Source organism: Lissotriton vulgaris, chromosome 7 (assembly GCF_964263255.1).
Source record: "Lissotriton vulgaris chromosome 7, aLisVul1.2, whole genome shotgun sequence".
In the NCBI taxonomy this organism is placed as follows: Eukaryota; Metazoa; Chordata; class Amphibia; order Caudata; family Salamandridae; genus Lissotriton; species Lissotriton vulgaris.
In genome coordinates, this window is record NC_141695.1 from 1469046860 (window position 1) to 1469118948 (window position 72089).

The window sequence follows — 72089 nt, forward strand, 5'->3', positions numbered from 1 at the left end:
AGGGCATCTGCAACGTTCAGGAGCGGGTCACAATCTGTCCCACGCAGGCTCTCACCGTTGGCGCAGTCGGCTTCAAGGTTGGAGCAAACAACACTTGGCAAGAGCAATCCACGCGGGACCAGAAGATTGCTTCTCACTCAAACCAGGAGGGTTAGAGCGGGTGCTCCTTTTCAGAGGAGCTGGTGCAAGTCTGGAGCAATTAGAATCGCAAGTCGGTTTTAGGTTTTTGTCGGCAGAGGGGCCACAAGCCAGCTGGCACGTGACCGGGCCAACGCGTCAAGCCAAAGCAAGCAGAAGGGTCCCACGCAGCACTCGTCGAGTGTAGAGGGGTGAGCTTCAGTGCAAGAGTGGCTCAGGGTTGGGGCTTTGCAAACCCCAGTGTACAGCTTCAAGGGTCACTCGTGGACTGCACGGTCAGTGTCTCGTGTTCTTTTCAAAATGGCGTGCCCCACGCTTCCGGTCACCTCCACGGGTCTCAGCTCTGCAGGGACTGTGGATCGGGCTGTAAAAAGGCAGGTAAGCTTGATCTCGTTGATCTCTGTCGCTCGAGTTCCAGCAGGAACTGCAACAAAGCAGACGTCGAGGTGCTGTATGGTGCCTGTTTGCACAAGGTGGTCCCTCCTTGACCACAAGGGAGATTCTTCAGTCTTCTACGTTGAGTAGGATGTCGAAGGGTCCAGAGTTTTGTTTCAAATGTTTCATCAGGATAATCTGAGTGCGTTGGCACTGCTCCCATTCTTATACCAATCTAGGGGGCTGGATTACCTGCCAGGTCCCCTCCTATGGGTGGGACCCAGGAAGGGGGTGGATACACCCCTTTCCCTTTGATACAGGCTGCACTGGGACCGGGGCTGGTGTGCCCCAGAACCGGTTTGGCCGGATTATGCAAGGGGCAGCCTTGTGCTCCCCAGGCAGTGTCTGGTTTCTTTCAAACCTCCCTGCTACAATCCACTATCTCCTGTCTGGGGTGGTGTAACACCGCCCTGCGACAGGATACCCTTTGTCCAGGCCTCCTCTGCTGAGTTTCGGTCGGCAGCAGGAGGTCAGACTTGTGTCTGTGGCAGAAGCATCCATTTTGTGGATCTGAGGCTCTTTTAAAAATCAACCGCGTTTTAGTAAAGTAACATGTCTTCTCCCTCTAGAGGGGTGAAATGCTATCCCCGTCGACAGAACTGTCGAGGGGATAGTATTCCAAATCGTATGACACTTTACACGACATGTTTTGATAAAGCCAAACCAAAGTTGCTATATAACCGCGAGGATTATAAGGCACTTAATAGTATATGGTATGGCATTATCCCAGAACAGCTTAGGGAATTGGTCCCGACAGCTGCAGACAGGCTCAGCTCATGCTAGTGCACCATCTCACATAAAACCAAGCATTCTGCCTCCAGGATTGTTAAGCCCTGCCATAGGAGTGACTGATAGGTATATATGTGTCCAGATAGGTTTAGATATAGGCATACTATATCTAAGCAAGGGGTGATTACACCACCTTGCCCCAGCTGAGTGATCAGCCAGTTGTGTCAATTTTAGATAGCCAGCCAGGGGTGGCAAAAGATATGCTGCAGCCCCTGGTAGGCCTTGGATGCACCTATGCCCTGGGCACCTATAGTGCTCTGTACAGGGGCTGATAAGGTGACCCAAGCCAATCTAGTTATGCACCTAGGGTACATGGAATCCATTTTACAGAGAGAGCAGATTGCCTGGGGGCCTGATTAGCAGGGAACCAGGCCAACTAAGTCGAAAACCAGCTAAACACAAGGCAACACATCTGGGGTAACCATAGTCAGGTAGCCACCTTCCTACAGCGCCCTTGCGCCTACAAATGTTGTGAGAGCACATTTCACTCTACATTATAAAGTTAAATGGTGATTTTGTATTTCATGTAGTGAGGTGTAGTTTCCTGTCATTTCACCAAAATTGTACATTACTACACAAAATAAATTATAAAAATTTCACACAACCCTAAAGCATAGTTTAGCAACTGTCAACCTTTTACCTACTAGACCCCCAGGAAGAACCAAAGCACCACAACAGAGAAGGAGAGCAAAGGTGTGAATTAGGAACAAAGGTCTCCTTACTACTACAGTTGACGTTACCTTGTTATGGCACTCCCACACAGAGACGTTTTGAGGCAAGGGCAAAGTGGGCTCTGGCCCAGGGCCCCGCCTTTCAAGGGGGTCCTTTGTTATTTGATCCGAATCCGAATAGCCTCTAACTCTTTGGTAATATAATGATGCCAGGTATACCACAGCCTCATACAGGGCTGCGTCATAGTACACTTCCATGCCAATATGTGTGCTGTATGTGCATCAAGGCAGTCCAAGGGCAACTTGAGAAAAGGAGGGATCTTAAACGGTTTGGGTGAGGATTTTAAATAATCAATTCTTCTTTCTTTTACTATTGATTAACTTTTAAGGTATGATCAATGGATGAGATTTAGCTCAAAATGAACCATAAATGCAAAGTTGTTTGGAACAGGGGTACCAAAATTGGTGCGGCCCAGGGCCCCCAAAATCCTTAAGATGTCCTTGCTCCCACCCCATTGCTTTTGCGCGACTCAGTTCCAACCAGCTGTCTGTGCTGCACCCCAATGATGGAAATTCTATTATGTGATTCAAAGAGGCCAAAAAAGAGGCAACAATGGAGCTCTTCATTTGATTCTGTAAACACTATACTCATGGTAAAGCATGCACCCTGCTACAGGACTCAAAGTTATAGTTCTGGCAACCCAACATTTGACTTGTAATGTGTTGCTGCCTCCACCTAATTTTCACTTGAAGACTGGCAGCAATTACATTTTAGTAGCTGGACCGAACTTCTTGCCTATTGCCTACTGTCCACATAAACAGGCCTTTTACTCACTCCACTGGGATATAGGTGGAATGTAAGTGTGTGTGTATATGAAACAGTTACAGTACAATGTGTGTGGAGCAAGTGTGCTGCCTGTGACTGTGGCAACCCAGGAATCCATTTTGATTTAATGACCTAGAATGGTACGTAAGATAGAGTTTGGAAGGAGCCCAAGTGGCTCAGTGAATTCTAGGTCTTCTACAAAGAATTCCCAAGGTCCTTTGCAGTGAACCGGACTTTAGAGTGTGGATGAGGAATAGGGGATTCATTTTCCCTGCTCCCAATATTTTGTAAACGGTGTTACCTCCAATAGGTGGAGTTAAGTGGGGAAATGTCTCCAGATGTCGTGTCTTTGTTTTGAGTGCCTCCTCACACGAAATTCTCAACTCTGCTTCCCTGTCCTGCTGCTTCAGTGAGAAAAAGAATATGGCTGGACCAGTCTGGGAGTATTGCACAGGTGCAGAACTACATGAAACCAGTCTCAGAGTTGGCCTTTTGGAATCGAAAACTTTGTCTGCAGACTTGTTAGAAATACAGGGCGGAAACTACTGGCCAGAGTGCCAAGATTTCTCTATCAGAATCTGTGGTCCCACACTAGTTGTGACCAAGAAACACTTCTGTGCTCCAGTATTTGGGTTGTTAACTGCCAGCTCCCCTCTGATTTGTTTGGAAACAGGAACCTGACAATTTCACAATCTGCCAGAATGAAGTACCTTGGGCTTGCTTTGAGGTAACCACCAGGCTGAGTTTTGAGGATGGATGCTGGAGTTGCCCTTGAACAGAGAAGAACCTACCTGGAAGAGAAGGAAGGTGTCGATCTTAAAAGACAGAAGCAGGACACAACATCCAGCAAAGGACCTCCAATATGGGCACGTACTAAAGTCTTCAGATCATGTAGTCCCCGTGTTGTACCCAGAAGCTGAAGTTCCTGTGATGGTTCGACAATCTCCCTGTAAGGAGACCTGAATAATTCAGAGCCCAATTCAGCAGTCATAATAACAGAAGACAAAGCACTTATAGAACGTTTGGTTATATAATGAAAAAACATGCTTTAAGTGGTGATTTTCACTGACCTATGTTGAAATACTGCAGTGACCTACAACAAACATATTCAAAGACCTACCTGACCTCAAGTGACAATGGTGGAGAGTGACATTCAACTCTATTGAGCTGCACCTCCACGCCGCCACTTCTGGAGCACACACTTCCACATTAGTAGCAATGTGGAGATGCCATCCACACCAGCCAGGATGGGGACAAATCAGCACAACTCTTTGTTATGGGCTGTGTCAGACCTCTCACCAACCGAGGCTGCTTTTTTCCTGCTCTCAGTTGGCTTAAGCTTGCAGGCTTGCAAATTAGTAAACACTTACAGTACTATGCCACAGTGTCACATTTTTAGGGTGTGTGGAATAATCTAAACATTGGGATCAATTGTTAACACCTTGAATGAATACCAGCTGACTACCACTGCACAGTGATTGATTCCACGACTACTATGTACAATTTTTGACCCTGTATTTTTTTATACACAGAATTTTGTTTTGTGTTGACAGTAAAGTAATTTTTCTTATACATAGGAGCTCTAGCTGAACATAGATGTTTTGACCATTTTTATATATATCACTGACTTCTGAGCTTCTACTCTACTTTTACTCCTAATTCTTGGACCGTTCGACTTCGCTACATTTAAGGTTAAGTGGTAAGTATGTGGTACTCAATTTTGTGCTCATACTAAGGTCATGTTCTAGGACACCATTGCTAAAAGCCTCTTATGTTATAATCGGAGCCCAGCAGCACATAATTGAAGCCGGTGGTTTCCGGTGCTCAGCACCTGGCATTTAATCATCAACACCAGTGCTTTTCATGAACATCAGTTAAGGACACATTAATGTATGGGAAGAGAAAGTGATTTGCCCAGAATCACAGGATGTTGAGCCGACGCCGAGACTGGAACGTGGTTCCCCAGCTCTGAGGTCGGCAGCTCTGGCCATAGGCCACATGTAAATGTAAATGTATTGTATTTGTATACACATCCTCTCCCAACTTTCATGGTTAGTAGTTGGTTCTGTTGTAGGCGGTGCTAACAGGAGAAATGGGCTGGTGCAAGCTGCCTCCTGTGAGATCCCCAGCACTTTTTTTTTTTTTTTACAAATTAACCACTGGAGCCCAGTAACTTCTGTATGACCTGGGACTCCTGAAAAGTTCCCACATAGGCCAATACTTACTTTCATATTACAACTGCAAGCAATTAATGGCATGTCACTGCTCTGCAAAAAGATAAATCATTCTTAAAATGTTTCTATTTGTATCATTTTAAAAGAATGTTTACTGATTTAAATCAAGCGAGAAGAAAAACACTCAGATTGAAGCAATTGATGGGCCATACACCTAACAATAGCAAAGTTTGGTATTGTGTAATAAGGAGAGAGTAGGGTTAGAATTTGGTTTATACACTTACAGACCACAGTTATTAGTTTTGCAAGTTTTTCAATCTCAAAGTCCACAACTGCGAGACGAGCAAATAAAAATGTGCTCTGCCACTGTTTGTTTATAAACCATATAGTTCTGCAGTCACCCGGCATCGCGGATCGCAATAATGTTTCAAGCACTTCAGTAAAAAATATTTTCAGAAAGGAAAAAAGTTATGCGACCAAAAGAACATTTAAATAGGTAGGTTGTTTGAATTTCTTTTTCCTTACTTTCGTGCCTTGAATGTAGCTGTATGTTAGTGGCACATATCAAAAAGGTGGTGTCGCTATGAACCAATACCAGCACAATCAGAAAAGGGTAAGACAGAAGCAAGGACCTGACTTAGAAATGGGTGGCAACAGGAAATCCACCAAAAGATGACATGGATCAGTAGCACTTGGTGCAAGGTTGACCATATTCAAGACCATGCTCCAAAACAAACCAAAAAAGTTCAAAATCCTTCCCTTTTCTATCCATCCACTGTCCTTTTCAATCCAAATAACAGACTAACGTCCACCACTCAAATTACTTTCATATTTCACTATATATGTTATATGTTATATGTTATATATTGATTTATAACGCGCTCTGTTAGTCGAGACTGTCCTGGCGCGGTGAGGAAACTGAATCAGAGTGATCGGGAAAAGCAGCTATTCATGATGTGTAAACAGGTGAGTTTTTAACAGTTGTTTAAAATTGGTCAGGTTGGGGGAATATCTTGGAGCATCGGGAAGGGCATTTCACAACTGCGCCCCCCTAACCGTCAAGGATTGCCCCCCCCCCAGGCGAACTCTTTTAAATCTGGGGACGACCACCTGCTTTCGGGAGGCAGATCGCAACTGACGGGTCGGTAGGTAAAAGGCAAATCTTTTTGCAAGGTAGGGTGGACATGGTCCGTGTAGGGCTTCATAAGCAAGTACTAGAGCCTTGAAACGCACTCTTTGGGCCACTGGAAGCCAGTGAAGCTCTATCAGTTGCTTACGAACGCTGAGCCTCCTCTGGATGTTATAGAGGAGTCTCACCGTCACATTCTGGACTACCTGCAGCTTTCTAATCAGAAAGTCAGGTGCCCCGATGTAAAGGGCATTCGAGTAGTCCAGGCGGGAGAGCACCAGTGCTCTGGCTACCGTTTCTTTGGCCGCTTGGGGGAGAAGGGGAAAGAATCTTCGAAGGGTGGTCAGAGTTCCGAAACAAGTCCCAGCTAGTCTAGAAATCTGGTCACGGAAACACAGATCGGCACCAAACCAGACTCCGAGGTTCTTAACTATCCCACCCTCTCCCTTAGGGCAAGGTGATCCACTGGGCCAGATAGACTCTTTAAAATCAATTGGAAATCGGCCGTAGAGCAAGATTTCTGATTTATCCTCATTGCACTTGAGGCAGGCTCTTGCTAGCCAAGCAAATACAGAGGATAGGCATTGGCGAGCTCCTGAAGTGCAAGTATTATCCTTGTTCCAGGTAAAGAAAAGTTGGGTGTCGTCGGCACCCAAGTTCTCTGCCAGCAAAATCAAAGGTGTTAAGTAGACATTAAATAAAAGGGGACTCAAGGTCGACCCTTGTGGTACTCCAGTCTCTACCCTGCGGTTGTAAGAATAAAAGGGAGGTAGCCAGATTTGCTGAGACCGGTCAGACAGGAAAGACCTGATCCACCCAAGGACCGTGCCCGAGATGCCAATATCCTCCAGCCTAGTCAAAAGCTATGCTATACTATACTAATTCAGCACTAATCCTTAAGGGTTTCTGGAGTAGCGCCACTATTTCTCATGGTGTTGATTTTGCGTTAGACTGCCAGGTGCAAGAAGCTGGTGTCATACAGAAACATCTGAAAATCTCCCTCCTGTATAAGGATCAATCTCTACACAAGCACACCCTGGATATTTGAAATGTGGGTACTACTTAGGGTGTTCAATTCCTGTATGCACATTCATGACAACAACCCCACTGTGCCACCACAGATGGCCAGGTGTCCAGATACTTCCTCCCTGATGTGAATTCCACCATATAGACTGAAGCTGCATCAGGAGATAAAAGTCCTCCTTCCGATACAGCGAATTCAACATATGAAAGCCTATCCACTTCCAAGATGGTGCAGGTGGGGCCTCTGCCACACTGGTGGTTGAGCGAATGGACTGAAAAACTTTAAACAAAGCCCGAGGAGTCGGAGAGATTTAAAAAATTCAAGTTGCTTCATCACATTGCACAGTTACATTAAGAAAAGTCTTTTGGAGGTGGTCCAAGAAGGGGTGTCTAATATTTCCTAGCTGTTTCTTCCAGAGTTTCGTCGAAAGTTGAGAGACTGTCTTGGTAGAACTTTGGGATTTGGCTAATAAAGGGATTTCAAGAAGGAGCCACATTTTGATCCATGTCAAGGGAGACTCCCTGAAATGCTCTGTTTTCCAGGGGACCACATTATTGCACACACACTATTGGCTCTCTCTTTAGACACTGGCTTTGTTGAACCTGGATTGTTTCGGCCCTGAGGCTAGTGGGATGCGGACCGCTCTGAGACAATTTATTCTGTGTTTGATGGTCTCCATGTTCCATGGACTTAAAGCATTTTCACAGTTGTTTCCTCGAGGTAGGATACGTTTTGCTTCCCCAGGTATCCTTGCTAAAGGGATCCTCATTGCCAGGTTCTCTAGCGTTACCAATACTGAGAGAATCAGTAACCACCAGGGGGCGTTTCTGAGAGTCCCCTTAGAAATGAGGAGGAACCACAGGGATTAATGATTCTGGTCTTGGCCCATCTGGTAATTCCTGATTTTCCCTGCTATTTCACATGGAGATATTTGAGATGGGGCCAATAACTACCATTAAATGGCCATCCGGAGTGAATTGGCATTTTGTAACGAGACCTAGCGTTCAGGTAACAGTTGAACGCTTTTTTTATTCTCTTGTACGTTTAATTCGTATTTATTTTGATGTTGATAATTTATAATTCTATTTACTTCTTGCTTTCCATTAGTTCTAAACGTTGTTATTGCACAGCGCTCTTGTGTAGTTGGTCTTGTCTCTCTGTGCAAATATGCATAAGAATAGATCAATTAGTTGCTGTTGGAGTAAGGCTTTGCACGTCATGCAGAGGACGCTATGTGATATTGTGGTTACCAATGTGAGCCATGGGAAGCTATTTTGAGCTTTTTTCATACAGAAACACGATGCTGGAAGACATGAATCCGGCCTTTCTCTCATACATCACACCAGCAAAGATATAAGGGGCTCTTGACAGTACTGGCATGTTTAAATGCCGCATAAAATTTGCCATGTTTTTTTCTGCGCGCCACTACCAGCCCGGCCACGTCAAAGACAAACGCACTTCACGACCAGACTTATAAAGATTCTTTGGATTCGGCAATCAATGTTCTCAGAAGCCATCAAAGTTTAGTGAGAAAGTGAAAATCAGAAAAGTAACATTCTATTTCTTCTGTGAAAACTTCATCAGAGGTCTTTGGCGGAAAAGTATGTATTTGTTTATTTTTTCATTTGTTTATGTATGTGTTGATTACTTTTGTTATTTACTTAAATATTTATTTATTCATTTGTTTAATATGTGTTTGTTTATTACTTTGTTAATTAATTATTTAAATTATTAATTTTAAATCACTGCGGAGAGCGCTGTTACCTAAAGTTTCCTAAAATGGGCGAAATAAGAAAAAAGCTGCTTATGCTAAAGCCTGAGACTAAACTTAGAACAAGAGGGTTTACGGGTGGCAATAAAACTGAAGATGACTTGTAAATGAATGGATTCGAGAAGAAGAACGCTTCAACCTGTAGGATAAAGATCAGAGTATGATGTTTTCTGCAGTTAACTATTTATTTATTTAATTCAAAGGTTTTATATAGCGCAAACATGACCCGACAGGGTATCAGATCGCTGTACACAAGCATGCGAGATAAACCGGTAAAGGTCGAATATAAAACATATAGGTAGTCAGGTAAGTAGGAATGGGAGAAAAAAAAGAACCCAATCAATAGAAGGTATAAAGCAGTACAAAATGTATTGTTAAATGTTAAAATCAGAGCTGTAAACAAGAAGTGAAAATTTGTTTGGGCGGCTTCAGGTTTATTGTTGCAGGTAGCTATCCAGGAGCAGCCCTTTGACTTCTTTTTTAGGTCGAGGACCGAAGGCTGGCTTGCCAGCTTCCGGGAAGAGATTTAATGTTTTTTAGACGGGGCTTGAACCTGCCTCTCTCCTCCATCTCTCCTCCATTGGCTGGCTTCCTAAACGGAGGCCAGCCATTGGAGGAGAGTGGCATCACTCCAAACAAGCCCCGTCTCTTTCGGATTCGGGGGTGTGTTTTTGGCGTTCTTTCCACCTGTGACGTCATCCGTCACTCAACGCCAAAACACGCCCCCGAATCCGAAAATGTTCGGAAGCTTGCGGCCGCCATTTTTTTTTTCGCGGTGAAGGTGAGACGTTGCTTTCCTGTCTTCTTCTCCCTTCCTATCCTCTTCCTCTCTCTTCCGGTCCTCTAGAATTCCTCCTGCAACTCATCCTTGTATTCGTTTCCATCTCTCCTTCCTCTCCTCCTCTGTCTATCTTCCTCGCCCTCTCTTTCCTCTCCTCTGCCCTCTACGATTGGTCTCTTCCGCCCCGTCCTGCCTCTCTTCCCCGTCCCATGCAGTACCCATTGGCGGTGTACAACACACGGGGGCAGCCTTGTTTTTTCTTTACTTTGGGGCACACACAGGTTTGCGCACAAGCTGTTTTCTGGACTTTGAACCTCTGGGACTTGCAGGTTAGACACACGCACTGGCTAAATCCTGGTGTCACGTTCTCTTTACAGCACGACGGGTTAATGCACCACCTCGTGGGCTCCTTCGCCGAAGGTGTGGGCTTTAACCTGTAGGTGACGCACAGCTCCGACAGTAAGTGAATTGTCACACTGAGCTATGTTAATCTGATTGGCAGATGCAGAGTATACTCACATTGCGACTGCAGGTTGTGCATTAACCCGCTAATCTATTTCACCAAATTGTAACCTTTAACCTATAGGTCTCACAAAGATCCCTATAGATTTATCAACGCACCAGAGTGATCCACCCGTTCCCTGATGCCCGGCCAGCACCACGAAGCCGCTCACTCCAGGCGCTGTCTACGAAATGCACTTCGAACCATGATTGTATCCACCAGTGAGACAATCACACCTGTGCCCGTCAGAGTCTTGTTCGCATAAACGAAAACACACTATTTAATTCAGAAACGTGAAAGTAGAAAATTAAATTACATTGTTTCACATTTACAGGTAGCCCGCAATCCCCCAGATGCTAAATTTCAATTAATTTCACAGGCAAATTAAGAGGAGGCCAGAGACGCGGGAGCGCGCATTCATCACAGTGTCTTGCAAGGTTTGTCAAAAGGGAAGTAGCTGAAACAACGTGCTCCGCTCAGCCTGATGCACGTTGGCGTGTTGGACCCAAATATTAAAATAAGTCAGTTATTACAGGGATGGGTACGGGTACCGAAGGTGCTTTATGAACTGCACTTCCTTCTGCGCTGTGTACCTTGAACTAGCAGTAAAAAAGAATATTATGAAAATCCGAGGCGCACAAAAGTCAACAAAAGTTAAAGCGCTGCGCTTTATACAGCTCTAAATAAAAAAGCAAGTTTTTACATTTAGATAGCGTCCAATACTGCCGCTAGGAACTCACAATGTTAACAAGTCTGGCATGTGGTGAATTAAAACAACTAGAGGGGGCTACGGCCTTAACCCGGCCGGATCAAGGGTAATATGCTAAATTTCTCCTATGTCCATAATCGCCCAATTTTGACAATTGGGGGACACCTGTTAGCAAATACAGCTCTGCCCAAAGTCACTGGTACTGCTTTTATCGACAGCCCGATGTTGATAAAAGGACACCTCCTGGCCATGCTGTACAGAGCAGCACTAATTCCGGGTTCATACTGGTAACAACCTTCAGACTATATCGCCGACATAAAGCAAGTGCGCCCATTGTATCGACTTCGGAAGGATGAAAGTCCGAGCGCACTGCCAGGGAGTCTAACCAGAGGGCACAAGGGTCCCGGAAACGGCGCCCAACCCTCTACGCTGTCCTGCTCGCCTGTGAGCAACGAGGACTTTGTACCCCGCGCAGCAAACACCTCCGGGCACGAGGGGGACAGTGGGTAAAGGCTGGTTTATTCAGATTCACTCTCCCTCTCCAGGCGTCCCCACATTTCTTAGTTAATGAGTTTTGGAAAGTTGATGCAATTTGGAGCCGGCAATACGCTGAAACCGTGCGCTGAGAACAGTGCGCTTTTAGTACGGCTGCTGGTATGCCTCGTATCTTCCATTTACATTGATCGCGCCGTACGCCGCCTCACGCGAGAAGCGTGAGGTATAGTGGGGCTCTTCTCTGAAAGCTGTATGAAGCGTACAAAAGCGCTACGAAGCGCTAGTAAGCACCGTACTTTCCAGGAACTTTACCAAAAGCACTGAACTTGCCTAAAAGAACTTAATTTGGCAAATAAGAACTGTGGCATTTTTAAAAACATTATTGGAACCTACCCTGAAGCCTGATGACTGTATTTTGAAGCCTGCTTGGCAAACATCCGGGAGGAGGGGTCGGGGAGGTTGTAGCCGAGTGCATGGATTTAGGGTGCACTAGTCCTCTGTGCACTGCCCCCTGGCCCAATTAAGAACAGGGTAGCATTGTTAATTTTGAGAGGACTCCCTGTACTGGTCCGCACTCTTTGTCACTCCACAAAGCTGAGGGACGTCTCCCTGGTCGGCCAAGGGTGAACTTGGCGCTGTGCTCCCCAAAGAAAGCTACTGCTGAGCAACATAGGGCCGAGAAGTTAGTTCTTCATAGAGACACTGTCCTGCACTTTTCACGTTTAGACGCTGTTGCGAAAGTAGGGCAGCCTCTCACTTTCACAAGCTTCAAAGCGCTTAAAAAGTGGCCTGGTAGTGGTTTTTTTTTTTCTCATCCAAAGGTGTTTGTTGATATTTTGCTGTAGAATCCTGCTGTTTGCGTCCCCTTTTGCAGAATACGTGCGTCGGGTTCTTTGCCTATTGGACAAACCAATTCTGTGCACAATTAAGACTGTGGAAAGTCTGGTCCCTGTTTGCTTCGTGTGAGCTGCTTTGAACAGATGTGTTTTGGTGCTTATGTTGCTTGCGAAAAGGACTATTCGTTGCTGGTTGTGTTCACCCTGAGAAAACCCAGACACACTCCCTCCTGCTTCGCGGCACAAACACAAGTCCAACAAGTGCATAGCCCTTCTCTGTGTGCACACCCCACGCTGACACTTGGATGCATGTTCCTCGGCTGTTACAATTTTGGTAGGTGTGTTATTTGCTGAGGTGGGAGCTGGCCTCGGCAAAGGCACCCAAATTGTTGTCAGAAACAGAGTAAAAGGACAACTGATTAAATAACAGATCGTTCTGTTAAATGTCGCAAGAAACATTAGCCCCCTGGTTCTCCTGCCCCTTAGCTGTGCTTGTTCTCCTGCCCTCTCGTTGTGCTTTCTCTCCTGCCCCCTGGCTGTGCTTGCTCTCCTGCCCCCTCGCTGTGCTTGCTCTCCTGTGTGTGTGTGTGGCTCTGTGTGTATGTGGCTCTGGGTGTGTATGTGGCTCTGGATGTGTATGTGGTTCTGGCTGTGTATGTGGCTCTGGGTGTGTATGTAGCTCTGGGTGTGTATGTGGCTCTGGGTGTGTATGTAGCTCTGGGTGTGTATGTGGCTCTGGTTGTGTGTGTGGCTATGGGTGTGTGTGGGGGCTCTGTTTGTGTGTTTGGCTCTGTTTGTGTGTGTGTGGCTCTGTTTGTGTGTGGTGCTGTGTGTGGCGCTGTGTGTGTGTATGGCACTGTGTGTGTGGCACTGTGTGTGGCTCTGTGTGTGTGTGTGTGTGGTGCTGTGTGTGTGTGGCGCTGCGTGTGTGTGGCGCTGTGTGTGTATGGCGCTGTGTGTGTGTGATGCTGTGTGTGTGACTCTGTGTGTGTGTGTGTGGCTCTGTGTGGATAGCTTTTTTGTAGGTGGCTCTATGTGGGTATAGCTTTTTTTGTAGGTGGCTCTATGTGTGGGTGGCTCTGTCTGTGTGAGGGTGGCTCTGTGTAGGTGGCTCTATGTGAATGACTCTGTGTGGGTGGCTCTGTGTGGGTGGCTCTGTATCTGTGTGTGTGGGTGGCTTTGTGTGTGTGGCTCTGTGTGTGTGTAAATGCAACAGGTCATGCATTTGCCAGCGATTAAGCTATTGGCATTGTAAATGACAATGCCATTTATTTAACGATTAAGCTATTAGCAATGTAAATGACAATGCACATTGCGACTGCAGGTTGTGCACTAACCCGCTAATCTATTTCACCAAATTGTAACCTTTAACCTATAGGTCTCACAAAGATCCCTATAGATTTATCAACGCACCAGAGTGATCCACCCGTTCCCTGATGCCCGGCCAGCACCACGAAGCCGCTCACTCCAGGCGCTGTCTACGAAATGCACTTCGAACCGCGATTGTATCCACCAGTGAGACAATCACACCTGTGCCAGTCAGAGTCTTGTTCGCATAAACGAAAACACACTTTTTAATTCAGAAACGTGAAAGTAGAAAATTAAATTACATTGTTTCACATTTACAGGTAGCCCGCAATCCCCCAGATGCTAAATTTCAATTAATTTCACAGGCAAATTAAGAGGAGGCCAGAGATGCGGGAGCGCGCATTCATCACAGTGTCTTGCAAGGTTTGTCAAAAGGGAAGTAGTTGAAACAACGTGCTCCGCTCAGCCTGATGCACGTTGGCGTGTTGGACCCAAATATTAAAACAAGTCAGTTATTACAGGGACGGGTACGGGTACCGAACGTGCTTTATGAACTGCACTTCCTTCTGCGCTGTGTACCTTGAACTAGCAGTAAAAAAGAATATTATGAAAATCCGAGGCGCACAAAAGTCAACAAAAGCTAAAGCGCTGCGCTTTATACAGCTCTAAATAAAAAAGCAAGTTTTTACATTTAGATAGCGTCCAATACTGCCGCTAAGAACTCACAATGTTAACAAGTCTGGCATGTGGTGAATTAAAACAACTTGAGGGGGCTACGGCCTTAACCCGGCCGGATCAAGGGTAATATGCTAAATTTCTCCTATGTCCATAATCGCCCAATTTTGACAATTGGGGGATACCTGTTAGCAAATACAGCTCTGCCCAAAGTCACTGGTACTGCTTTTATCGACAGCCCGATGTTGATAAAAGGACACCTCCTGGCCATGCTGTACAGAGCAGCACTAATTCCGGGTTCATACTGGTAACAACCTTCAGACTATATCGCCGACATAAAGCAAGTGCGCCCATTGTATCGGCTTCGGAAGGATGAAAGTCCGAGCGCACTGCCAGGGAGTCTAACCAGAGGGGACAAGGGTCCCGGAAATGGCACCCAACCCTCTGCGCTGTCCTGCTCGCCTGTGAGCAACGAGGACTTTGTACCCCGCGCAGCAAACACCTCCGGGCACGAGGGGGACAGCGGGTAAAGGCTGGTTTATTCAGATTCACTCTCCCTCTCCAGGCGTCCCCACATTTCTTAATTAGTTAATGAGTTTTGGAAAGTTAATGCAATTTGGAGGCGGCAATACGCTGAAACCGTGCACTGAGAACAGTGCGCTTTTAGTACGGCTGCTGGTACGCCTCGTACCTTCCATTTACATTGATCGCGCCGTACGCCGCCTCACGCGAGAAGCGTGAGGTATAGTGGGGCTCTTCCCTGAAAGCTGTATGAAGCGTACAAAAGCGCTACGAAGCGCTAGTAAGCACCGTACTTTCCAGGAACTTTACCAAGAGCACTGAACTTGCCTAAAAGAACTTAATTTGGCAAATAAGAACTGTGGCATTTTAAAAAACATTATTGGAACTATACCCTGAAGCCTGATGACTGTATTTAAAGCCTGCTTGGCGAGCATCCGGGAGGAGGGGTCGGGGAGGTTGTAGCCGAGTGCATGGATTTAGGGTGCACTTGTCCTCTGTGCACTGCCCCCTGGCCCACCTAAGAACAGGGTAGCATTGTTAATTTTGAGAGGACTCCCTGTACTGGTCCGCACTCTTTGTCACTCCACAAAGCTGAGGGACGTCTCCCTGGTCGGCCAAGGGTGAACTTGGCGCTGTGCTCCCCAAAGAAAGCTACTGCTGAGCAACATAGGGCCGAGAAGTTAGTTCTTCATAGAGACACTGTCCTGCACTTTTCACATTTAGACGCTGTTGCGAAAGCAGGGCAGCCTCTCACTTTCACAAGCTTCAAAGCGCTTCAAAAGTGGCCTGGTAGTGGGTGTTCTTCTCATCTACAGGTGTTTGATGATATTTTGCTGTAGAATCCTGCTGTTTGCGTGCCCTTTTGCAGAATACGTGCGTCGGGGTCTTTGCCTATTGGACAAACCAATTCTGTGCACAATTAAGACTGTGTAAAGTCTGGTCCCTGTTTGCTTCGTGTGAGCTGCTTTGCACAGATGTGTTTTGGTGCTTATGTTACTTGCGAAAAGGACTATTCGTTGCTGGTTGTGTTCACCCTGAGAAAACCCAGACACACTCCCTCCTGCTTCGCGGCACAAACACAAGTGCATAGCCCTTCTCTGTGCGCACACCCCACGCTGACACTTGGATGCATGTTCCTCGGCTGTTACAATTTTGGCAGGTGTGTTATTTGCTGAGGTGGGAGCTGGCCTCGGCAAAGACACCCAAATTGTTGTCAGAAACAGAGTAAAAGGACAACTGATTAAATAACAGATCGTTCTGTAAAATGTCGCAAGAAACATTAGCCCCCTGGTTCTCCTGCCCCTTCGCTGTGCTTGTTCTCCTGCCCCTTCGCTGTGCTTGTTCTCCTGCCCTCTCGCTGTGCTTTCTCTCCTGCCCCCTGGCTGTGCTTGCTCTCCTGCCCCCTCGCTGTGCTTGCTCTCCTGTGTGTGCGTGTGTGGCTCTGTGTGTATGTGGCTCTGGGTGTATATGTGGCTCTGGGTGTGTATGTGGCTCTGGGTGTGTATGTGGCTCTGGGTGTGTATGTAGCTCTGGGTGTGTATGTGGCTCTGGGTGTGTATGCAGCTCTGGGTGTGTATGTGGCTCTGGTTGTGTGTGTGGCTATGGGTGTGTGTGGGGGCTCTGTTTGTGTGTGTGTGGCTCTGTTTGTGTGTGTGTGGCTCTGTTTGTGTGTGGCGCTGTGTGTGGCGCTGTGTGTGTGTATGGCGCTGTGTGTGTGTATGGCGCTGTGTGTGTGGCACTGTGTGTGGCTCTGTGTGTGTGTGTGTGGTGCTGTGTGTGTGTGGCGCTGCGTGTGTGTGGCGCTGTGTGTGTATGGCGCTGTGTGTATGTGATGCTGTGTGTGTGGCTCTGTGTGTGTGTGGCTCTGTGTGGATAGCTTTTTTTGTAGGTGGCTCTATGTGTGTATAGCTTTTTTTGTAGGTGGCTCTATGTGTGGGTGGCTCTGTCTGTGTGAGGGTGGCTCTGTGTAGGTGGCTCTATGTGAATGACTCTGTGTGGGTGGCTCTGTGTGGGTGGCTCTGTATGTGTGTGTGTGGGTGGCTTTTTGTGTGTGGCTCTGTGTGTGTGTAAATGCAATAGGTCATGCATTTGCCAGCGATTAAGCTATTGGCATTGTAAATGACAATGCCATTTATTTAACGATTAAGCTATTAGCAATGTAAATGACAATGCCATTTATTTAACAATATGCTATTAGCAATGTAAATGACAATGCCATTTATTTATTATTTAAAAAAATTAAAACAAATGCCATGAGCAATGCCAATAGCTCTACCTTTAATAATGCAGAGATCATTGCATTGGAAATGCTTGTTGTATTTGGCAAACGATATGAAAAAAATAGTACAATTGTAGAAAGGAAGGAATTGCAGGACTGAAGCACTGCTCTCAGAATGTTGTGCCTGAGAAGTTTCTGATGGTAGATGGGACTCACTTTGTTATGTTATTTTATGATAATGGGACTTGTAAAGCACAAAGGGGCATATTCTCAAGGACTTATCGCCAAGTTAACGGCACTTTATCGCAGCCAAAGTGGCAATAAATGTATCGCCCCATTCACAAACTGGTGCTAACAGCCCATATCACCAGTTTACCTGCGATAGCAGCCACAAAAAAATATCTCCATAGATGACCCCTGCAACTATTGATAATGAGATGCAGAGTAGGCATTCCTATGCCAAAAGCCACAACAGGCATTAAGGTGTGTTAGCAGCAGTAAATCAACACCAGCTATGACCTGGTGTAAAAGTCGGATGACAGCCTGCACCACAAAAGGGAGCCCAGCCCAGAGTCACACCTGAAGGGCGACAGATGCCATGGAGCCAGTGATCATGCAGCTGGGAGCCCCAACAGGCCCACAACACCCACTGCCACCACCCCAGGACCCCCCTCCCGCACCAGGCCCCCCCCTCCGGGCAAAGATATGTCACATCAACTCCACAAAATCATGTACAAAAAAATCCGAATGATGTCGCACAATCACATGTAACATGCAGGTGTCATCACAAAAAGGAGCATCCCTCATTCACCTTTGAAGTACCAGAAAAAAATGTATTCAAAATAATTCAAATGAACATCATTGATGACTCATGGCGGCTCTCCTCAGGACAAACTGTAGGACACAGCCTGCAAGACAAAAATCCAGATGAGAAGGTGTGTCATGCGGCCATCAAAGTAGAGAGAGAGAGTGAAGGAGAGAGAGACATACAGAGAGAGAGAAAGAGAGGAGAGAGAGAGAGAGAGGAAGGCTGAAAAAAGGGAGAGAGAGATGCAGACGGAAAGAGAGGGAGAGAGAGAGATAGATGGAAAGCAGGGAAAGAGAGACACAGAGAAAAGAAGAGAGGGACAGGGAGCAAGATTGCTGACACTGCGCACCCAGGCCTCACTGTTCACCCGCTGCTACTAGTGTGTCTCCAACCACGTGGCGGTATGTAGTGCGGTTCACCAGGTCCCTCATCTGAAACAGAGTTCAGATACAAGAATGGCAAAGTACATACTATTGCACACAACATCATCACCTGTCCGCCCCTGCCCACCCAGGCAGCAGCACCCCAGCCCCTTCCGCCGCCCAGCGGTGCATGCCTGCCCCTGCGCTCCCAGGCCTCACTGCTCACCTTGCGCCACTGGCATGTCGCAATGATGCCTACCACGTGCCGGTGCAGGCCCCAAGCCTGCGGCCCTCGGACATGGCACCCTCCACATAATGCAGCCCCGCTCCGCGGGCCACCAGGTCTCACATTTGATTCTGCATCTCAATTTCGCCATGGCAGAGGACATGCCAGTGCACCCGGCATCATCGCAGGCTGCACACTCGCTCAGCCCTTGAGGTGCCACTAGCTCTGTGATCCAGTAGGCGACGCAATGTGGCGTTAGGCACGCGCTGCACGTTGGATGTGGCCTACACTGCGGTCCAGCAGGGCACACAAATCGTGAGCAGTCCCGACCGCCAGGACGGGGCATCATCACAGGCTGCACACCCGCTCAGCACTTAAGGTACCTCTACCTCGTGCACCAAAAGTCACCGGCCCGTGGCGGTGTGCCTGGTCCGGCGGCTGTGTATCCGGTGCCACCAAGTCTGTGCTCCGCTAATCATGGACCTTGTATGATTGTGTATCGTGGTGCGGATGACAGAATGCCACCTCTGGGCCCGGGGAATGTGATGTTGCAGGGCCCTAGGCCCTCAAGCCTACATGAAAACCACGCAGATACACTCAGATAGAGAGTGGAAATGGCGTCAAGCACGTGCGCCCGGCCCTTTTTATTGGCAAGGTTACATGTCATGTGACGTCTGTGCTCGATGGGTGTGGTGTAGGCGTACACCAGCTGTGAGGGAGTGGCTGTGGCATGCTGACAACTAAACCTGTGACCAGCAGATTACTACAGGGAAGACCTGGGACATGTAGCATTGTCCCCCCCCTGTGAGCGTAAGCAGAGTGGGCTGGCCTGGCATATGCCAGTCCAGCGAAAGGGTCTGAACAATGACCCCAGGGCTCGGGGCGTTGTTCTGTACTAGGCTGGAAAAGGAAGTAACTATTGCGTGTGTCCCTGTAGTTGTGTCTGCGCCACCCGGACCGCATTCAGCAATGTGTCACCCTGTGACCCAAGTTCAACGACATGAGCCACATGGACGTAAGAGGAATTCACTGAGCCTACATTCATCCATACTTCCACACTTGAAAGACCATAGACATTACACATCTGTGTGATTAGGAATGTTTAATGCACATTCAGTTGAGTGTTGCATCTGGAGCAGTACAGGGCCATGCAAACCCCACATTACAATGTTGGCTCTTGTAGGGCCAGCCAGAGTCCTTCAGAGAATGACAAGTCCAAAGGAAGAGGAAGAGTTCAGTCTGCAGTCTGATTGCTGTGTCATTGGTGATCAAACAGCATATGGCATTCCATGACAAGGTCCAAGGTGAGTGTCGCAGAGTGCATTGGGGGACAGTGGAAGGTGATGATGCAGAGGGCAGAACCAAGCAGAAACAGACCATCTGGCGGGGATGAATGCTACTGCATCCTTCTTACCACTAAGGCAGAATCAACCGCATCTTCATCCACTGCTGTTTCATGTGCCTCACGTGGGGGTGTTGCTGGCCTTTCTCCAGCACTGTGTGGCACCGACACTTCAGAAGCTGTGGTGGTCCTCTTCGTCATCAGAGAAGAGAGGGTCGGGCTGCTCAGCAGGAGGTGTTGATTCTTCCTCTGCAATGTGAAGGGGAAATGCAGTTTAACATTGTGTTCACATGTGTGTTGTTGCATTGTACATTTCCTCATACAGACTGCAGTGTGGCTGTTTGGGAGGAGCTGCCAATTTGATGGGAGTCAGTGAACATTTCGACAACATAACGGATGTGTGTTTGTACTTGTACATTGTCAGCTCACATTTCTCTGCAATGCCAAATGTGAGTGGCCAGTGTCTACACCCAGAAGCCTTTAAAAGCAAAATGATGTTGGTTGCCACAGACAACAGGATTAAACCTTCAAACATGATTCTTTTTAGAAATGACCACAAACATCAACCTGAAAATCAAACTGAAGCCCTGAAGAAGAGGTTGAGAGAAAAAATGTGAAACGCCTGTTGATTGTTCGCTCTTTCATTTTTCCATTCTGTTCTACTTTTTTAGACAAGCATTCTGCAGTACAGTCAAATGATATAATGTGCAATATTTGTGAGAACAATGAAATATATTTTGTAATAAAAGAAGTGTATTTTATAAATGTCCAGAAATGAATAATGTTTCTTTTGACTCCCTTCCAATGGTAACTCTCTATTGGGTTGTTACAATAAAAATATGAGCATTCCAGTGTTTGGCTGCCAGGTAACTAAATGAACGCCTCCACAAAACGTTTCTTTTTTAAAAAGGAAGAGGAAATGTTAGATTGTCTCACTGAATGTACCAAAGAGCGTGATTAGGAGAATATTTCCGAAATTTCTCACACAAATACAAAGGGCCCACTTTATACATCATATGGTGGACCAAACTCTCGGATTAAAAGAGAATTGTCCTTTCCACCAGGACAACTGAAGAACCTGCCTTTTGAAAGACATAAGTCCATTCTCTGAGATAGACAAATAGCAATATGTTGTAGTAATTGCAATTAGCAATTAAAAACGTAGCAACACCCAAATAGAGGCTGTTACAGCAATCAGTCCTAGGTAGCATTAAAGCATGAGAGGTAAGCTTGCAGTCTTCCCAAGGTAAACTGCGGAGATATTATTTAGCAGTCTGAGCTGCAGCAACAAGTGAACACTATCTTAGTATTGTGATGAGACAAAAAGAGGCTATCATCCACGAAGACACGTGCATTTCGACCTCTTTTGTGGGTGATGGTGGGTGAGGGGGAAGATTAGTAGGTACAAAGTAGCAGAACTAATCTTGCTATTGTGGTCAAAAACTAGTACCTCAGCACTATCAGAATTTAATTTCAGTACATTATTACGCATCCAGTTATCTGTGGCTACCATCTAGAAGAATGATGACCTGTGTATGATCAGCATACGCCATGAAAAAATACAAGCAAAACCAAATGAGTTGGGCCAATGTAACTAAGTAAATATTTTTTAAAAGTCAGGCTTAATGATGACCCCCCTAAGACGCTCCAAATTTAACAGCTAAAACATCCAAAAAGCCTGAGGCAATTTTAGCTCTTTGTGTTTGTTAATGAAGGCAGGAAGACAGCCAATGTTAAACAACATGTCTGTCATCAATCCCCTACATTTTCAATTGCAGGCACTAGTCAGAGAAAGCATCGAGGTAGCCAATAGATCCAAAAGAATAAGGGCTTACAACCATCTTGATCAAGGACCCAAAATCGTGTCTACCACAGCTATAAGAACTGAGTCAGTGCTGTGCAAGACTCTGAAACCCAGGTGAGCTGGGTTCAAAGATGAGCTGTGATCCTAAAATGCAGGATAAAATAATATTTTCATTCTTTTTTTGAAATCTTGATTGGCATCTGCAAGTGATACTAGGAGAAGTTTGCAAGAACTGGCAGGCCAGCTGAAAGTTTTTTCAGAAGTGTTGATATGTTAGCGTGTTTCCAATGTGTTGGAACTGTAGATGTAGTGACTGAAATATTTAATTGCATGGTAAAAGCCAGAACACATTTGTCAACAGCCAAGTATAGGATATTTGCCAGACAAGTCACATGAATATTACAGAGAGCAGAAGTTCTTAAAGTTAGATAATAGATCATTACATGTTAAGTTAAAACATTCTCCATGATCCCTTTTGGAGAGATCCTGGTTAGTTGACATATGAAAGTTAGAACAGATCTTATCAATTGTTTTGTAAAATAATAAAGCTACATTTTTACACATTTCTTGAGGATTGGAAATGTTTACAGTGGGAAAACTGAATTAATAAAAGAATACACAATTTTTGAAAAAATCTTTTGTGAGGTTTGTGGAATCTTGAATCGGACAAGTAAGATAACTTGATTTGGTTCACTTAATCTGTTTTCTATACGAATGAAGAGATATTAGATTTAGAACTTTTTTCTCCACATTACATTCCCCACTTTACAGTCCTTGCACCAAACTTTTCCATTTTTATTCATTTTGTTTTTAATTGTAGGAGGTTATCTGAAAAATACAATGCTGATGGCTTGCCCTGTTTTTAAGTGGAGATACAGCATTAAAGGGCTTTGGTTATTCCCCTACCAACAGTTTAGTTTAGTGTGTCCACTTCAGACCAATTAAAATCATAGTTAGATGTGCCAGTCTGTAGGGCTGCTGTAAGCGAATTACGGGTACCCTTATCCCAAGCACATGTTTTAAATGTTTTACCATGTGCTTAACTAATTGATAGAGTTCCTATGGGGCATATTATCAAGAACGGCATTAACATTATCACCGGTTTAGCAGCAGAAAACAGTCCCCCCGCCCTTGGACAACTTTGCAACCACTATCACTGACTTCATCGCACCCCACGCCATCGCTTCAATGAACTACATACTTATTGGAGACCTGAACATCCACCTCGACAACCACAGCGACCCCAGTTCCACCATCCTTCGTGACAACCTTGCTAACATCGGACTTAAACAACTCATCACCACACTGACCCACAGAGCAGGACACACCCTCAACCCCATCTTCACGGCAGGGAACAGCGTCCACTTCAGCCACACAATCCAACCACCAAGGACCCACCACCACTGCGTACACTTCACCGTCGACAAACCCAAGGCACCCAAACCAGCCACACGCCAACCATTAAGGATCTGGAGCAAGGCTACCGACGAGCAACTTAACTCCACACTCACCCAAGACAACCACACCTGGGCATCCGACGCAAACATCACACCCAGAGAACTCCACACTTGGATCTCCAACTGCGCAGACGAGCTCACCCACTATGCAACCCCGACAAACAGCACCCCAGGAAAGCTGCCTGGTTCACCACCGATCTCCAAGAAGCCAGGTGCACCTACTGACGCCTGGAGAAGATCTGGAGAAACACCAAGACAACCGAGAATTACTCCACCTACTCGGATGCCATGACGGACTACCACAACCAAATCAGAACCACCAAGAGGAACTTCATCCACAACAAAATCCTCACCAACTCCAGGGAACTCTTCAGTGTCATTCAGGAATTCACCAACCCCTGCAGCGAAGTCACAGACATCACCCCATCCCAAGACCACTGTGACAAGCTTGGAACCTACTTCCACCTCAAGATGAAAAACCTCTATGACAACTTTGTCGGCCATCCACCAAATGCCACAGCGTCCACTCCACCCCCCAGAGACACCAGGCAGTCCACCATCTCCAAATGGACACTGATCATGACCGAAGACACTGCCTTGACCATGAAAGGTATCCACTCGGGGGCACCCCACCGACCCCTGCCCCCCTCACATCTACTACAGAGCCTCGGCCACCATCGCACCCGAACTACAACGCACCATAAACACCACCTTCAAAACAGGCACCTTCCCAGATGACTGGAAGCGCGCGAAAGTCAGGGCCCTGCTCAAGAAGCCCACAGCTGGCTCCACCAACCTCAAGAACTACCGGCCCATCTCGATCCTGCCCTTCGCATCCAAAGTTGCAGAGAAAGCAGTCAATAGGGAACTGACTTGATTCATAGAAGAGAACGCCATCCTTGACCCGTCCCAATCCGGATTCCGAAGCAACCACAGCACCAAGACCGCCCTACTCACTGCCCCAGATGGCATCCGCACCCTCCTGGACCAAGGCCACTTCGCAGCCCTCATCCGACTCGACCTATCAGCTGGCTTTCGACATCGTCTCCCACTGCATACTAGTCACCAGACTACCCAACGCCGGCATACAAGGAACAGCCCTGGACTGGATCCGATCATTCCTCAACGGAAGAAGCCAAAGGATCAGGATACCACACTTCCTCTCTGATATCACAAAAAACACCTGCGAAGTCCCACATGGGTCATCACTGAGCCCGACCCTCTTCAACATCTACATGGACCCCCTTGCAGATATCGCCCAACAACACGGCCTCAACATCGTATCCTACACTGATGACACCCAGCTCATCCACTCCCTCACCAAATACCCCACCCCGCCAAACTCAACTTTCAGTAAGGAATGCAAGACTTCGCAGTCTGGATGACCAACAGCTGCCTGAAGCTCAACGCCGAGAAGACAGAAGTCCTCATCCTTAGAACCACCCCGTCAGCATTGGACAGCACCTGGTGGCCGACCGCCCTCAGAAGCCCACCTACCCTCTCAGACCATGCTAAAAACCTCAGCATCGTACTCGACTCATCACTCACCATGAACCGGCAGGTGAACGCCGTTACCTCCAGCTGCTTCAACACCCTCCGCATCCTCTGCAAGACCTTCAAATGGATCCCCCCTGAGTCACAGAAGACAGTCACCCACGCAGTCATCACCAGCAGACTGGACTATGGAAACGCCGTCTACGCCGGCATCAACAAGTCCCTACTTGGCAAACTCCAGACAATGCACAACACCGCTGCCAGACTCGTCCTCGGCATCCCCCGGCACAATCATGTCAGCCAACACCTACGAAGGCTCCACTGGCTACCCGTGGAGAAAAGAGTCACTTTCAAAATCCTTGGTCATGCCTACAAATGCCTACACAACAACGGACCCAAAAACCTCAATGACAGAATCAACTTCCACGTACCCAAAAGAAACCACTGATCTTCCAACCTTGCACTGGCTGAAACCCCACACATCAACAGAGCCAGAGCAGGCAGTAGATCCTTCTCTCATATTGCAGCCAAGACCTGGAACGAGCTGCCGGCAGACATCAGATGCCCTACTCCCTGAACATCTACAGGGAGACCCTCAAGACCTGGCTCTTCGGCTAAACAAAGCTGCAGCCCCCCCCCCCCTCAGCACCTTGAGACCCTCTCGGATGAGTAGCTTGCTTACAGTTCCCCTGATTGATTGATTCATTGAATATCCACCCGGCCCCAAGCACCTACAAAAGCGTGTATTGGTCATCAGATGTATTTCAAGTCTTTACATGCTTCAATGCCTCAACAATGTATAGTTATTAATGACGTTATGATACAGGACAACGTTGAGTAAGGTTTATCAATGCCCTCGACACTTAGAAATTGGAAGTAATAAAGCTGATCAATCATATTCAGAAACCATTCACATATGGTCCAGAGGCAGCAATAGAGCTATCACGCGGCTTGTTTAACTCTGGTTCATGCGCTGCACGACCTGATGCTGGGCAGGGGAATTTCATAGTCAGTCTGAGGTCCACATGGATCAATTCTGGCTCCCACACTAAAGTATTTGTGATTTATGAAGCATGTTATTCACAAAAATGATACATTTCCAGTAAATTATACAAAAACAAACGCAAGATCTATTATTATTTAAGTATTCGTATTAAATTTAAGATCACAATTGATAGCAGTTGTTAGGTGTTCAAAAAATAATACGGTCTAAGAGTTCTGGTGATATTTGCAAAGAAAATTAGTATTTGGTTAACTCCTAAAGACTGGGAAAAGTAAAGAGTTGACCACTACTGGTGTCGCATTCTAGCAAACATTATGGGTTATGTTATGCAGATTTCTAGAGCACACTATCATTCTGGATAGTGTCTTGGCACTGAGCAGGTGTGATTCAAGCTACACGTAGAAGCTAGTGAGACTACTCAAAAAGTCAGGGTGAAGCTTCTTGTGGAAAGTATGAAGTGAGGAGGAGGCTCTTATGTGTAGCGACAGGTCGTTCCATGTTTTAGGAGCGATGTAGGAGAAGGCTCGACTGTCAGATCAGGTTTTCCATATGAGTGAAATTTGTGCACATAGGAGTCTGGACAGGTTTATGAAAGTCAAGTCAAGTCAAGTCAAGTCAAAATTTATATAGCGCGCTACATACCCAGAGGGTCTCAAGGCGCTAGGAGAGGGGTGGGGAATTACTTGTCGAATATCCACGTTTTAAGTTGCTTTCTGAATGCTAGGTGGTTCTGAGTAAGGCGAAGGTGAGTGGGAAGTGAGTTCCAGGTTTTAGCTGCCAGGTAGGAGAAGGATCTACCTCCCATGGTGGTTTTGTTGATGCGAGGTACAGTGGCAAGGGCTTGGTTGGCGGATCGTAGCTGGCGGGCGGGGGTGTAGAAGGACAGTCTTGTGTTGAGGCATTCGGGTCCGATTTCGTAGAGTGCTTTGTGTGCGTGGGTTAGGAGCCGGAAAGTAATCCTCTTATTGACGGGGAGCCAGTGGAGGTTTTTCAGGTGACCAGAGATGTGATCTTTACGCGGGATGTCTAATATGAGCCTGGCTGAAGCGTTCTGGATGCGTTGGAGTTTTTTCTGGAGTTTTGCGGTGGTACAGGCGTAGAGGGTGTTTCCGTAGTCCAGACGGCTCGTGACCAGAGCGTGGGTGACTGTTTTTCTAGTTTCGGTGGGGATCCAGCGAAATGTTTTTTTGAGCATGCGAAGAATGTTGAAGCAGGATGAAGAAACGGCGTTGACTTGTCTGTTCATCGAGAGTGAGGAATCCAGGATGACGCCCAGGTTCCGTGCATGGTCCGTCGGGATGGGTGCTTTTCCAAGGGCCTCTGGCCACCAAGAGTCGTCCCAGGCGGAGGGGGAGGTGCCTAGGATGAGGACTTCTGTTTTGTCTGAGTTCAATTTCAGACGGCTGTGCTTCATCCATTTGGCTACTTCTTTCATTCCTTCATGCAGGTTGGTTTTGGCAGTGTTAGGGTCTCTGGTGAGTGATAGGATTAGTTGAGTGTCGTCGGCGTAGGAGATGATGTTGAGGTTGTGTTGGCGTGCGATGACCGCGAGGGGGCTCATGTATACGTTGAAGAGGGTGGGGCTGAGTGAAGATCCTTGTGGTACGCCGCAGATGACTTCAGTGGCCTCTGAGTGGAATGGTGGGAGGCGGACTCTCTGGGTTCTTCCGGTAAGGAACGAGGTGATCCATTCCAGTGCTTTTCCTTGGATTCCGACGTTTCTGAGACGTTGTAAAAGGGTGCTATGACAGACCGTGTCGAAGGCTGCGGAGAGGTCGAGGAGGATGAGGGCGACTGTGTCTCCATTGTCCAGTAGAGTTCGAATGTCGTCTGTTGCAGCGATGAGGGCGGTTTCAGTGCTGTGCTTGGCTCGGAAGCCGGATTGTGAGGAGTCGAGGGATTTGTTGGTTTCAAGAAATGCGGCGAGCTGGTTGTTGACCGCTTTCTCAATGACTTTGGCCGGGAATGGAAGGAGTGAGATAGGGCGGTAGTTTTTGAGTTCGGTGGGGTCAGCTGTGGGTTTCTTCAGGAGGGCGCTGAGTTCGGCATGTTTCCAGCATTCCGGGAAGGTTGCGGAGTTGAGGGAGCAATTGATGACGTCTCGGAGGTGCGGTGCTATGATGGAGTCTGCTTTGTTGAAGATGTGGTGAGGGCATGGGTCTGTGGGGGATCCTGAGTGGATAGAGTTCATCAGACGGATGGTGTCCTCAGTGGAGATTGGCTTCCAGTCATTGAGGATGTTCAGGGGGGTTGGGGGTCCTGCAGGGGGTTGGGTGGGTTGGTCTTCGGGTTGGTTGTCGAAGCTGTTGTGGATGTATGCAATTTTGTTGTGGAAGAATGAGGCTAGGGAGTCGCAGAGGGCTTGAGAGGGGGTGATGTCGTTGGAGTTGGCTGAGGGGTTGGTGAATTCCTTGACGATGTTGAATAATTCCTTGCTGTTGTGGGCGTTGTTATCTAGTCGGTCCTTGAAGGCGGCTTTCTTGGCATTCCGGATCAGTCGGTGGTGTATGCGGGTGGCGTTTTTGAAGGCGTCCTTGGTGCTGGTGGTTGAGTCTTTTTTCCAGGCCTTCTCAAGGGAGCGACAGAGTTTCTTGGATTTCTTAAGATCATCGTTGAACCAGGAGGCCTTCTTGCTGCCTAGTTTGATTTGTCGTTTTTTCAGTGGTGCTAGGATGTCGGCGCTGTTGGATAGCCATTGGGTGAGGTTGGTGGCTGCTTGGTCTGGGTTTGAGGAGTGGGCTGGGGGTTTTTGAAGAAGCGATGAGGAGATCTGGTCGATGGTGATTTTGTTCCAGTTTCTTTGCAGAGTGGGTTGGGGGTGGTTGTTGGGTGTGGGCTTGTTGTAGGTAAAGTGAACGCAGTTATGGTCCGTCCAAAGGAGAGCTGTGGTGTGGCTGAAGGAGACATGTTTGCTGGAGGTGAAGATAGGGTCGAGTGTGTGACCTGCGATGTGGGTGGGGGTAGTGACAAGTTGTTTAAGTCCGAGGTTGGCGAGGTTGTCCAAAAGGGTGGTGGTGTTGCGGTCGTTGTTCTTTTCAAGGTGAAAGTTGAGGTCTCCCAGAAGGATGTAATCCTCGGAGGGGAGCGCGTGTGGAGTGATGAAGTCCGTGATATCTTCACTGAATTGTGCGCGGGGTCCTGGTGGCCTGTAAAGGAGGGTGCCTCTGAGTGTGGTCTTGTGGTCGGTGTGGATCTGGAAGTGAAGGTGTTCAGAGTTGGCGAGATTGACGTCTGAGCTGGTTGAGATGCGGATGGATTTCTTGTGGACGATAGTGATGCCTCCTCCTGTTTGCTTGATGCGGTCCTTACGGATGATCTTATAGCCTTCCGGGATGGCAATGGTGATGTCTGGGGCTGATGAGGTGTTCATCCATGTTTCTGTTAGGAAGGCGACGTCCGGGGAGATGGTGTCTAGTAGATTCCAGAGGTCAATGGCGTGCCTGTGGACCGAGCGGGTGTTGAGCAGGATGCATTGTAAGTGGTTGGGGTCGGATATCTGTTGTGTGTGCGTAGATGAGGAGTTGTTCTTGGTGCCGTCAAACTTGCAGGAGTTGCAGGAAAAGGGGCCATGGGTGTGTCCAGGGGCGGCTAGGACGCAGTTGGGGGAACGGCCGGTGTTAAGGGCTAGGAGGGTGGTGGCCTCGTAAGTAATGCGGGAGGGTTGGACATTACGAGGACCAGGGGCTCAGGCGCTGGGCGCGGTCCAGGCGCGGACGGGCGTAGACGGGCTTACCTTTGGCGCACCTTCGGCGCGGCCGTAGCGCGTGGACGCTGCGCGTGTGGACATCTGACATAAATGGAGAGTGGAGGGGGCGGAGCGTGGGAGGGGCTGCTGGGAGGCGGGAGCTAGGTGGAGGAAGGGCCAGGGACCATACAGCAGATGTGATTGTTTAAGTATGCAGGGCCAGTGTGCTGTAGTGCCTTGGAAGTGTGGGTGAGGATTTTGAATACTGCTAGTTTGTGAATGAGGAGGCAATTAAGCTCCTTCAGGTGTGGTGAGATGTGAGTGTGGAGTGGGAGGTCTAGAATGGTCCTGGCCGCCGAGTTCTGAATGGTCTGCAGCCATGGTCTGCAGCCTTCTGGTGAATTGTTTGTTGATCCCGACATACATGATGTTCCCATGTTCCAGTTTGCTAGTGGCCAGCTTGGGCATGATGATTTCTGAGTGCTTATTGGGAGTCATTTGAAAATCTTCCTCAACATTGACTTGGGTGGTCATGTTGAGTTTGCTTACAATGATGATCCCGAGGTGGTGTTTGTTGGTCTTAGCTTTGTTGTCTGTCAAGTGTAGTCCCATTGTGATGTGCTCTTCCCAAAGATCATGATGTCGGTCTTGTCGGTGTACAGCTTTAGACAGTTGGTCTTCATTCTGTGGGCCTTTTTAGTCATGCTGGCATTGAAGTCGATCCGGGTGCTGGGTGTCTTGTCCATGAGGGAGAGATAGAATTGCGTGTTGTCACTGTAGGAGAGGACTTTGATGTCATGAGTGAGGATGAGGCTGGATAGACGGATCATGTATGCATTAAAGAGGGTTGGCTCAGGGAGGATCTAGGCCAAACTCCACAGAGGAGGTTGCGAGCATCTGAGTTGTAGGGTGCCATGCTGACTGATTGGGTCCTTGCAATCAGGAAAGAGCAGATCCATGGGAGTACATGTCCTTGGATACTGATGTCATGTAATTGTTGGTGAGTGCCTTCCAGTCTCCTCTGTCCAAGGTCATGCAGATGTCATCCGTGGTGTCAATGAGGGCAGTTTCCATGCTGTGGCTGGATCTGAAAGCAGACTGAGTGGTGTTGAGGAATTGATGGTCACTGAGGTATTCAGCGAATCTTTTGTTGGTAGTGTTCTTTAAGACCTTGGCCGGGAATGGTAGCTGGCAGATTGGTCTGTAGTTGGCAAGCTTTGAAGGGTCCATAGAGGGTTTCTCAGCTATGGGAGGACAGCTGCTTGTTTCCAAGCAGCTGGGAAGGTGGGTGAAAGGTGGGAGCATTCAGAATGAGTATGAGCATGGTGCTGATTGGTTGCAGTCCTCTGGAGAAGGTGTGTTGGGGCAGGGGTCCGATGGGGCCCTGGAATGGATAGAATACATGGTGGCTTTGGCTTTTTCTGAGGTGATGAAGGGCCTTGTGGTTAACATTGGTTCTTTGGATAAGATCTGGAGATGTTTGGCAAGGTCTGTATGGTTCGATTGTGAGCTGAAGTTGTTGTAAATGGCATTGATTTTGTTGCTGAAGAATTGAGAGAGGTTATTGCAGATGACCTGTAAAATGACCAGTGTTTTTAAATAAACATAATTGACAAAATTAGGTTGGCAGATTTTTACAAGTGCAATTCCAAATGCTGTAATTGCAACAATATGGTGAAATGTCTACTTTTGCAAATTTAGGGACAGTGGTAGGTTTGCGGGAGTTTCTGATAGGAATGTGGTAGTTAAGTATTTACCTTAATTGTACCTGAAATGAAGGTAGCAGCACCTAGCCTGAAAATGAGATAAAATTCATGTGTCAGGAAACGGTGCAGGTGAAGTTTCTATGCCTGGATGTAATTTTAATTGTGCTGGAGTAATTGGCAAGATTTTGGAAACTTTGCGTTTCTAAATCTACGCAAAATTACAGAGAATATGACATTACTCCACACTGCATAATCACAAGGAGAAATATTAACTCACAATGTACTGTTCTGGAATTCTTTTCTGTGAGCTACATTTCAGGTAGATTTTTTAAACTAGGGAACAATTTGGATTGTTTTTGAATGCGAAACTATAGATTTGTATCTAAATGGCAGTGTTTTGTTCATGCGTGGCAGTTCCTTTATTGTGGGTGGTGAACAAAATTTTAAGGTAGACATTTTTTACGAGAGTGGAACATTTGGGTAGTATTTAAACACAAAACTGCACATCTGATTATAAGCATTAGTGTTTTGTATGTGAGCAACAAAAAATTAACCTGAAATGATATTTACAAGTTGGATTTTTACCATAACAGACCGTTAGAATATTTTTTTTCAGTGAGAGATGCAGTTTACATAATTATGCATAGTTTCAAATAATTGTTCTGCAATTTTTGGAATGATACTACCCAAAATTAAGCAAGTTATGCCCATCCCTAGCCCTTAGTAGCACCGGATAAAACCTTAAAACAGCTGCCGTTCAGCAGTTGCCTAAAATCGATCTCCTGCTATCAGAAGTCCTTCCTCTTAGGATGGGACTTGCATCAACGAGAACTTAAATGTTAGCTGCTCAGGACTTCAGACAATGTTATGTGGATGATAAGCTCCTGTTGAATGATGCAAGTACACACACGGCTCCAGTAGTAGCAAGAATACTTTCCCAGTGTTATGCTAGACCCCTTTTGAACACCTTTTTACATTTTTGCTCATTACGAAGCAGTCAATGATGTTTTTAAAAACAATAAGCATAGTTGTGGAATATGTAACTATAAATTCACATACCCCTAGATTTTGAATATTCCTATCTGCAAAAGTAGGGGAGCAAAAATGTAAGTATGTAGATGAGAATGACATCTGCTGTAGCAAACCAGAAGGTTTTGCTCCTAGATTGTGGTAACTTTTGAAATGTCTGAACCACTTCATCTTATTTGCAGACATGCCATGTTTGCAGCTTTTTTTATGGTGCTGCTTATTATGTGTTGCTGGTACTTTGATGGCATGCTGCTTCCACTCGCGGCATAATAGTGGACAACAATAAGCAAGTTGCCATTGTGCCACTTTCTCTGGCTTGCCTACTGCAGTTTTAACTGTTCTATGTTTTGCCTTGGTGTATCAAAAGCCACAAACCCACTTTACTGGCCATGTGGCCCTGCCTTAGCTTTGTCCGTCTGTGACCCCACATGCATCAAACTCCCGTTTTGCGATTCCAAATTTGCGATTTTTAGCGAATCGCAAATATGGAATCGCAAAACGGGATGCATCATTGAAAGTGGATAATATTTGCGATTCGGTAAAAATCGCAATTTTTACCGAATCGCAAATATTATGCGAATTCAAATGTGCGATTTCGCAATTCCCATTGATTCCTATGGGCCAAAAGGCCCATAGGAATCAATGGGAATTGCGAATTCGCAAATTGGAATTCGCAAAATGTTGATGCATTTCATGGGTGCAGGGGGGGTCCAAAGGACCCCCCCTTGCACCCCTGAAATGTTTTTTTAAATGGATGTTTCACACACACATGTCCTAAGGACATGTGTGTCTGTAACATGACATTGTTGAAAATGTAAATTTGACCATTTTAAACATTTTTCGCAATTTACCACGAGGTTCAACCTCGTGGTAAATTGCACTTGCAATCTTCAAGATCGCAATTTTTTCAAAAAATGATGCATTGCATTTAAGGAATCGCAAAATTGCGATTCCTTAAATGCAATCGCATTTTTGAAAATCGCAAAATTAGCGATTTTCATGAAAAAGCAATGATGCATCCCAAAAAGCATTTTTGGAATCGCAAACGGCCGATTTTAAGGAATCGCACCGTTTGCGATTCCAAAAATGCTTGATGCATGTGGGCAATAATGCCTTAAGTCATCATTGTCATTAGTGGGGCAGTACTTTCAGAAATTGGGTTGTTAGTTGGTAGAGGTGGGAGCCCCGTCCAGGCAACAACCACAATCCTTGCTAAGGTGAACTCCAAAAGTCACTAAAGTAGGAACTCCTCCCTCTGTTGCCTACAATACCACTCACTGATGTTGACTTTTATGGGTTGGCAGGTCTTAGTCCTCAGCTATGCGTTTGTGATTTTGTCAAAGGGTTTCCGTTTTGTCAATTTGGAGATGTTTTGGACAACAATTTTTCATTGTTATGGATCAGTACCTGGGTTTCTGCTGTCTTGCATAATTGTCATTTGGTTTTTAAGCCTGCATTCGGGTTTCTCTTAGTAAGATAAGAAGGCAGAGGATGATTGTTCACTTTCAACACCCACAATTTTTCTGAAGATTTTAGTGGGACGGTCCTTGCTATAGGGGCAGGTTCCCTTCTACTGTCTTGATCATTGCTTTTCTCTTTGAAAGGGCTGAAACCAATGCAGCATTCTGATTGAGACATTGACTCTGAAATCACCTGACATGCAGATGTTAATGAGTTTGATTACTTTGAGACAGGTTGTTTAAAACAACCTGCTAGTCTGATACAGACTTGTGTCTAGCACTGGTTGCTGAGTGGAGGGAACCTGTTTCCTTGTTTAGCCCCTCCAGAATTGCAATTTGCTCTCTGGAATTTAATCAGGTAACCATCTCTATTCACCTCAATGGGCTCTTATCAGGGACACTGTGGTTATCTTAATTGGCCTTGCCTTTTCAGTCTGCCCTATATTATGGTGAGTGGATGATGGACCGCTACTGTTGAATCTGTCTCTCACCCGAACTCGTCTAGCAGCAATATTTGTTTAATCTTTTTCAAAAATGTCTGCAGAAATCTCCAAATAGGTGCCCTGGAAGGTCCTTTCATCTCCTTGCAGTGCTGGTTTTAGTGTCAGCTTCGCATCAACATATATGTTCCATCTTCAGAGATCATACACTCAAATTATTTATCATAGGGATACAGACCATCAACATTTGATGCTCTACTACTGGAACCTTTGTGCACAAGTAGAAAAGTGCATTGTCAAACGCAATTGAGAAATAAGATGATCTGTCCATGTGTGTGTCTGATGTGACTTGAACACTTGGGAATGGCAACTTGTGTTCACTCACACATGCTCCTCAACCGCACTCAAATATACTGAAACAGGATCAGCCTTAAAACGTAAAAGTAAGAGGAGAAGGAGCAATGAGGAGACAGGAGGTTGATGAATAAAGGGGAGGCAAGAAAATGAACGTTTAGCTGAGAAGCCATCGTTTCATGGTACGACTAGCCCCCTTGATCTAAGATCAAACTAAACCAAAGCTTCTGCTCATGGTTTATCATGTTGCCCATAATCGCATGCGTATTGTAACACTGAAACCTAACGGCATCTGACTTTTAGTCAATTACCCTAGTTTATGTTCTCAATTCCTGATTACTCCCAATTTACGAAATTTCACTGATGAACAGAAAACCCACTCGACCATTCCATTTGTCTTTTGTTTTGCTTTCATGTCTTTGCCAAGAGCTGCTTCGTGCTTCTGAAATACAGAAGAATGGAACAGGTTTATTGGCTAATAAAGTCAAGTAATGGCTCTAGCAGTGACATCGGTAGACGTGAACTAAAAGAAAATAAATATTAATATGTTTTTTTCTGAGCCACTGGACATGTTGCTATCTCAGTTCCAACGGTCTTTACCCCAGTTACCCAGGACCAAACAGCAACTGCTAATTTATTCAAGAAAGCTGCGCAGCCTAACATTTCTTCCAATGGAATTCAGGTAAATCACTAGATAAGAGCCGGAGAAGAAAGACGAACAGTTAAGACGAGTTAAAGAGCCTGAACTGAATACTAGGAACAGGGGAGGAGATCCACCACTAATTAATAACATGCAAGTCACAAAGCTACCAAACCATGTGATGTAACAGCAAACACAGCAGCCAGTCTTTAACCAGAAGAGATCCAAAAAAGGGGGATTATAATCCTGCCTAGAGTAATTTGTAACACCCTTGATTATGCTTACTTACACTCGAACACTAATCTTGCGTTTAGCCGCATGAAAAAAAAAACTCTTTCAATCTTCTCTGGCTCAGCAGAGTTTGCTTCAAGTAAAACCGCCCATATTGGGACCTCAGAGATCTGGCCAGGCAGTATATTTCAAAATGATATTTAAAGGTTTGGGTGAGGAGTCCTACAAAGCTTACTGATGCGCAAGATTCTAAAACCAGTCTGGTCAATCAGGAAAGTAGTCTTAAAGCTCGTTCTTTCCTTATCTTTGCAGCGCTTTTGTCACAATCAGTGTGGCTTGGCTCTGAATCGCCAGCAATTTGTATAGCAAACCTTTACACAAAGCTTCAGCTATCATCTTCTTGGAGATTTACCTCGAATGTCAAGTTCTTACTTTCTTATCCACTGTCCTTCTATTGTGAAATGAGAATGCTGGAATAAAGCACAGACTCCTCCTCACCTATCCAATATGGCATGCCCTAGGCCAGGAATCCTGACTGATAAAGGTGTCTTCCTCAACTTTAAAAGAGAAAAGCAAATTTGTGCAGCATCAGGGTTTGAAAAAAAACCAAGAACCAACAGACTGGTGTCTGAAGACTGTTTTGACTAGCACAAAAGAAGAAACTGAGGTATTGGTGGTATAGGCAGTATTGATGACACAACATATTTCACACCGTGCATGCGTGCCTCTTGACCAGCATGTGGGCACTATGTTGCGCCATCAATTTTGGCCACATTGCTGCTTCTTCTTTTATGCCAGTCAAGAAAGACCTCAAACTTCTCACTGCTGCTGTTCTGATTTTTGGTCTGTTTAATGGTGTAATAGATGTTTTTTCTTCTTTTTGAAGCTTTTATATATCATCCTTATTTAATGCAGGGTTCTGTGGGAACAGATGTGTTACATATAAAAAGGTGATGTACAAGCAAATAACTTGCATATCAATATGTGGTTTGTATTATTTTATGAAGCACAGTTGTTGATCTTGTCAGATTTGTATTCATTGTGCTTGTAATGATAAAAACAAATAATGATGGCTTTCTTATTTAGTGTGAAATAAAGTGCTGAACTTTTTAAAGACACTGAAGCAAGTTTTGTACTCCCTCTACTTACTTTAATAAACTAATGCAAGAGATTCACTTCCCATAAACCATTGGGGGGAAAAAGGCAGTTGGAACAGAGACTCAAACACCAATCAGAAGCCATCAGCATCTCTAGGAAATTGCTGTCCGGCTGGCAAGTTCTTGTTTACCTACTTAAAGAAATGAGTGCAAAGTCCTAAAATGAAAAGCCACAGCACTAGCAACTCCAACAGAATAATAAACAACACATCACGGGGCACATGCATCAATATTGCTTTTTGCAATTCCTTAATTGCGAAAAATAAGGAATCGCAATTAAGGAATTGCAAACTGCAATGAATCAAGAAATCGCTAAAAAAATAGCGATTTCTTAAAATTCCTTAATTGCGATTCTCTAATTGAGAATCGCAATTAAGGAATACCTCCCCATTCTGCGATTCTCCATTAGAGAATCGCAAATTGAGAATGCAATTTCAAGGGTGCAGGGGTGTCCAAAGGACACTCTGTTGCACCCCTGAAACCAGACTATAAGTACATCTTGCACACACACATGCCTCAAGGGCATGTGTGTGTGTAAAATGGAACTTTGAAAAAAGCACTTTAGTGAATTTTTCAAAGTTTTTGCAAATTACCATGAAGGTCAACTTCATGGTAATTTGCTCCCCTTATTAGCGAAATCGCACATTTTTTAAGTTTGATGCATTACATTTAAGGAATCATAATTTGAGATTCCTTAAATGCATTCGCAATTTAAGAAATCGCAATTTTGCGATTTCTTAAATTGCGAAAAGTACAAAAATGATGATGCATTCCAAAAGTTGAAATTGCATTCGCAAACGGCTGAATTTTGCGATTCACACCATTTGTGAATGCAATTTACAATGATGCATGTGCCCCGGGCAGCATTTATGTTCTTCAATTCAAAAAGGTCACAGTAGAGGTAAAACACACCTCCTGCAATATCTAGTGTTCTATCTTTTGACATGAAAAAATGAAGCAATACAAAACAGAACTGTGAGATTAATCAAGAAGCCTACAAAAGAAAGCACATAGGGGCCGTAATTCGGACCCCAGTTGTGTTGCACTTGCACTATGCAATGTGGTGCATGCACGACCAATTGAAAAATGAGATTTAGGAAGGCACGCAAGGCCACTTTGTGTCATCCTAAGTGGTTTAAAACATCTCAAGTAAAGCAATGCAGGGCAAATGTGTGTGTTGCCTTAATCCGTGCTAGGGAGGTGTTCCATGGGCATTGCGTCGGTATTCCCACTCAAATCCTTTGGCTTTAGACGCATTCTCAGATTTACCAGAACTGGTAAACCTTGGAATGCACCAAAAAGATATGCCTTCCAGGAGAGGTGTAATGAGGAGAAAAATATATATTTTTCCTTGTTATTTCCTCTGTCTATGTGTGTTGCATTCTGCAGAAAAGTGCCCCTTCCTGCACGAAAACAACCTTGCATGCAACACATGCACCCTTGCACCATGGTGCAAAGGTGAATGCATTGACACTAGGCTACCAAAACGGCGCCAGTGCAAGGGAAATAGGCAGGAATTCCTGCTGACCCCCTTGGTAGCTTGGCACGAGCAGTCAGGCTTATCTCAGAAGCAATGTGTAAAGCATTTGTATATAAATACACAGTAACACAGTGAAAACACTACAAAAGGACACCACACTAGTTTAGAAAAATGTAACATACACAAGCAAATATATAATTGATAAAAGGTTCAAAATTGTTCAGTCCATAGGAAACTATGGATGCATTACTTTTATCAAAAAGTACCTGGAATGCGTCAAAATCAAAGACGAAAACAGGCACAGGGGAGGTGAGGCACAAGAAAAGCAAACTGATGCATTGGTTCCTTACTCCAGGGGAGGTGATGCGTCAGTTCATTACTGTGAGGAGAGGTGATGCGCCTGTTCCTTACTGTAAGGGGGAGGTGATGCATTGGTTTCTGGACACGCAGCCTCAGTTCCTTACTGTTGGGCCACTTTGATGAAGAACTTGTCCCACAGGTGCGATAAGTCAAAAATCTGGATGCGCTGAGTTTACATGGCGGCGGATAAACAGGGTCTGTGGCGATTTTCCAGCAGTGAGCAGGTGATGCGTCATTTTTTTAGCCACACAGCAGGGCCTGCGTCGGAGTTGGAGTGGGTGCCACAGACATCAGTGACACAGTGCTCGGGACACGGGCTTTGTCGATCTTTTGGCCGCACGATAGGCGCTGCATGAATTCTTTGACTGCAACACGGCAATGAGTTGGTTTTTCACCAACACGTCATTGCTGTTGCATAAAAAACAGGCGCTGAAGGTCAATGTTTTTATTTTCTTCAGTCCTTTACAGTAAAGCCACCTCCAAGGACACATAACTGGAATTGGCACCCCTTTGCAGGTCGAACTCCCAGCAGAGGTGTTCAGGGGCTGCAGATGAAGTCTTTGATGGCTCAGCACACACAAGCCCTTGGTAAGCCTTGTCAAGCAGGATACAGAAAGCAAAGTCCAGTCATTTCACTGCCGAAGAGAAAAGCAGCAAGCATTAGGCCAGCACAACACAGCAACAACAGGAGGGGCAGTTCCCCTCCTACAGCTTCTCCAGCTCTTCTTCTTGGCAGAACCTCCTCTTAGTCCAGAAGTGTTTTGAAGTTATGGTGCAACAGCTGCAGTATTTATACTAGTTTCTGCCTTTGAAGTAGGCAAACTTCAAAGAAAGTCTTTGCAGTACAGAAGACCCTGCCTTTCCCTGACCGGGTTCCAGACTAGGCGTGGGCGGAAAATCCGTTCCGCTCGCGGATTTTGCGGATTTTCGGGAAATCCGCAATCCGCGAGATTTGCGAATTTCCCGCAAAATCCGCAAATCCGCGAGCAGCGGATTTTGCTCGCACTGCTCGCACTGTTCGCGTGAGTTCGCGCCCCGCGAATAAGTGCAAAATTGCAGAAATACGATCTTAGCAAAACTGAAAGTAACTACTTACCAGGTTCAAAAGTTCAGGCTCATCATTAGTAGCCATTTCCTGGAGTGCTTCCTGAGGGGCCCCTCCAGAGTTCAGTTGCCAGTTGAAACTAGTATGTGACCCTGCTCTGAACCTCAGAATAGTTACACATATGCCACAAAGGTCCTGAATTACAGCTAAGGGAGACAAGCAGGAGCCAGGCTGGAAGTTAAAATCCATTAATCAGCCCCTAATTCATTATTGTCAGTTGGGGCAGGGCAGGTGTTGTAACTAATTTTGCAACAATGAAAGCACTTAGCAAGTGCAAAAGATCACTAATCAGGGCGCACTAAGGAAGCAGGTGCCAGCTAAAAAAATATTCTGTGACACATGAATCAGCCCCAAATTAATTCAGGTCACTTGAGGCAGGGAAGGTGTGCTTTGCTTTGCCGAAAATAATGTACACTGGACAACCAGAGGGTGTGGTGATGAAACAGAGGGTGGCATGGGTGGGCCAGAGGGTGGCATGAGTAGTCAGAGAGTGGCAGTGGTGACAGAGAGTGGCAGTGATGAAGAAGAGTGTCCCAAACAGGCTGGACACGTAGAAACAACAAGTTCGCGAAACTTGCGACCGACAGGTAAGTTCGCAATTTGCGAAAGTGTACAAAACCCTCGCGAACTGGCAGAAACACGGGCGAACACAAAAAAAAAAAAAATCCGCAAATTCGCGGGAATTCGCGGATTTTGCGGATTGCGAATCCGCAAATCCGCAAAATTCGCGAACGCGAGATCCGCAAAATTCGCTCATGCTTATTCCAGACACACTACAGGGAGGTGGAGGCAGCTTTGTGTGAGTACAGGAACAGCCCTATTCAGGTGTCAGTGACAGCCCCTCCCACCACTCTAGCTCAGGAAGACCCATCAGTCTGGTGATCGGCCATCAGGATACGTAGGGCACACCTCAACTCCCTTTGTGTGACTGTCTACAGTGAATGCACAAAAAAGCCATCTGTCACCCTCCTACAGACATGGATTCCACAGGCAGGCAGAGATACAGAATAGTAAAGTAAGATCATGTCCACTTTCTAAAAGTAGCATTATCAAGCACAAAATGTAAAAAACAACTTCACTAAACAATTTATTTTTAAATGGTGAGTTCAGGGAACCCAAGGCAGCCCCAGTGATAACCTAGGGAGAGATAGTCCTTGCAATAGTGAAAAACAAAATTAGCAGCATTTCACTAGCAGGATATGCAAAACACACCAGTGTATGTCCTACTTTCAAATACACTGCACCCCGCCAATGAGGCTACTTTGGGCCTACCTTAGTGGTACAGTACATGTAGTTAAAGGGAAGGTTTGGCCATGCAAGTGGGTGCAATTGCCAGGTCGATGTGGCAATTTAAAATTTGCCACTCAGACACTGCAGTGGCAGGTCTGAGACATGGTTTCAGGGCTACCCATGTGGGTGGCACAATCAGTGCTGCAGGCCCACTAGTAGAATTTGAATTACAGGCCCTGATCACACACAGTGCACTTTACTAGGGCTTAACAGGTAAATCAAATATGCCAATCATGGATAACCAATCATAACCACAATTTGTGCATGGAGCACTTGCACTTTATCACTGATCAGCAGTGGTAAAGGGCCCAGAGATCTAAATCCAGAAAAGACTAAATGCAGCCCCCAGTCTAAAACAAGATGTTAGAAGCAAAAAAAGGACAGGGGAAAAACATGCCAAAGATTCGGGTCTAACCCATACAAAATTATTTCGTTTTTACAGCCTCTGAACTAAAGAATGATCTCCCACCTGAACATGAGCTACCTACAGAAATAGTGGACCTGCCAGGTTTTTCTACTTCGGGAAAACAGTCAGGGGCAGATTTACAATGAAAGTGACTCAGTGCATTCCGCAAGCCATTGGGCTGCACCGCACTGAGTCACTTTCAAAGCACAGGGATGCAACATATTTACAATAATATGTCGCATTCCTGTGCTCTCCCCTGAGCTGGCAAACAAACAGCTGCCATGCGCCGGCGCAGGCACCCTTGCACCATGGTGCAAGGGTGCCTGCGTCTTGGGGAGATTGTATTTGTACAGGAAGGGGCACCTTCCTGCACAAAAACAATCACTACAGGTCTTTTCCTCTTTCAATGCGTGCTGTAGAATGCAGCACACATTGAAAGAGGAAGAAACGAGGAGTAATTAAAAATTTCTCCTTGTTGCACCTCGCTACGCCACCACTCCGGTGGCGTAGCATTCTAACGCCGTTCCAGATTTACGATTACACGTAAATCTGGAAATGTGTCTCATTCCATGGGTGTTGTGTGGGACACCCACAGCAACACCCATGGAACGCCCCTTTCATGCAAAGTGATGCGTGTAAAGGGGTCATATTTACAAGGACAGGAAAAGCCACAAAGGCATGGGCGACCGCAGGGGGGGCAAGGGGAGGCACTTGCCCCCCCCTGGATCTGGTGAGTCAGTGTGGCATTTATTTTCAATAAATAAAATGGAAGAACCGAACTTCGGAAGTTTTTATTTTGTGAGCAGGCCTCTTCATTGTAGAATTTTAGGCCAGCTGCAGCACCAAAATCCCTATGACATCATGACGCCGGAGAGTGCTGCGCCTGGTGCGCCACCTATCTTACGCTGCAAAGTACCGCGCAGGGCGCGCCCGCGCATAGGGTCCCACACAGCCGGGCCCCACCGCACACACAGTGGTGTTTGTTTCCAGGGCCGGCCCGGTGACACAACAGTAGGAGCAGCCCGGCGCCGAGCAGGAATTCGGGAAAACGGCTGCTGCCTTGCCTGTTCCGAGTAGCATTTAGCGAAGGTCTGCAAGTAAGAGAAATCTGTTTCTCATAAAAAAATAATGGTTTGTGTGTGTGTATAATATTATCTGAAGGCGGTAGTGGGTTCACGTATCACACCCTTTCCCTCGCATATCATCACAGCCCCCCTTACGTCTGCTTGAGCCGCCGCCCAGGACCCATTAACTACAGGAAGCCTCACAGGTATTATTCATGCCGCTCGCTAACATTCCTCTGATCATCAGCCTTTAGCTCCTACCTTAGCCCCACCACGCGCGCCGCGCTTACACGTGCCGTGGTTCTGAGCCCGCCCCGCCCGTGTTTCCTAACATCACTTATGGCCCGATCTGCCATTTGTTCCACTACACGGTGATAATCTGACCCGTGGTGGTCTCTAGCAGCTATCACTCACAGACCTGTCATTCCTCTTCATATTACGCGCGCTGCTCACACACGGCTTAGTCCTGCGGCTGCCCCCGCGAGTTAATTCAAGCACCAACTGCTCCCGGAGTGGACCTGCTATTTCACCCTGTTACCCGCTCCGTAGTCACGCGTTCCTTGTCCTGCCTGGCTGTTTGTAAAGCTCAAAATGTCCACCTCCATGACATCCATGTAGACGCTGCTGGCCCAGCCTTGCACCACGTTCGCATTCTCTAAACTAACCCCATGCCTTGCACTAGGATTTATTGATCCAATGAATCAACGTGGCAAACAGTCCCACTCTGTTTCTCGATTGGCCCGGATGCCCGCTTCCCATTTGATTTAATACTGCATTACCTGAAGCCAGTCTTTAGAGGCTTTCAAGTCTGTCTGTGCCTCATCATCATAAGGCCTTCCCACTCGAGTCCCGCCTGCCGCCACAATCATCTCTCTGCCTCAAACACATTTAGGCCACTGTCCAACCTATAGGGCAGGTTTGGCTTTCTAACGGCCCCTTTCTGATTTGAGCGAGCTATGAGTGCCCACCACACGTACATACATCACCCTATTGTTGCTACAAAACTCTACTCAGACCTGGCTGTTACTCCTTCAGCTCCTCTGTCTTGCATGTCCTCTGTTTCTCTCCTTGTGTTGTGTTCACACACTCCTCCAAAGTCAGTCATGACGCCCGGCAAGATTAGAGAGAGTTTGAAGTATGGTCCGGGGCCGGGCTTGCCTGCTCCCAAGCTTGAAGTTTAACAGAGACAGTAATTCATAAAGATAGCATGTCCAGGTTCTTGCGGCCGCGGGCTATAAATAGCTGATTTTGCAGCGAGGTGAGGTGACGTTTGAACCCCTTGGACTGTCCCTGCTCACCTCTGTGACCATCACCCTTCCTGTGTCCATACAAAATAAAATTACATATGGCGAGGTGCATGATGGCCTGATGGGCATTCCTCATGTAGTAGGCAGGGAGAATAGAGATGCCAGCTGAGCTCCCATGTCAGTAATCAGCAAAGTCGGCCTGGCAAAGCTGAAGTGGAAACCCATGAATAAATGATGTGTTTTGGAGAAAAGGATCCTTTGGCATGAGTGATGATTGGACATAATGTTTTAAGCTGCTGTGTATTGGGCATACAATTTGGATATGGTTACCATATGACCCCCTTTTATTTCAGAGAATAGCTTTCAGCTGTTGTAAATGAGCATTTTCAAGGCAGCATATGTGAACCTGCCCATTCCCCTGTCTCCCTTATTCATTAATCCATCCACCCACTCACCCAAAAACATTAAGGCAAGCATGTTGTTCCTGCTTACATTTCACATACTTTACTTAGTCGAGCATTCGTATTCCCTGTGAGTGTTTGCTTTTGTAAGAGGTTCTTACTGTTTTTTCAGACAGAATCTGACAATTCTAACTACAAATTTAGTTAACACTGGAACATAATGCTGTCCTCCATTGCTGCATAATTGTGTGGCCCCAAAGCAGACAGTGCATGTTAAAGGTGCTTGTGCATGAAGCAGAAAGGCCCTAAAGCTTGCAAACTTAGTTTGGTGTGCGTGCAAATCCTTCATTGCCGATCCCTGGTGAGTTGCACTACTTCTGCAGAAACGAGGCCAAAGAAGGTACCAATGGGTGAGGCAGACTAGCCTCAGGGTCCTGTGACCTCTGTGACAGAGTCACTATTGCACTAGGGTGTGCTGCTTCGTAGGCCTGCCCATAAGACTGAAGGTGAACTTTGGTATGGATTATGGTGCACAGGCCTTCAAGATTAACCCACATTTGACACCGCTACGGTCCACCTGCTTGTGCTAAGATACCAGGGCTTCTAAGGTCTAGCAGGACCTTCTAAGGTCTAGCATGGGAATGTGCTCCTTTAGGAGAGAAGGCTGAACCTGGTTCCCCAGTTTCAAATTCGGCAGCTCTGGCCATAGTGCCACATCTTCTCCCCCACTGAACACCATACTCTTCCACTAAAAGACACTCGCACTGCCTTTAGATGCAATCCAATTGTGTCCTGCTATAAACGCCTGGAAACAACTCAATTCAAATTATGCACTAGACAAGAGTAAGATTATGCAACAGATGATGTATTATGGGGCAAGGATGGCAGAACCATAATTGCAAACTACAATATTTTGGCATTCATGTTTGAACTGTTCTTGTGGAAAAAGGGAGAAGTGCTGATGACAAATGGCTTGTGATTCCACTTTTAAGCGTACTTGGAACATTCTGTGATTGGGAACATATCCCACATTGTGAATGTATTGTAATGTCAAGAACTCATATTAAACCCTAAATAAACATGTGTATCCATTGGTTGAGTCAAATAACGTAATTAGCTGTAACTGGTCAGTGAAATGCCAAACAAATACTAATAATAGGGATGTTTTGCTTTTTCCAGCCACACTTCTGACTATGCCCACTGACCCAATCCTCTGCTTATTCATGCACTCTGATTCTGCGCCCACAGTTCCCCTACATTTTATTTCCACCCACTATAACCACTGAGAACACTCTTCGGTTCGACATAGTGTAGAGCCTGATCGTATTGTGTTTCTGTTGTTTCAGCAGCTAGTGCCAGGAGGGAGGTGTAGTGCTCCACAGACAGCCAGATGTAGGTATGTCATCTGTAGTAGGTACTGGGTAATCAGATAGCCAGATGTAGGTATTTCATCCAGTAGTAGATACTGGGTAATCGTCTGGACACTGCTGCAGTGACATACATGTCCTGAAAGCCTTACTTCCCAATGCCTTGTGGGATGCAGTGTCCTTCAGCCAAGAGAACTTCAAGTGTTATTATTTTTTATTATATGTTTGGTTATTTAGCAGCCAGTGGATCTCTATGCAGGGACGCAGCTGCACAAAGTGGCAGGGTGCACTTTCGTGTGTCACACACTTTTAATATAGATCGCCTCTAGGAGCTAGGTCATCCATGCTTGCAGAGGGTGTTGGACTGAGAGAACTGGAGGTTGTCTGCTGCCGGGGTACAGAATCCTGCAGGCTGCTTTCTGTGCTTTGTGAAACTAAGTGAAGCTTTGGTTCAAATGCAACCTTCTATGGGATATTTTTGGGGTAAGCATTGAGCTTTGGCTGTGATTTAGGTTTGTGCAACCACATTTTGTGTGCGCGCGCAATGCAGTCTAGCAGTTTCTGTCTCTAATATATAGAACAGACTGTATTAATGGTCATACCACAAAGACATTAGTGTCAGTTACATATAGCATTCAAACTCCAGTGGTTCGCACTCACCACTTGCATTCATCCTTTTGAGGATGATATGACCTGTCCCATCGTGTGTGTAACGATTCTGACCTATTACAGAGTGGTGGGTATGAGTGTGTTGGAATAGGTAAGACTCTATGGACGAGGAGTATCAGATCATACCCTCTGAAACTGTATTATCAGTCTCTGGGTACGTTCTACAGCACAATTCAAAATGCTTATGCAGGAAGCAAATAGAGGCGTTGTCTGACAGGAAAATTTCAGGAGTGATGTTTTTCTTTTGCCACCTTTGTCTGTATGGTATAGGAGTGCCTGCCCGTCTTCGGTGGGGGGGCAAACTGTTGTGTGTTTCCTCCCACCTCCCTCAAGCTTCCATTTTTTAACTTGCTTCATTAGAATCTACTTTAGTGTGCCTTGTGCTACAGTCTTTTTTCAGTGGCACACAGCTAGCAATATCTACAAAGAAGTCAGGCCTGGCTGAGTCTAGGAAGATGGGAAATATATGTACAATTTAGAAGTGGCTTTTATAAGTTTGCATAAATAAGGGGAATACATGCGTTGTGTATGTCTGTGTGTGGGTGTGTGCAGAAGGAGGCCGGCATACATAACCATACATGTCCAAGCATGTATGGACATTTATTTGTGTGCATTGCAAATGTCCGAGTTCTGTAAAAACACCAGCATTTTTGTGTGTGCGTCTCTTAAAATCTGTTGCCATTGTCTATGTAATTTGTATGTGCATCAGTGTGTGTACATATATCTACACGCACTTTCGTTTTTCAACTTTGTTTCAGCATACAGGGCTGTATGTATTCAATAAATAGTGCATTTTAGGTGAGTTATTTAACGTTCACAAATCTCATCTTACCTATATAATTATGCAAGGCAACCTGGTTCTCCTTGCCGGGGAAATTCAAACGGAATTTTCAACTCCCTGTATCTCATCTACAACTCGGTTTATTCAAAACAGCCAGCCTGGTGATGAGCAGAGTATTTAATGATCCTCATTTCTTTTTAGAAATGGACATCCGAAAATTCTTATCAAAACAAAAATTGGATGGTGAAGAATCTGATATTACGGAAGCAAGAAATGAATCTAGTCATGATGAACAGGAGGAGGCAGAAGAGCCAAGCACAAGCAGTTCTGCAGGTCCACTTTCAGCTCCAACAGAATGTAGCAATGATGTCGATGCTCCTGTGAATGATATTGGATTGTATTTTAATTTAGCAAAAAAAGTAACAGACGATGTAAAATACAATCTTCTGACAAATACGTATACTCCACCAGAAATGTATGACTTCAAGAAAGATTCAGCTGGAACACGCTGTTTCCGTCATGTGTGGATTAATTAATATTCACCATGGCTTAGCTACTCTCCCCAACTGAAAGGTGCAATTTGCAAGTTGTGCACAGTTTTTCCACAGCCAGTTCATCGTGGGACACAAGGAGCATTCATAACTATGCCTTTCACTAAATATAAAGAGTTCCATGAAAGTGCACGCAAGCATGTCTTAACGTCTTGGCATAAAAACGCACAAGTGGATGCAACTCACTTTTTGAGATTAGAAAGAAACCGGAAACAAGTATTGTTTGTCAAACAGACAACGCTGTGAAAAGGCATGTTGAAGAAAATCGGAAAAAGTTATTTCCAATTTTGTCCTCGATCTTATTTTGTGGCACACATGACATTGCTTTACGTGGGAAAAAAAGTACATCCGGAAACGTGCAAAGTCTGTACCAATTTCGCATTGAGGCAGGAGATGTCATCCTGAAGAACCATCTGGAAAATGCACCAGTTAATGCACATTATACATCTGTTCGAGTTGAACATGAACTGATTACATTATGTGAAGAAACATTAAGAGAAGATCTAGTATCCTTAGTCAATAGGTCAAATGGATTTTCAATCATTGCTGATGAAAGTGCCGACATATCCGGAAAAGAACAGATTTCACTTGGAGTACAGTTTGTAGACACGACAAGTAGCACCGTACCTGTCATCAGAGAAGAATTCCTTGGATTTGCAACCTTAAAAGAAATGGATGCTATCTCAATTGCAAATATGATTATATATACATGTTCTAAATTTGGATTAAACTTAGAAAAACTCCATGGCCAAGGATATGATGGTTGCTCTACAATGGCAGGAAAGGAAGGTGGTGTTCAAGCCATAATAAAGAGAAAATATCCTAAAGCTGCTTTTGCTCACTGCGCTGCACATAAACATAATTTGGTTGTTAATGACCTGAATGCTGTTCCTGATATACGGAATTCTATTGGCACAGTTAAAGCCATCATCAAGTTTTTCCGTGAGAGTCCAAAAAGAAGATCTCTTATTCCTAATCTGCCATTGCTGTGTGAAACACGATGGACCGCAAAATACAAGAGCATTCGAATTTTTAGCTCTCACTTTGAAGAGATTTTTAAGCAATTAAGCATATTGGCCACTACAGCATCAGGGAAAACACGTCAGGATGCATATCAATTGCAATGTTCCTCCAGCACAGTGAATTTTCTCTTTAGCTTGTCCATAATTTCAGATTACTCATCAAGATTGGAATCTGTAAGCCAGGCTCTCCAAGCTGTTCAGCTTGATATCCTCAAGGTGTGTAATCACGTGCAAGACCTTCTGACTGTGTTCCATGATCACAGACAAAAAGCAGAAGAGCAATTTAAGGACATTTTTACAAAAGTTCAAACACTGGCAGAAAAACTGAACATCGAACTCAGTGTTCCCAGACAGTGTGGCCGTCAAGTATTTCGTTCTAATTTTGGTTCCTCTTCTGTGGAAGAATACTATCGCCAGTCTATCAATGTGCCATACATGGACTCTATCATCGCATCATTAGAAAGCCGGTTTGGCAATGAAAACAAGAAAAATTTGAGTTTATTTTCACTGTACCCAAAACATATGGCAAAAATGACACTTGAGCAATACAAATGCCATATTGCAAACATCAGAGAAAGTTACGACATTGAAAACCTGGAATCCGAAGCAGTCACATGGTTTCAGATCTGGTCAACGAAGGATGAGCAGTTTGACAATGGATTTCTGGATTTGCTAAACCACACAGATTTATTTCCATCAGTCCAGCAAGCAATTCTCATTGCTCTCACATTACCAGTGACCACTTGCACAGTCGAAAGGTCTTTCAGCACAATGAGAAGGGTGAAAACCTGGTTGAGGTCGACAATGGCAGATGATCGCTTATCGGGTTTGTGCATGATGAGCATACATCGAGCAAAAATTGATGAAAACAAACAACAGCTGATTGACAAAGTAATTGATACATTTGCACAAGACTATAGACGTTTACAGTTCCTTTTTCGAGATCAGTAAACTAACCAGTGAACAAAAACTGTATAAAACTACTGCTCATTGAAAAATGTGACTGTTAAATTTCAGCAAGACTGTACATGTTTGCAATTCCTGCAACAGTTATCCAGATTAAGTTGATATGTTTTATTTTCCAATTTGGAAGAGATCAGCTGTTATTTTATTTATTGAAATATATTTGATTTTATTTATTTCAAGTTATTTAAGTTAATACATTTCCAAAATAAATACATTTGTCATACATTTTAACTCTCATTCATTTGTGCACGTTAACAGCAAATGAAGACTGACTCTACATGTTTTTTTTTTAATAATGCAGTTATAGTGTCTTCACTGCCTTGGTCATGTGTATATGAATAATGTGGTGTATTCAATAGTGGTGACATAAAAACAGATTAGAAATTGCTAATCGGACAATGGCAGCTTGATCCTTCCATTAAGCCTTTGCATCAGGTTTCTAAACCCTGTGCATGCCTGTGCTTTTTCACTTTTGACCAAGAGCCGCTCCTGTCTGTAGCTGAGCTCTGCTTTTTTCTTTGCAAGCTTCTAGAAAGTGTGAATGATATCTACCAAAGGCCACAAAAGAAAGAGATGGCTGTGTGGCACAACCCTATGGTGTATGAGATCATATGCGGCCTGCTTCCTGCCCCCCATGGCTCCTCCTGTGCCCCAGTTTTTCTTGTGCCCCACCTGGCACACATCATGTCGGAGGATGGTAATGAGGTCAACCTTTTGCCCCCCCTGGAAAAAATTCTGCGGACGCCCATGCACACAGGGTGGCTTTTCCTGTCCTTGTAAATATGGAGCATTAAGATGTGCCACCAGTACATCACAAAAAGTGACGTACTGGTGGTGCAGGGGGCTTGTAAATCTGCCCCTTAGTATTTAACTCCAAAAGAGAACACAGTCAATGCATTTTCTTTGAGAAATGGGGTGGGTGGGGGGTGGGAGGGGGGTTGTTGTAATTAAGTATTCTTCTTCTGATTGGACACTGTATCATAGATGAAAAATAAAAATATATTTAAAAAAAAAAAAGGGAAAAAAAATAAAAAGAGAAGCAAATGAGCTGTATATTTGAGAGACCGGGAAAAGAGACACACAAAAAGGAATGTAGGAACACCAACAAAGCTAGGCTAGCGTAGGAAGGAACCACACCAGGAGTTTGAGGTTCCTAGGCATGTTTGTCATGAAGAGGCAAGTGACTAGGATTCAGTGTGCAGGAATCAAAGTAGTTGCGGAAAGATGCCAGAGGGTATTGAGACAAAATAAGAGAAGGAGCTATTTTGGAGTTTGGCAGAAGGGATACTCCACCGCAGCGGCAACAGATAACACTCTTTGCGAAACTCAAGATCTGCCAACCCGATTATAGTGATGTCCATCAAACATTTTACAACACTGACAGGGACTGTTGTCATGGTAGTTCCTATCAATGTTAAGAGATGTTCCCAAGGCTGGTGTACATCTCTATATTTGGTGGACAGCATGTCTGACAGTGCAACAGGGTATTTTATTCCATGGTCCTGACAGACATACAACCATGCATCAAAGTCTAAATCAGGGTCAAAATGTGCAATGGAAAAGGGAAGACAGTGCAAATGCCTCTAACATGAAACATCTATATAACCAACTAAGCTGCAGTGCAAGAAGTAAATGTTCTTGCTAGTATGTGGGCAGCTCATGCTTTCTGAGGTTCAATGATGCCCTCTGTTATTTCATTTTCCTTACCAGGCCTACACAGTAAATTGGCACTAACTTGGAGCAGGTTTGTTATCATTTTACTAGCTTACTGTGATGCTCCTTATTTTTAAATATGTTTTCCAAAGCTTGACGGTATGGAGAGTACCTTTATCACAGTAAGAGCACACCAACATGAGATGAAGGGAGTTGCAGCAGATGCCCAGTCCAACTAGACATCCACTGTCTCTGCTTCCTAGGCACTGGAGCACCCCAACCATCTTTACCCGACCTTGTGAAAGAATGGTTTGCAATGTAAGAGCTGGATCTTCCTATGCTATAAGAAACAGGGCTATAGCTATCAATAGTGATGTAGCAGCAGTAGGTCTTGGATACATGGCATCCTTGCTATGCAACTAAAGAGAAGACTGGTTCTGACAAGATCTAGTAATATTAAGGGAGTGATTAGCACAATCTTTCAAGGCTAAAATCCTGAGAATATTCTCTATCTTCTCTACCGCAGCAGAAATTAAATTGAGACTCCTTGTTTCAACCCAATTACTCTGGCTCCTATGATTCACTGATAAAGTTACCCAGGCTTTCCTGGGAAGTTTAAGATCCTTCCAAATTTTCATAGACCGTCCATAGATCCTCAAAACCATCCAATCAAGATCTTGGGAATCAAGAGAACCATCGGGATTCTTTAATTGGAACAGATATTATCATGTGGGCATGCTTTACAAATACCTTTCCCATGAATCAAGTAACTTATTATTAGCTTTGAAAATCATGCTTGCCAAGCCTAACTTCTACTTCCATAAGAAGCAAGTTTCTCTCTATGTTCCTCGAAAATTAAGTGCAATGGGAATGCTCTGATATGTTAATCTTTAGATAAAAGCATTTTCCTGATATCTGAGTAATCTGCTAACTTTACCGGAATGGAGTCCAGCAACTAATATGCCTAGGAAATGAGTAACTCTTCTTTCCATACACCTCATTTAGGGGAGAACTCATTAATAGCACTAAAGGCCGGATGTACAAAGTTATTTTGTGGTCACCAAGCCTGCAAGTCACAAAACCACAGATTTTGCAACTACAAAACACCTTTTGAAAGCTCCTTAGTATGTCAGTAAGTCATACTGAATCACAAACTGGGTTTTTCAAACCTCTCTGAACTGCAAGTAGGAGGACATGAAAGGTGTTTACATCTTCTATTTGAAAGCTGCATTGAGATGTATCAAAGGATTATGACCATAGTTGCAGTCGCAGACTATTGATTAGATACTGACAACGGAGTACTATTGGGTACCGATGCACAAAGGGAAAGTTGTCTTCATAGGACAGCTTTCCCTCTGAGGATCTTGCCAGACATCCGCTATGGGAGCAGCTAGTGATCCAGGGTAGGACTGCATCCTAACTCCCAACATTTTCCAAGCATGACAACATTTCTTTAAAGCAACACCTGTACCTTTAAGGGACATGGGCTGATTGTAAAGACAAATGTTGATATGCTGGGAAAGTGAATGTAGAGAAGGAGGTATACTGTCATTCCCAGGCCTCCATACCTGCATTTGTAGACATTCATTGAGAGTTTCATTTTATTGCCAGCTCTTCATAGATCTGCCTAATTAATATTCATGAGGTGGCTACTTTCATGACCATTTGTGAATATATGCATTTTGCTATATCATTTAATATATTTCAGTCTTATATCAAAACAAAGCATGGTGCGCAAACTAGCTAGTGTGCACTTTACACATTCCGCTTTTCCCTTAGTAGATCAGCTCTTAAGAGTTTACCTCTGGATTGGAATCTACCCTGGAAACTTTTTCAGCACAACACTATCACTCCTCTTATATGTTATCCTATTGTTGCACAAAATATACCTCACATCTACAATAGTGATGAGGATCTGTAATGCCTTATCTCGCTCACAAAATAAATATCAGTACTCCTAATCTCATTACCAATATCCCTTCCAACAGTGGAGTCTACCTCTGCTTTGCACTGAATATTGTACAATATCTATATTCCAGTAAACTACAATGGTTCAACAAACACAGAGGAATTGTATGCCTTAGGAAAGATCACACACATACTCAAAAAACTATATTATGACTACTCACTCTATTAGTTTAAATACTTAGCAAATATATAATAAAATGACTTTTTTCTAAAACAACAAATAAGCAATAAATTATTCAAACTCTTTTAAATAATATCGAATTGTATGCTGCTTTAAATGAAATGTGATGTGTCATATTTTCAAAGCCAAAAATAAATAACCAGATGTGTTGTCTAGCATAGGTAGAGATTACTAGGGGTGTGTGAACTTGGCATAATCACTTTTGCACAAATATAACACATTTTGGGGAAAGTATGCATAATTTCACAGAATGGTGTCATTACTCAAAATGCAAATCCAACATTTCGCACTATATTAACTGCAAAATGCTCCCTTGCATCAATGTTTGACGAAAATATGTATTTCGGGGTGCAAAACAGTTATTCGTGTGTTTTCACAGTATTATTTTGCCTTAAACAGTGCATAATTATGTGACATAGTGTAATGGCACAATGTGGGGAAATTTTGCATAATAAGAATAAAGGGAAATTACACCAGCATACTTAACATTTCACCCAGGCCTACAGAACACCAGTCTATGGATATTTTTGTGAACAACATTAACTTTCTTTTCAATTTTCACTGCAACATGGTGAGACCCAGCTCAGCTCAATATTGTCACCTTGTAATATTGACTGCATTGCTCCCACTGAGCACCCCAGCACCTAACAGAACACCTCAGCCTATGATACCACGATTGGTTACTGACATAGTACAAAAATCTAACAAAATATATAGTTTCATATTAATATAATTAAAAAACATACAAAAATATAGTTTCATATTATATAGTTTAAAGTACTAAATTGTAAATATGTTAATATATGTCATTAATATAGTGTTAATTAAATAAAAATCACAAAATGTAATATATGTACTTAAACAAACATACTTACATATATATGTATATATATATAGTAACACTATTATTAAAAATATATATTTTACATTGTATTAATTATATTGTTTAATTCTTTAAATATATTAATATGAAAATGCATTACATATATGTTTTTTATTTTACATTAAATATAAAAAATATGGGATTCCTTAAATGCAATCGCAATTTAAGTACTCACGAATTCCGCTATTCCTTAAATTGCTATTTTTGCACTTGTGATGATGCTTCCCAAATGCAAAAATACCGGTCGCAAAGGGGCAGATTTTGAGAATCTGTCCATTTGCGTCCTGTTTTTAGTTTGATGCATGGGACCCTAAAGCCCTTTTCTTGTGTAAACCCAAAAGCACATCTATCCAAATCAAGTTCTGTCCCAATACTTGATCACTCATACATAATTCATTACATTAAATAGCTTATCCACCTCTAGTCAATTTTGTAAGGGGGGTGTACAAGAGGACTTCAGTACCATCAAAATGTGGGTTTTTTAAAAGAATTAATTCTGTAATAATATACAGGCACATGCATCAATGTTGGCTTTTGCAATTCCTTAATTGCGATTTTTAAGGAATTGCAAAAGCCTATGCATGTAGAAATCGATTAAAAAAATAGCGATTTCTAAACATTCCTTACAAATTGTGAGTTGCAATTAAGGAATACCGCCCCATTCATTCCTATGGGCTTAGAGGCCCATAGGAATGAATGTGAAGACATTCTCAATTTGTGATGCTTAATTAGAGAATCGCAAATTGAGAATGCAATTTCGAGGGTGCCAGGGTGTCAAAAGGAAACCCTGTTGCACCCCTGAAATTGATCTGTGCACATATGTTGTGCACACACAAGCCCTAAGGGCATGTGTGTGCGCAACATGAAACTTTGAAAAATGCACAAAAGTGCATTTTTCAAAGTTTTTGCAAATTACCATGAAGTTCAACTTCATGGTAATTTGCTCCCCCTATTAGCGAAATCGCTGATTTTTTTACTTTAATGCATTGTATTTAAGGAATAGCAAAATACGGTTCCTTAAATGCACTCACAATTTGAGAACTCGCAATTGATTGCGAATTCTCAAATTGCGAGGGCCTTGAACCTTGATGCATCGCAAAAGCTAATTTTGAGATCGCACACAGCTGATTTTTGCAAATCCCACCGTTTGCGATCGCAAAAGGCTTTGATGCATGTGCCTGATAATACGGTCAACATAAAATTATAAAACATTATGAATTTTTTACTACTCATTGAGAAATACAGCGTACCTTTAAAATGTATGCCCTTCTTCTTCCACACAAGCCCGACTTCTGTTGACAATAGCATCAAGAAAAGAGAATTTCCTGATCGTAAAGGAGTCTTTTGGATTCTGCTGTTTTTTTATTTGTTTTTGGCACTTTATTACTAGCTATTTTTCTTCCAACGACTTAGGGGAACTGTCATTTTTTGGGGTGTTTATTAAAATAAGAAATGAGAGAACTATGTCTCAAAATAGGTGTTAGGTGAAAACTGTGCAATGGAAAAAAACTATTAGAAAACGTTAATAAAAATACTCAGTGCACTAAAAGATATTACAGAAAAAGATCCCTGATGAGAAAAAACATTTTAAAACTAAATAATGAAGTACCTTCAAGTAAGTGGGAATTACTCTGTGCTGATCCCTCCCCTCCCCTATGAAAGAAGAAGCAGCAGATGGTGCAGAATACATAAAGGCTTGGCTCAAAGAATGTTATTTATTTGACTGGATCTCAGAGTACAATACAAAATGAACCTTAGAACTGAATGGATTGACCATGCCTCTTATTGTGTGACCTTCCCATTCAAAGTGAAGAACTCTCAGGGCTATTATCCCATATGATCTGTAAACAAGACAGTAAATGTGAGGGATTATTCTAAACCAAAATTAAAGTGTAATACAGGTAAATTATACGTAAATAAGATTCTCATTTTTTCCTTTATTACTTATATGCACAAATACAGATGGAAACCAATTTTTAAAATATTTCTTGTTTCTCTATAATACCCTCATATAGAGACACTGTTTTCCCTCTGCTTTTTCCGTGCTCTCCACATACAGGAAACCTTTAGGGGTATATTCACAAGAACATGTGCTAAACATCACTAAAAAATGCTAATGCAACTTTACACATCGCAGCCTATTGCGGGAAAATAGCACTGTGTCAACGTGAAATTTTCAACAAGGCGGCACCATGCGATAGTCCGCAGAAAACGCGGCCTATGTCCCTGATACAACCACTGCGACGGAGATAAAAACACAAACCCCAATGCGTAAAAAAGATGCGATGTGCCCAAACACGATAAGAAAACAGTGACAACCAGCGAGAGGCCAGCAATACCCACGTGTAATGTGGGAAAAAGCACAAGAACAGCATACGGGAAATGCCACTAAAAAACGACATCAACTGCGGAGTACCACGGATGCACCCTGACCGACTGCAGAGGACAACATGAACCCCACAATCCCCACGGAGGAACACCCAGGAATACAGGGCCCGTGGAAGTCCAATGAGAAGAGGAAGAGGAAGACGGGGTACAGTCTCCAGGAAAACCCGATTATCGCCACGGATGAGCCAGAACACCACCACCAACTGTACGTCACCTCCAGTGTGTCATTGACAACAAAGAGGAAAATATGGCACTACACCTCGGCCCATTTGAATGCATTCGCATGTCAGAGGAGGACAATGGACGAGCAAAAGAGGCCCTGGACGGATGTAAATGGCAAAACCAAGCAGAAACTCGCTGCCAACATGAAAGCAGCAACGCACCCCGGAGGAGGGGGGCCAGCAGAACACCAGGAGCTGAATGACATGGAGAAGATGGTGGCCACAGTCACCAGTCGGGAGACGGTGACAGGAGTCGGGGATCCGGACTCTGTCCAACACGACCCAACACCACATCAACAGGGTGCGTACCGACCAGGGAGTGGGTGGACAGAGGGAGATGGGCACAATGGCACACATGCACAAATAAGCAGAGCACACTGCACACCCACAATGACTCAGTATCATGTCCCTGATCCCACGGGAACACTTCAGCACACACATATAAGTGCACCTCGGCATTGACAACATCCCGGTACAAACAGCAACACCTCCACAACAGAACACATGGCAAATCACATCTGGCACAGCAGGAAACTGTGACATGACAATGTACAAGTACAACCTGTAACCTGCAATTATGTATTATTCACACATGATGTGCTTTTGGACATTTTTTACTGTCCCGTGATTGCCAGGGATGGCCACAATGTCACGTGCTCATGAGAAGTAATTGTCAACGATGGTGTTCCTACAGGCCATTCCTGCCACAGCTGCAGTGGGATGTGGGCCACCTGCCCCATCGTCCCCATCAAAAAGACAATAGTGTTAATTATGGCCCTCTGTGTCCATATAAGTTGCTATGGTCAAAATATCATGGAATTACATATATCAGGCTTTCCAAGGAGTGTCCTAAAAGCGGCCATCATAGTCCACCCACAATGGTGTAGTGGATTGTCCAAAGTCTGGTAGGTAAATTGTCAAAATATCTGATAAGTGCCCACAACTTGTTAGGACACGTAGATCATAGATCCCTTTCCATTTCCTTAGATGACATGTACAGGCAGGAATATGCTGTTGCGCGCTGCTTGTACTACATCTCCCAGAATGCCATGGGAAAGACACACGTGAACAGAAAGGCACTGGGGAGTATAGACCAATCACGGACCTCGAGGGACTATATACACCTCCTCTTCCAAGATGGCGGTGCTTGGTTTTCCTAGCTCCCGTCCTAAGACGTGTTCCCGGCTTGGATCGTGATCCTGTCTTGTTCCTTTGCTGTGAAGTGCCTACTCATCGTTTCCCTGCCTCCCCTGGATTACCCTGACCTGTTTCCACGTTCCTGCGAGTGTCTCGCTGTATGTCCCTGTGCAGGGAGGAGAGTCTGAACTAACGCGACTCCTCCCCTTCCTTACCTCCTCCTTTCCAGTCACCTCCGTGACCCGGGACCAAGAGCCGTTTCCGCGCTCGGAAGCGCTTCTAAGAGAAAAACTTAAGAGCGTGCAGTTAAGGCAGTGCAAGACGGTTATTGCCTTTCTCCCCTAATTTTTTGGCCGCCTGATTACTCCCTCATCTTTATTTTCTGAAACAGTCCTTCTTTACTGGGATATAACTTTGTGAAGGTAATCTTTTGGGAACATTATATTTTGGATCCTTCCTGTTTTGTTTGGAGAGAGACCTGCAGACACATCTGTAAACAGTATCCTTTTATGGCTGGAGAGCTCGTGTGCTCATTGACTCCTTTTGAGTTTGTTATTTCTTTAAAGGCAGGTAAGCGCGTGGCAGCATATTCTCATGTAGTAATGTGTTAGATAGGGAAAACTGTACATCTGTGCTTATTATTGAATACCTCTTTTTGTTCTTGTCTTTTCTGTTACTGCAGGTCACTATTTCCCAAAGACGTGGGGTCTCTGCCAGACCTTTTCATTTCTTCTTTAGACCTTGGTTTTGGTCTCTCTCTTTTCTTGGGATAGCATCATCCTCTTGTGTTGTGTATCACGGAGGGAGGTCTGTCTTGAGTAAGGAGGGTGACACTGTCTACACTTCTGAGGAGCCCGGTTTCTGCCTGGATAGTGGTTTACGCCCGACAGAAAACCAAGCCCACGTTGCTTATCTCCTCCCGAGTGTAGACAGTCATGGATGTCAACGTCCTAATGGAGGACGCTGATGAAAGCACCTTGAGAGATTTAGCTACCACCGTAGTAAATTTACAAACAGAATTAAAACTCATAAGAAACGAGAACCAGAGGTTAATGTCCGAGAATGCGATGTTAAGAACAGAGAGCAAACCTACTGAGACACAGACTAAATTTAAAAGAAGTTATATACAGCCTGCTCATTTTCAAGTACCTAATTCTACCGAACCCGGCCCTGGTCCATCTCAGGTTGCGTCCAATCCTGTCCAAGTTACGGTAGTTACCCCTCCTCAAACCCCACTTGCCATGCCTGAAAGATTTAACGGTGATAGCCATATATATTGTCTTTTTATGAATCAATGTCATTTGACTTTCTTATGTAAAGCTGCTTCATTTCCTGACGATGCGGCTAAGATCGCTTTCATAATTTCCTATTTAAGTGGTAATGCCGCTTCTTGGGCCGTAACACTGGTTGAAAACGATGACCCTGTTTTGTATAATTTAAACTTATTCAAAGACAGAATGCGAAGCTTGTTCGTGCGTCATACTTATATGCAGGCCAGCGACAATGAATTGTTGAATCTGAAACATGGATCTAAGGATCTGCTTTCCTATATTACAACCTTCAATAGGCTAGTAACAGAAACCCACTGGCCTGAAGAAAAACGCACTTCCTTGTTCTACAGGGGGTTAAAAGATGAATTAAAAGATATATTATCCCAGATAGTGGATCCCCCTGAGGAATGCTCCGCTTTCATGGATCTTGTAGTAAAACTAGATCACCGACTCACAGAACGCAAGGGTGAAAAAACAAAAGGGGAATATCCAAAACTGTTGTTAACACGACAAGAAAAGAAAGAACCCAAAGATACTAGTGAACCCATGCAGATAAGGGGTATTCGGGGTCCATTGACGCCTGAAGAAAAGGAAAAACGTAGGAAATTAAGCTTATGTCTTTATTGTGGTAAGGCCGGACATTTTGCTAGAGACTGTCCGATAAAACCCAAAACCTCTGGCAAGGATTTACAGAATAAAACCCCCAAAACTGTGCCTTCGGGAAACTGAGTGACTTGGAGAGTCAGGAGGTCGCTCTTCCAAGTCCTTTGGTCTTTCAGACCTCTCATAGCTTGGCAAACACCTGGACACCCATCCCCAAACCTTTTACCATTAATGTAGTACTGGTCTTGCCTTCCCAATGCCGACATACAATGGCCATTCTTCTTGATTCAGGGGCAACGGGCAACTTCGTAGATATCACCTTAGCTAAATCCTTAGGGTTGGAATTCATTAAAAAGATCAATCCAGAGAAAGTCCGAGCAGTAGATGGCACTGAATTATCGTCGGGTATGTTGCTATTTCATACTGCTGACATCATAGTTCTATGCGACAATGGGCACAGTGAGAGTGTGTCTTTCGATCTCATTGATGCACCTTCTTTTGGAGCAATCTTAGGAGTTCCCTGGTTGCAAAAGCACAACCCCCAAATAGATTGGACCGCTAGAACAGTCACTCTTCGTTCTGCTCATTGTTTAAATCATTGTTATCAGGACATCACTCATTGGCATACTCCTGTCTACTGCGCACCAACCATTATTGATGGTGCTTCATTACCCACAGAATACCTTCAATTTGCCGATGTCTTTGACGAAGAAAAAGCAGTTGCTTTACCTCCTCACAGAACCTACGATTGTAGGATTGACCTAGTGCCAGGAGCGGATTTACCTGTAAGTCGGATATACGCTCTGACAGAAACAGAAACTAAGTATCTATATGATTATCTGCAAGACATGCTGAAAAAAGGATTTATCAGTCACTCCACCTCCCCTGTATCTTCCCCCATTTTTTTTATTCCGAAACGGGAAGGTGGACTCAGAGCATGTCTGGACTACCGTTCTTTAAACAAAGTAACAGTAAAAAACAAATACCCTCTCCCCCTTATTTCGACCCTACTAGATCAGGTGCGAAAGTGCTACCATCTTCACCAAGCTTGATCTGCGTGGGGCGTACCACTTGATCCGTATTAGAAAGGGGGATGAGTGGAAAACTGCCTTCCGGACCAAGTTTGGGTTGTATGAGTACAACGTCATGCCCTTTGGCTTGTGCAATGCTCCCGCAGCGTTTACATTTTTCATCAATGAGATACTGCGGGAGTACTTGGACATTTTCGTCATAGTCTATATTGACGATATACTTATCTATTCTTCCAATGAGACCGATCATGTATCCCATGTGCAAACCATTCTGAGTAAATTACAGGAACATCATTTATTCGCTAAACTGGATAAATGCATATTCCACACTAAAAGTGTGGCTTTTCTGGGGTTTATCATTTCTCCCTCTGGGATACATATGGATCCCGCTAAAGTGTCTGCCTTGGTGGAGTGGTCTAGTCCGACTACAGTAAAAGAAATTCAATCATTTCTGGGTTTTACTAACTTTTACAGAAGATTTGTTTCACATTTTTCCGATCTTGTATCTCCCATAACCAGGCTACTAAAAAAGGGAGTTGAATTTCATTGGGATGATGAGGCAGAGAAGGCTTTTCAAGCCTTAAAGGCTAGCTTTATCTCTGCCCCGGTTATCAAACATGCAGACGAAACACAACCCTATTTCCTTGAAGTGGATGCATCTCAGTATGCTGTAGGAGGGGTTTTGTCCCAGCGCGACAGCTCCAAAGGAACCCTCCATCCTGTTGCCTACTTCTCCAAGACATTAACTCAATCAGAACAGAACTATACAATTGGAGAAAGAGAGCTCCTTGCAATTAAAAAAGCCTTTCAGGAATGGCGCCATTATTTATTAGGTTCTCCTCATGTGATCACTGTTTATTCAGATCACCAAAATCTCCAATATTTTCGTACAGCTAAAGCCCTGACACCTAGGCAATTACGGTGGGTTTCATTCTTCAGTGAATACGACTTTCAGATACATTTCCGTCCTGGAATACGACAAGGCAAAGCAGACGCTCTATCCAGGTTGGGCAAAGAGAACAAATGTACAATAAAGAAACCAATATCTATCATATCAGAGAATAGACTCATTGCTGTAGGCGACAGAGAAGTAACTTCACATACATTTCTCGCACACCTTGAAAATGCGTACACTCATCTTGATCAAGACAAATGGAAAGAAGATAAAAGTAATGTCATTCTAGATAAATTATGGTTTCATGATCATAAACTTTATCTACCCTCTACAGAAACACAGAAACTCATACTACACTGGTGTCACAATCTGCCAATGATGGGTCATCCTGGAGAAACCAAAACTCGACAAATGTGTCAACGTTGGTTTTGGTGGCCCAAAATGGCACAGGATATTAGTAACTATGTCAAAGCCTGTCCCACCTGTGCACGATAAAAGTCCTCACATTCCGCTCCTGTTGGGTTATTACAACCCCTTCCTGTACCAAACAGTCCATGGACGTCCATTAGCATGGACTTTATCACTGATCTGCCTGTAACCCGCGGTTATACTGCTATCCTGGTAGTGGTAGATCTCCTATCAAAAATGGCACATTTTGTACCACTTAAGAAAACACCCACTGCTTTAGAACTCACTGAGGTCTTTATACGTGACATAGTAAGACTGCATGGACTACCGTCTGTAATTATCTCAGACCGAGGGTCCCAATTTATTTCTAGGTTCTGGCAAGAACTGTGCAAAATTCTAAACATAGATCTCAGATTGTCCTCCGCATATCACCCGCAGACGGATGGACAAACTGAAAGAACAAACCAAACATTGGAACAATACCTACGATGTTTGATAACTACCTCTTGTCATGATTGGGTACAGGCCTTACCTCTTGAAGAATTCGCATACAACAACTCCACTCACTCTGCTTCTAAAATCTCACCTTTCTTCTTCACAACTGGTTGTCACCCTAAGTGTTTACCCTTAGAACACTTACTCTCTGACACATCTGTTCCCGCAGTCAGAGAACAACATGAGAATCTGTTACACATTTGGAACCAGGCTAGAGAAGAATTAACACAGGCGAAGGCCGCAATGAAGACTCATGCGGATAAACACAGACGTACAGCTCCTGACTATAAAGCAGGGGATAAAGTATGGCTTTCATCTAAAAACTTAAGATTTGAAGGTCCCCGTAAACTCCAACCGAGATTCCTGGGTCCTTTTAAAATAGTAAAGGTTCTGTTTCCTGTAGCTCTTAAGTTGAGTCTTCCTCCCGAACTGCCAGTCCATCCTGTTTTTCATACCTCCTTGCTAAAACCCTATGTAGTACCTACACATCCTGAACCCCCTCCACCACCTGTCACAGTTGAAGGAGAACTGGAGTATGAAGTCAAAAGAGTCTTAGATTCTCGCAGACTTAGAGGGAAATTGCAATATTTGATTGATTGGGTGGGTTACCCTCCCGAAGATAGAACCTGGGAACCCGCAGAAAACATTCATGCTCCTAGATTAGTCCGAAGGTTCCATGCTCTGAACCCCTCCAAGCCCAGACCTGTTAGAAGACCATTAGGGGTGTACTGTTAGGACACGTAGATCATAGATCCCTTTCCATTTCCTTAGGAGACATGTACAGGCAGGAATATGCTGTTGCGAGCTGCTTGTACTACATCTCCCAGAATGCCATGGGAAAGACACACATGAACAGAAAGGCACTGGGGAGTATTGACCAATCACGGACCTCGAGGGACTATATACACCTCCTCTTCCAAGATGGCGGTGCTTGGTTTTCCTAGCTCCCGTCCTAAGACGTGTTCCCGGCTTGGATCGTGATCCTGTCTTGTTCCTTTGCTGTGAAGTGCCTACTCATCGTTTTCCTGCCTCCCCTGGATTACCCTGACCTGTTTCCACGTTCCTGCGAGTGTCTCGCTGTATGTCCCTGTGCAGCGAGGAAAGTCTTAACTAACGCGACTCCTCCCCTTCCTTACCTCCTCCTTTCCAGTCACCTCCGTGACCCGGGACCAAGAGCTGTTTCCGCGCTCGGAAGCGCTTCTAAGAGAAAAACTTAAGAGCGTGCAGTTAAGGCAGTGCAAGACGGTTATTGCCTTTCTCCCCTCATTTTTTGGTTCCTTTATTTTGATACACGCAGGCAGCGTGTCCTTTCAGAGCTTCCTGAACTGAGACTTGTATCAACACACAATAGTGTTGCAGTGACTATTTTTTGCTTAGAACTCGGATAACGCAAGGTAGCGTTTCCGCCTGATTACTCCCTCATCTTTATTTTCTGAAACAGTCCTTCTTTACTGGGATATAACTTTGTGAAGGTAATCTTTTGGGAACATTATATTTTGGATCCTTCCTGTTTTGTTTGGAGAGAGACCTGCAGACACATCTGTAAACAGTATCCTTTTATGGCTGGAGAGCTCGTGTGCTCTTTGACTCCTTTTGGGTTTGTTATTTCTTTAAAGGCAGGTAAGCGCGTGGCAGCATATTCTCATGTAGTAATGTGTTAGATAGGGAAAACTGTACATCTGTGCTTATTATTGAATACCTCTTTTTGTTCTTGTCTTTTCTGTTACTGCAGGTCACTATTTCCCAAAGACGTGGGGTCTCTGCCAGACCTTTTCATTTCTTCTTTAGACCTTGGTTTTGGTCTCTCTCTTTTCTTGGGATAGCATCATCCTCTTGTGTTGTGTATCACGGAGGGAGGTCTGTCTTGAGTAAGGAGGGTGACACTGTCTACACTTCTGAGGAGCCCGGTTTCTGCCTGGATAGTGGTTTACGCCCGACACAACTAGCCCAAAAGGAGTGAAACACCACTTCAAAAGTGAAGACATATACTATTGAATGATTAATAATCATGAGATCGCCCAAGTTAATCTTATTCTTAATTACTTGCCAAGGAGAGCAGAAAAGAAATTAGTACCAAATTAGTGGTGGAGAAAGCACAGGCATTGAGCATGGTCAGGCATGTAAACAGAGTATATACATCAATCTACTCCATAGTTACACTATCATTTTCAAAGTTGTAATGTTATTTGTGCTTATACATGCTCATACTGTGTTTGTCTGTTAGAATCATACATTTGTTACTGAAATTCACATTTGCAAATGTCCATAGAACATTTGATAAACGGTACATATTTTATAAGAAGATTTAGTATATTGACACATAGTCTTAGAATACACATTATGCAGTCCTGCCCTATACTATTATCCCAAAAAATTATGTAACTCACAGTCCATATTCAGACCCTCCTGAACTGCCCTGAGGCGCATGATCCAAACCAACTCTTGACGTTGTAATCAAAGTTCTCTGTTTCGTCCCCTGTCAAGTGGTGGCGCCATTTTTAGACCATGGAATTGGAAGGACCTGTGATGATCTTGTTTCACACAGGTCAATGTATGTATTGCAAATGGGTATCTAGGGTCACCTTGTTTAACTGCCCTAAAGTGTTCTTGGATCCTTTCTCTGAGCATCCTAATAGTGCTCCCTACATAGATCTGTTTGCATTTCCAAATTAAAACATACACCACAAATCGTGTGTGACTGTTAATATTGGTGTTTATGAGGATCTTTGGGCTTTGATTGTAAGAAAATTCCTTCAAGTCCATACAGAGTCTACACATTGAACAGTTACCACATTTTTGTGAGCCTCTGTTTCGGGCTGTAAGCCAATCCTGTTTCCTTGTTTGCACTGGGTAACTAGGGCAAATAAGTCCTCACAATGTTCTCCCTTTACGAAATGTAATACCGGGGTTCTTTTAAATGAATGGTGCGGTATGTCTGTCACCATTAATAGATACCAATATCTCTTCATTATTCTACTAATGTCCCCTGTGTTCCTTCCAAATGACATTATAGGTTGTATCAAGTCTTGATGTTTAGCAGACTTTTTACGATTATCAGCGAGTGTATCTTGTCTGTTAAGTTTCAAAGCTTTGTTAGAGGCTCTATTAATCAAATATTAATAATAGCCTCTGATCTTAAATATTGTCCTGATTTCTTCCACATTACTCTTAAATTCATAATTACAGCTACAATTTCTCCTGGCCCTGCCTATCTCGTCAAAAGCTATTGCCGCAATCTGATGGTTAGGGTAGGAGATGGTCGCATGTAACACCGAGTTACATGATGTTTCCTTCCTGTACATTTAGCTATTTAACTGATGTTCATGTACATACTGTTCCATGTCCAAGAATACAATTCTCTGGTTACTGTGATGCACCGTAAAAGACATATTATATGGATTACTTTCCAAGTGTTGTTTGGAACTATTTAGTTCTTCCACTGTCCCTGTCCATATTAACAGAACATCGTCGATATATCTGTCCCAAAAATATATGTACTGTATCCAATTGGCAATACTACTTCCCCAGATCCACTCCCTCTCAAACCACCCCATAAAGAGGTTCACGTAAGAGGGAGTGAATCTGGAGCCCATGGCTGTTCCATTAATTTGTTGATACCATTTGCCTTCAAACAGAAAAGTATTATTCTGAAGAATAATGTCAATCATCTTCATGATCATCTCAGTGTATAGTAACAACTCTACTGGTCTTTTGTTCAGATAGTGTGTGATTGCAGTCATTCCAAATTATAAGTGATATTAGTATATAAGGATACAACATCCAAAGTTACTAAAATCATCTCATCATCCCACAATATATAGTTCATCATCTTCAACACATGTTTCGTATCCCTGATGTACGATGCTAATAGTGGCACTAAGGGTTTTAGAAATGTGCCTACAAAGTGGGACAGGTGTCCAGTTGGTCCCCCTATACCGGAGACAATTGGTCTCCCCGGTGGAAAGGGGGCAGGTTTATGAATTTTAGGTAGGGTGTACAGGCACGGGAATCTAGTTCTGTCAATTTTTAAATATGTATATTCTTCAAGGGTAAGCAGCCCTTTATCCAACCAGCTTTTAAGATCCTTATTTACTGTATTTTTTTATTTGTAATACGAGATTCCCTTCCAAAGCTTTATAGCAAGCTGTGTTAGCAAGTTGAGAATATGCCTCGTTATTGTAGTCAGATCTATTAATGACCACTCTATAGCCACCTTTATCAGACTCCCTGATAATCAGAACCCCATCATTTTTAGGTTGAGCCTGTAGCAGCGGGCATGCGCTGCTCTGCAAGACTTTATGTAAGGGCTTCTGAAAGCTCACCACACGCGCGTGCGTGTGTTTTTGTTTGTGTCATAGGCTATTGGGCTTTGCGTGCGTCTTTCTAACAAAAAACAGCACGCAATTGGGCAAAGGCGGGCACATGTCCCGCCTTTGCTCCGCCCGCGGCCTATTGCTTGCGGTTACCCGCAGGGGCCACATCTGTTTTCAATTATCGTGCACAGATACGTGCGCAATAATGGAAAACAGATGTCTCTCTGTGGCACGCGCGCGTGCACCACTCGCATGCTTGTCTGTTGTTTGGTCCAGGCATGGAGACGGCTTGAACTGTCCGAAGGCGCTTACGGCACCGCTTGCAGTTTCTACAAGGTTTTCACAAATATAGTGACCCGAAGACGGAAATGGAATAGTATGCTCTTGTTCCCAAGAGCCCTTTGTGGTTGCAGTTTTCCCTTAGAAAATACCAAATGTATGCAAACTTAATAATGGTGGTATAAAAATGCAAACTTAATAAGGCTATTGGATCCCATAGATCAGTTGATACAACATTCGAGCGAGTATCACCAGTGGGGTTTTTGTTTTGTATATTTTGTTTTACTGATATTACTGTACTGTATTGTATATGTTCTGCGTTTACAACCGTATTTAATTCTCCTTTTAAATTTAGAATATGTTATTTATGTGTTTTTTTAAATAATTTTTATTAGTATGAAATGTAATCTACATTGTTGACATTGTATTTTCTTAGAAGAATTGTATGCTTTCAGAAGAATTGATTTTTTCTGAAATTTGAATACCTTTTTTTATTTTAATAAAAGATTGTAAACGTTATACTTTGGTTGTTGGTGTGTCCCCTAACAATAGGCCTTTGGGTGTTGTGGACACATTAGTACATCTGTCCTCTGTAGACCGCAATCTCTAACACTATTCCAGGGATTTTCTCTAGACTTACGCAGTTTTCCCTTGTGCAGTCCCATTGCCCCTTCTTCCCTACCTCCTGACAACACAAATGCAAATTTATATGCTCCGACTAATCCCTTCCCCACCACTAAAAATACAACAAAAATAAATGCCCCTCTGCACTGTCGCAGTTTTCAGACTGGAAATGTTTAGCACATGAAGTACTAAGCATTTCGGGGCAAATATGTACAAGTACCACGCTGTCCATTAAAAGCAGCAGAAGAATAACTGGAGCACGGTCTCACGTGATGTTATCTTGGCTGCTTTCCTGCCTCTTCTCCGCCCCAACCGTTATTTTTCTCACCGAAGCCAAAATACAAATTTCGTGCATGTGTTTAACGTTGGTAAAATAATATTGATTTGCGATCCACTTTGGCCGCCTTTTCGTTTACACAGTTTCGATGTTTGCTTTGCCATGCTGTGAAACACCCTCTCTGCTGTTGCACCACATGGCAGGTTTTTTGTTTATACATAACAACTTTTAAGTTTGATAGGACTTACAAGCACGAGTAATAATCAGGAAAGTGAAACTAAAAGTCTCTGCATGCTTGGTTCCATTGGCTGTAAAATAGGGGCTTTTAGAATGGGGCTCGTTGAACAACAAGTTAAAGAGAGGAGGTTTGACCCACCGTACTGGAAAATTCTGGCCAGTTACGTTTATTTATTTAGTGTGTTTTGTATAGCGCACGGCTACCCCAACGGGATGTCCCGGCGCTACATCTGTAGTAACTGAAATGCTTGGTGTGAATGGTGGAAGAACCCGTTTGCATGTGATCAGCTGATGAATCGTGTGCCGTCCAAGGGCGACGCAGCAGCAGATGTAAACAAGGCTCTGCTGCTATAGGTGGCGTCTCAGATAAAGGTGTCTTGGCAGAGACGTTCAGTGTTCTGAACAGTGCTGACCCGGAAGTTGATCCAGCATTTACAACCGAGGTCTTTGTAATATTTATTCAGCCATGGCCTTGATATCATACCTCGCTTTCTACAGAAATAGTTCCTGAGTAATCGGACCAACTCAATGTAGTGAGTCATGCATTACTTACTTCAAATCGGATGCCAGAGAAGGTTTTAAATGCTGAAATGTATCTTTTTTAAACTGTGAAATGTTAATAAACAAGCATTGGCATTGCCAATAGATCTCGCCTTTGGGATCTTATAAGTGTTTAGCCATGTAACAGTTTATGTTGTTGCACCAAGGATATTGTGATGGATAACTAAACACTCATAAGGTCCCGAAGGCAAGCCCTATTGGCCATGCCATTGCTTGTTTAATAAGGTTAATGCATGCCTCTCCTGTTTAGTGAGATTATCTGTACCTTGATGTCTCCCTAAAATCTTTCTAGTGGAAACACAATCCAAGTCATCACAAACATTTTTTAAAAAACATGTCACAACCGTTTTCTGGAGGGAGATTGGGGGTCCACTTTGATTTTGGTTTCAACCCACTATCCTTGGACAATCTCGTTCATCCCTCTTAAGTTTCCTAGTTTTACAAATCTTAATGCCTTCCTGATGTTTGGCAAGTAATTCTTTCAATATCACGTAATTCTTTTCAGTTGCCTCTTTTAGATCCATGTCCAAAATCTCCTTTTCTACATCAGCAATTTCACTTTGCAATTTCGCTACCTTCCTTTCAGCATTGATTATCAGAATGTCCATCAGATTCATGAAGTTACTAGTAAGTTCCTTCTCCCATCTTAGCAGGAGACCAGGCTCTAGGTCATCGTAGGTGAAGAAAATCTATGCCCATAGGCCTCTAGGTATCCTGTTAAGTTTTAAGGTACTGTTTTAATGTTGTTGCATCCCGCCATTTAGATTGTTCTGTGACCTTAAGTCTTTCTAGTTTTATAAACGTATCTTTCAACCCTTCCTTCCTTACTGACCTAGGTTGTGTGACTATACCTGAAATTAGATTGCTGAAGAGTTCCTCAGCTACCTTTTCTCTTTCTGCCAAATCAGACATATTTCACAATACAATAAACAGTAAATACCAGGTGGTGCTGCACAACCCAAACACAATTATATGTTATATATCTGGTAGCTGAGGAAATGGCGCACACTCCAGACTGGTCCAAGACTGTCCAAAAAAAGAAGATACAAATATTATAGGTGGTGCTTAAGGAAGAGGGTGAGACACCAGATCTTCCTCAATGGGAAAACAAACAACAGTCTTCTTCTCTGAAAATTCAAAATAGACTCCAAGCATTCCAAAGACAAATCAAGACAAATCAAGATATTTATACGTAGATTTCCAGTGTCTTTTATCCAGACATTAAGCTTCATATTCAATATAACAATTCTTCTGTACAAAATGCATGGTCAAACATAACAGCTTCATACCAACACGTGATTCGTCCGTTCAGTGCAATTGGACTTCATCAGGGCTGAAACAAACTAAATAGTAACATAAGGAATGAACAAGTTATGGGATCAGGTTAGACCCATCTCCAACTCACTCCATGTGCCAGGTATTTCAGAAAGTAAAGATATATATAAGTATGAGGTGTTAATCATCTCTGGAAACGAGTAAGAGATCCATAAATGACAAACCACAAACCTGATACAGTATTTGAAGAGCGTAGAAAAACGTTGAAAGTAATGAATGAAATAAAGTAAAGAAACAGTAAAGAAAAGGAGAAACAAGATTTGAGTCACCACAAGCGTGTTAAATTAAAAAATGCAAAGTTTGTGTTCGAAATGTCCCTATACCAAGTCAAAAGGCCACAAACTGAAATGTGGTTCACCTCAATTTGTCATTATTCTCATATAATCTATCAGAAAGTTACAATTCATGAGGAGCTTCTAAAATCTGGAAAAGAAACCAAAGTGCATAGTGTTGGCTAGTATCTTTCATGTACTGTGACTGTCGTAAGTTACCAAGCACTGTCTCCATCACCACAGTATTTGCCTCAGTCCACATTGAATACAAGTATGGAGTGGCATATAAAGCAACATCCACAATCTGCAATGTAAATTAGATCACATGTCACCAACTTATCTCAAGTATGCAGTTGGAGTGTCATGTTTAAAGTCGTATAAAAAAAAATATATATATATATAATAAAATATAATAATAATAATAATAATAATAATAATAATAATAATAAATATATAATAAAATGAAATAATATCCAGTTCAACCTGGTACTGAAATGTGAATCACCACATCGTAAAATTCAAATTAAAGCTCGCAACACGGAGCCTGCTCATACTGCATCCCGGCCAAATACAAGACCGTAGATAGCCCGATCACCAATTCCTCTCACAGTATGGAGCCTGCTCCGTCAATTACATAGAGCAGGACAACAATATGAGGTTTATCAAATCGGAGGTCCCAAATAAATGACAATCCTAATATATGACCCGCTCCTAGTTGAGGAGACTGCAGTAATGTAAAGTAAACCGACCAAATCGATGCACACATGTACTACATACTTAAAGTAAATGTTGCAGAGTGTATTTCGTACTTTAAATGTTAGTCAGACTGAACTGTCTTTGCGTAGCTTGTATATTGTTCTAAAGAAAATTATTTACCTAACTGGTGCTTGATGAGACCTCATATTCATGATGTTTGTGCACAGGAGAACAAACTGCAGAAAGTGTCAGGGCATACATTGTTATTAGTTAGTTTTATATAATTTACTTAATTTAACAGTGACGGCCCCGGACCAGAAGAAAAATGCTGCTCTTTGCGGCACGATTATTGTGACGTTGCTGGGTGGGGTTGGTGATTCCACACCACACGTGATGGGAGAGGGTGGGGTTGTGACTTTCCTGATTGACATCCAGCCTTGGTACTTCAGGGATGAATCCTGAAACGCCCAAGGCTGACTTTAGGAGCAACATCATCTGGGGAGGCACTTCACCACTGAAAGTCAGGGCTTTGCTGAGCTGATAACCTCACAGGCCCCAGGGCTGAGGGATCATCAGCCCAGCAAAGTGTAGCTCAAGAGACTGGCGCAAGCGCACTGGCAAATCACATTTGCCTGCCTGACACCGACCTGTGACTGCTGCCTGACCGACACTGAACGACGATTCCTATAATAGATACACAGCAGGAAGTGTATCTGCATCTGTTGTATAGGTACCTACAATCAAAATAGAGGCAGAAAACACAGAGGGCACAGCCCATGAGCCCTAAGAAAAGAACCGCTGCTGTTCCTACTCTTGCCCCATCCTTTTTTCTACCATTCACTCCAAATCCCTTTCATACTCCACTGCTACTTATCCCTTTCTCTACCTTTCTTTTGCTATCCTTCATCTTGCTGATCCCACCCCACGCATTCCCTTCACTCATGCCCCTTTGTCTTCCATTGCCCTTTTAGCTTTCCTAAGATTTTCCCTTTTCCTCTCTGGCCTTTTCCTTTTACCCCTCCCATTACAGCTTCATCAGTAACTCAATTTCCTTTCTGTCGACTTCCCTTTTCTCAATTCGTTATCCATTACCAATATATGCAAATCCCTTAACTACCATACTCCATCCATTCTTTTCCAAACCCTCTCTCTTTTTTTTTCTTTTTAGTCCTCGTAAGCCTCTTTAAAAGGAAGAAAAAACAACGATGCTCCTCCACTTTGCACATCGTGATGGGCCTTTAGACGCCTCTGCCCTTTTATGCTTTTCGGCGGTGCGAGTAGGTGTAAGTAGTTTGAGTGCTCTTTCCCTCTCACTCTCCAAACAGCAGAGCAAAACCACAAATACCAGAGCACGGCTGCCAAGCGAGGCTGATAAGGCATAATCATTGGACCGTCAGAAAATTACCTATTACCGTTTAAATTGTCACACCATTCAATATAGGGGAGCCAAA

At 44.1% G+C, this 72089-nt stretch overlaps 1 protein-coding gene across 1 annotated transcript; it reads left to right on the forward strand.

Moving 5' to 3' along the window:
* Positions 1-30430: 30430 nt before the first annotated feature.
* Positions 30431-48895, forward strand: LOC147705824 (52 kDa repressor of the inhibitor of the protein kinase-like). Its single transcript, XM_086929565.1, has 3 exons — positions 30431-30539; positions 46573-46768; positions 47122-48895. The coding sequence occupies exons 1-3, from the start codon at positions 30431-30433 to the stop codon at positions 48893-48895; spliced, it is 2079 nt and encodes a 692-aa protein (XP_086785691.1).
* Positions 48896-72089: the final 23194 nt, after the last annotated feature.

What these genes read in the sequence shown, in the direction of transcription:
- LOC147705824 (XM_086929565.1), top strand. Translation starts at nt 30,431, where the DNA reads ATGGGAGGACAGCTGCTTGTTTCCAAGCAGCTGGGAAGGTGGGTGAAA. An exon ending in GTTGCAGTCCTCTGGAGAAG is followed by an intron (nt 30,540 to 46,572) that starts GTGTGTTGGGGC and finishes ATTTCTTTTTAG; the next exon opens with AAATGGACATCCGAAAATTC. An exon ending in CCTGTGAATGATATTGGATT is followed by an intron (nt 46,769 to 47,121) that starts GTATTTTAATTT and finishes TTTTGAGATTAG; the next exon opens with AAAGAAACCGGAAACAAGTA.